Source organism: Sciurus vulgaris (assembly GCF_902686455.1).
Source record: "Sciurus vulgaris genome assembly, chromosome: 1".
Classification (NCBI taxonomy): domain Eukaryota; kingdom Metazoa; phylum Chordata; class Mammalia; order Rodentia; family Sciuridae; genus Sciurus; species Sciurus vulgaris.
In genome coordinates, this window is record NC_136461.1 from 23,135,861 (window position 1) to 23,196,808 (window position 60,948).

The 60,948-nt window shown below is 40.2% G+C and overlaps 2 protein-coding genes across 11 annotated transcripts in view; both read left to right on the forward strand.

Annotated features, from left to right (window-relative positions):
• The window catches only part of TMEM39B (transmembrane protein 39B), a 21,422-nt gene extending 20,517 nt beyond the window's left edge, over positions 1 to 905 (forward strand). For all 6 annotated transcript variants that reach the window (XM_079108972.1, XM_079108973.1, XM_079108974.1 and 3 more), the window contains one exon: positions 445 to 905. In XM_079108972.1, coding sequence (XP_078965098.1) covers positions 445 to 687 — 243 coding nt within the window. In that variant the 3' untranslated portion in view covers positions 688 to 905. The remainder of the gene's footprint in view (positions 1 to 444) is intronic.
• Positions 906 to 3,905: 3,000 nt separating this feature from the next.
• Positions 3,906 to 60,300, forward strand: KPNA6 (karyopherin subunit alpha 6). 5 transcript variants are annotated; one of them, XM_079108934.1, is made up of 15 exons: positions 3,961 to 4,044; positions 13,739 to 13,794; positions 40,292 to 40,425; positions 42,282 to 42,374; positions 42,775 to 42,874; positions 44,155 to 44,249; positions 45,214 to 45,345; positions 46,820 to 46,908; positions 47,705 to 47,804; positions 48,094 to 48,257; positions 48,427 to 48,505; positions 51,703 to 51,828; positions 52,234 to 52,361; positions 53,995 to 54,173; positions 55,170 to 60,300. In XM_079108934.1, exons 3-15 carry the CDS (start codon positions 40,297 to 40,299, stop codon positions 55,355 to 55,357), a joined length of 1,602 nt encoding a protein of 533 aa, XP_078965060.1. In that variant the 5' UTR covers positions 3,961 to 4,044; positions 13,739 to 13,794; positions 40,292 to 40,296; the 3' UTR covers positions 55,358 to 60,300. The 5 variants fall into 5 exon arrangements, with proteins under 5 accessions (XP_078965059.1, XP_078965060.1, XP_078965061.1 ...); XM_079108933.1 differs by lacking the exon at positions 13,739 to 13,794 and having other exon boundaries at positions 3,906 to 4,023; XM_079108935.1 differs by lacking the exon at positions 3,961 to 4,044 and having other exon boundaries at positions 13,727 to 13,794.
• Positions 60,301 to 60,948: the final 648 nt, after the last annotated feature.

Consider the following 60,948-nt stretch of genomic DNA (forward strand, 5'->3'; position numbering starts at 1 on the left):
GTGAGAGTGGGACGTTTCCATGTTCCCTAGAAGCTTCCTAGTTAGGTAGGGATGTTGTACAGTCTATTAAACTTTCCATGCCGATGCCGTAAGATTCTAACTTGCTCAGGTCCAACAATACCAAGAGGATGACATATAAAAACATGTTTATTTTAGACCAGAGAGACAGTTTGAGAGAGCAAGCAAGACCTCAAGAAAGGCTCCTAAGAGGAGGTAGGAGTGGAACAGTGTCTTAAACGCTAGGCTGGAGCAGCAGACCTGTCAGGGGGAATACCACAACCAAAGGCAGATGAGGTAGCAAAGTTCACGCCTGACTTACAGTCTTCTCTCCACCCAAGTCTGCATGGGGCCCCAAGAGCTTTTACTAGCCCACCTAGAGACTGCATCCAAGAGGCAGGTTTCTGGAGCATACCTTCTGGTCCATGCCTATCCTTTCCTGGACAGTTCTTTTTCAGCAAACCCCTGCGGATCCTCAACATCCTCCTCCTGCTGGAGGGTGCTGTCATTGTCTACCAGCTCTACTCTTTAATGTCCTCTGAAAAGTGGCACCAGACCATCTCACTGGCCCTCATCCTCTTCAGCAACTACTATGCCTTCTTCAAGCTGCTGCGTGACCGCCTCGTGTTGGGCAAGGCCTACTCATACTCAGCCAGCCCCCAGAGAGACCTGGATCACCGGTTCTCCTGAGCCTCAGGGTAACCCCAGGGACAGCATCCAGGCTTCAGCCAGGGGCTCCCTGGAAAGTAGCTGTTGGGGAGGGTTGAGTGTGGGGTTTGAACAAAAAAAAAAAAAAAAAAAAAAAAAAAAAATCCACCAGAGCTTTGTATTTTTGTTACGTACTGTTTCTTTCTTTGATAATTGATGTGACAAGAGGAAAAAAAGTCCTATTTTTATACTCCCAACAAGCATGCGTACTGTGGTTCTTTCTCTTATGTCAGTCAGAGAGCCAGAAGTATAGAATTCTGGGCTGGGATGCTTCACATGTGGCTTCTCGTCTTCCCTGGGGTCTACTTTCTCCAATGGTCAGGAGACTAGGAGGTATCAGAGGCCATGGTGGTGATTGCTGCTAACTGGTTGCTGTGTACCAGATGCTACTGTGTACCAGATGCTACTCTGTGTATTTTAAGCCTTTATCAAATCTAACTTTTAATGACAACCCTAGGAGGTGTCACCCCTATAGATGAGGAAGTGGAACTCAGAGAGCTATAGTGGCTTGCCCATGGCAACACAGCTGGGAAGTGGTAGAACTGGACATAAAAAAACAACAACAAAAAGAACCTCTGAAAGATGACACTGCTGCCTTAGTAGAAGGTGATGTCTTGACTCTCTCAGCATGCAGTCACTGCAACTCTGCTGTGTGCCAGGTACTGGGGTAGACAGTGAGGATGCCAAGACTCAGACACAAGCAACACTGCACTGGATGAGTGTAACAGTCATAAGGTACAGAGTAGCACAGAAGAGAGACTGTTTACTGCTCTCTGGGCTTCTCAAAGGAGGGGATAGTCTGAGTTGTACTAGCCACTTCAGAGGTGGACAAGAGGAGCAAAGAGCATTCCAATGAGAGAAAAGGGCATGAGCAAAGCACATAGATTTGGAACATCCTGGTGTGCTTGGGGAGGATAAGCAGAATGTAGTTCCTAGAGCAGGAAGGATAAGGAAGGTGGGGTGAGGGATGGGGCTGAAAAGGACAGCAGAGGTTGGGTCAGGGAGGACCTTGGGCCTTAGGCTAGGGAGGGGTATGAGTAGGGCTAATTGCTAGAGTGGAAACAGCTGTGTGGGGGGTCACCTATCTCTTATAGGCATTAAATTAGGGGAGCTCAGGGACTGGAAGGAGAGGAGCAGCTATTCTCTTCTATACAGCCCACACTCCCTGAACCCTTATTGGCCACAGGGTATGTAGTTGAGGTCAGTGCTGAATGGGGAACAGACACCTCAACATGTTTTTGGTGCCTCTGTTGAGGCAGCACTGTGCTAAAAACGAGTAGTTGCAAAGATGAGGGAGAGATGAACACATCTTATGAACAAATTAGGATGTGAGGTGCTAAGAAAATGAAATGACCAGAGTACTATAGAAATAGAGGACAGATATCCTGACCAGAAAGGTGGGCTTCTCTAAAGAGGTGATTGTTGAAATGGGTCTTAAAAGTGAATACTCCATCACAGGGTCAAGTGGTGGGGGACAGTATATGCAAAGGCACAAGAGAAGATAAGAGTATATTTGAGAAAAAATAGTTCCCTAAATATGTCTGGTTGCCTGATGGGGAGTCACCCAAGAAGCTGGTAAGGACCAACTTGTGTGCCAGATTGAAATGTTTGAGCATTGCCTAATTTGGCATCCAGGCAATGGGAAGTTGGTAAGCAGAGACATGACACTATTAGGTCTTTGCTTTTTAATAGACAGGTTGGAAAGGGAGAATATGGAGGCAGGAAAAACAGAATAATGAGGTATGACTTTAAGCAGTGGCAATAGGAAGGAAAATCGAGTGTTCCCTTTCCTGACCTTGATACAGTTTGCCTTTTATTTATTTATTTATTTATTTATTTATTTATTTATTTATTTATTTATTTATTTATTTTTGGTGCTGAGAATTGAACCCAGGTCTAGCACATGGGAGGCACATGTTCTACCCCAGCCCCTACAGTTTGCCTTTTGAGTTTTTCCCTGAATGGGCCAGACACACAACTAGAGTTGGCTATTTGTTGTGACAGTCCCTGGGGACCAGATACCAGGTTCTTTTTTTTTGTCTCTAAAACAAGGGTCTTTTTTGGGAACCTGTGACCTGAAGATATAACCTGACTCTGTGTTGAGGTAGAAGATGGGTAGACTGGCATTTCATTATGCAAAAAAGGAGGCCTGGGGATATGGCTCAGTGGTAGAGTGTACATGTCTAGCATACATGAGGCCTGGGTTCAATCCCAGTGTGGAGAGGAAGCTGGTACCTAATGGGTACCAGCTACAACCTTTCTTTACTCTTTATTTTTTGTAGTACTGGCGCTTTACCTGTTAGCCACGCCCCACCTTATTATTTTTAATTTTGAGACAGGGTCTTGCTAAGTTGCTGAGGCTGGGCTGAAACGGGATCCTTCTGCTTCAGCCTCCAGAATCACTGGGATTACAGGCACCCTACCAGCCATAAATTTCTTGATTCAAAAGACACATGACATAGATATTCCCAGCCTCAATTTCCTTGTTGGTAAAAAAGGAAATCATGCTACTTGCTCTGTGTAACCCACCGTCTGGCATATTTATTTATTCATTCAACACTATGTGTCATATACTGAGCTAGGTGTTGGAGATACACTGGTGAACTATCCAGAATTGACCCTGCCCTCAAGGGGCTTGCTGCACAGGTCTCACTCTCTCTCTCTTTTTGGGGAGTGCTCTGTGCCAAACCCTCGACTGTGGGCATGCTAAGTATGCGCCCTAACACTGAGTTATACTCCCACTCCATATTTTTCTATTACTTAATCTCCCAAAAAGATTGCAATCTTAACTACAGCTTTGGGTGTTGTACTTAGTCAGAAAACCTGGGTTTAGTTTTGACTTCTTCCTTTCCCTATCTCTATAGCCTTGAATGAGTCGCTTTTCCTCTCCAGATGATTCCTTACTCCTATTCAGTTCAGGGTCTGTAATTGGCTTTAATTACCAAAGGAAGGGATAAGTTTCTGTGCGAAAAAGTTTCTGGGGAAGGCCATACCACAGAGAAAAAACAGTAGCAGAAACTGCCGAGAAGGTGGCACGTTTAACCTTCTTTAGTATGCATTCCTTCCAGTCTTCCCCCGCCCCACCGCCCAATTACTTCTTTGGTATTTCATCCCTATTCTCCACCTTTAATGGCTGCGGTCTCTTTAAATGCGCTCCTCTGGTGTAATCTAGGCGAGAAAGGGGGAGGGGGGAAACGCGTTTCGTCCCGGCGTCAATTGTTTGTCCTCTTCGGAGTGCCGTCCCGTAAGTCCGCCATATTGTCTGCTGAAGCTACCGCAGCTGCGGCCGCCAAGTCTGAGCGAGCGGAGCCGCGATGGGTAAGGAAACCAGGCAATTGGGTACATGGGTTGAGGCAGTTTGCGGGTGTGAGTCTGGCGAGAGCCCGTCCCCGATCGGCAGACGATGTCTGAAAGCCTCTCTAGATCGGTCTGAGGAGAGAAAGCAGGCCGGGAGTGCCCCTCGGGCCAGTTTGGGTTCGGACTATGGCCGCGCTGGGAGCAGTCCTCGGGGGCTGGTTCCGGGGACACCTTGGTACGCCTGGAGCCCCCACGTGCTAGCCTCTGGCCTAAACCCTCGCGTACCGAAGGAGTGGAAAGGGGGACACCTTCCAGCCTGCGCCGAGAATGGGGCTGGGGGACGGGCTCCCGGCGGCAGGCCTGGGCACAGCTAAGGGAGCCTTCTCCGGGCGTGTTTGGCCGACACTCTTCTGGACTAGATTCACTGGTTCCCCGAACTCAGGGAAGTCGTTTCTACGTCTCGGGGCGAGCCAGTTCTGGAGCGGTAACCAGGGACAGCTAAGTCGAGGGCAGCTTGGGCCGCTGAAGGCCAGAACTTATCTAGCCCAGGCGGAAACAGGGTGGTTCGATTAGACTCGGAATGACAGCCTTCGTTGTGGTTGAACCAGAGGCCAAGACCTCTTGGTCGTATATAAGGTCGGGGACTTAAGGTTTCTAGATCAGCCCTGATTGGAAGAAAAGGAGAGACCTGTTGATCTTTTTGTGGGGACTCAGGTTGACATGGCCTCTGCCCCAAGAGAATACGATGGCGAAGTCTTTGGATTTAGAGGCAAAACCACCAATGGTTATTCCGCTGCAACATCGAAAACTATGAAATTTGCTAAGCGCTTTGTGCAGGCGTTGTTTGTCTGCCTTACATGTCTTATTTTACTTAATTTGTACGACCTAATGGTAAAGGTATTACAGTTATTCCTGTTTTACAGATGGAAAAACTGAGGCTTCGAGAGGTAAAGTAATTTACCCAAGGTCACACACAGTAGCTGATCCAGGATGATCGCTCCAGAGCCCTAGTTTTTAAATGCATTTTATGGCCTGGCCCTCTAGTGGTTGGGCTGGAAGAAGGGGAAAGGAAGCTTTTAACCCTACATAAAGTTGTAAAGGTGTTTTTTTTGTTGTGAGCCCACTTTGAAATCTTCGAAGTCTGAATGAAACCAGAAAAGTTCAGAGTGAATTGCCAACCCCAACTTGTGTGGGAGAGCTAAGTGGGATTACAGAATTTTGTATAATCTCTGGGTCCTGAGCAAACATAAATTATTCCTTTGAGCTACAAGGCAGTGACTTTTAAATCACATCTGGTATTATAATCAGGCCTACCATTTCCTAGCCTTCATCCAGAGAAGTCATTTAATTGACAGATGAACCAATGCATATGGAAAGTATCTAGCATAGTCCACAATAAATGTCATTTTCCCTCTGTTCTGAGCTTTCTGTTTCTCATTTCTAAAAAGAGGGAAAGGACTGGGTACCCTGGTGCAAACCTGTAATTGCAGTAGCTCAGGAGACTGAGGCAGGAGGATTGCAAGTTTGAAGCCAGCCTCAGCAAATAAGCAAGGCCTTATGCAACTTTGTAGGACTCTGTCTCAAAATAAAAAAGGGTTGGGGATTTAGCTCAGTGGTAAAATATCCCTGGATTCAATCTTCAGTACCAAAAAAATAAAAAGGGGGAGAGGTGGTAGTGTTATCAAAGTTTTTGAAGCCTTTTAAGGGCTCTGGAAATAATCATTCCTTTCCACCTTCAATAATGTTAGTTCCTTTCCCTAAGTACTCTGGTTTCCAGAATCCTCTGGAAATAAGGTTGATAGGTCTATATTAGTAGCTACAGCTTTATATATCAAAAATTTAGTGGGATGGGAATATAGCTCAGTGGTAAGGCCCAGGGTTTGATCCACAGCATTGGAAAAAAGAAAAGGAAAAAAAAAGAATCTTAGGAGCTTTTGTTATAGATGCTTGTGTTATAAATTTTGTATTGGTCTTCAGTTTCAGAAACACAAGTAGGAAAATAATATTTATTAAGCTTAGTGGAATAGATTGGGAAACAATCTGAGAGATGACAACTAATAAGTAGCCAAACCAGGAGTGAGGTTCTTATCTATTTTGCTGCACATAAACCTCTAGAAAGATTTTAAAGTGTTAAGTTAGTACTTTTATTCAAGATGGAAGTTCTTCAGTAGAACAACAAAATCTGATCAGGGTCCTGAAGAGAATTTTTAGAGTCAGGTAACTTGCCCCTTACCAGCTCCATCTGTGGTACTTCTTCCCCTATTGTTGTGCTGCCTTGTCTTTGTGGTTGTCAGCCTTTTTACTCTTTTCTTTCTTTTTGCTCTTATACCATGGTGTTAGAACTAATATAGGACTAATATTTAATCCTGACATCTAATCCGAGATAGTTTGGGTTATCCCCATTAAAATGACAAATTTAAGCTGGGCATGAAGGCACACGCCTGTAATCCCAGCTACTTGGGAGGCCGAGGCAGAAGGATCGGGAGTTAAAAGCCAGCCTCTACAAAAGTAAGGCACTAAGCAAAGTGAGGCACTAAGGATTGAACCTAGTGTCTCTAAATAAAATACAAAAGAGGGCTGGGGATGTTGCTCAGTGGTCGAGTGCCCCTGAATTTAACCCCTGGTACCAAAAATAAATAAATAAATAAAGTAAAATGACAAACTGAGGCTTTCAGAAGATTAGGTGACTAGTCCAAGGCTGATAATCTAGGCACTCTAAGTGCCAGGGATACTAATATGACCTCTCCTTACCTTTTGAGTCTATAACCTGGTGTTTTACTGTCTCCCATGTATTCTCTGCTCCAGCTCTGGCCTATGTCCTATACTTTTTCTTCTTTTTCATTGTCCTTAACAGATCTCTTTAGTGATTTCACTGCTGTTAGGAACATTGTATGGGTGAAGCTTGCAGCATTGGAGGTTTACTTTATCCTGATTTTCCCTAGCAAAGACTTAAATCTCATTCGTCTTGGCAGGTACTTGCTGTCTTTTTTTTTTTTTTTTGGCGGTGTTGGGGAGGGACCTTGGATTGAACCCAGCAGCACTGTACCACTGAGCTATATCCTAGCCCTTCCTTCTCATTTTTTATTAGGGCCTAAGTTACTGAGGCTGGTCTCAAACTTCCCATCCTGCCTCAGCCTTCCAAGTCTCCAGGAGTTGCTGGGATTACTTGTTATCTTATCACCATTTCTACTACTTTGCTAACTAGGAATCTGGCAGCCGTTTTCCCAGCCCCAAGGTGGTAGGTCTTGATTAATATAAACTCTGAACCAGTCATTGTAATTCTGTCTTCCTATACAGTGATGGACTTAGGCATAAACATATGATGCAGTTCTGTCTAATTAGATGTGAAGGGAAACCTGGGGGACTTCTGGAGAAGCCTGCCTTCTTTAAAAGTGATTTGCCAACTTTAAAAAAAATTTTTTTTTTTTTTTTTTGCTAGTTTTTATTTTAACTGAGGTTTCACCAAAGTGTGAGAGCCTCAAAAAAGAGGTAGGAAAACTATAAGCCTTATTATATATATATTAATATATATTAATAATAATAATTATATATATTAATAATGCTTATTTGGAACTTGCTAAGTACTAGGCACCTTTCAAAATACTTTATATGTTAACTTATTTAATTCCCAGTTTCTCATTTTTTAAAATATTTTTAGTTGTAGACAGACACAATACCTTTATTTTATTTCTTTATTTTTATGTAGTGCTGAGGCTTGAACCTAGTGTCTCACACATGCTAGGCAAGCGCTCTATCACTGAGGTACAACTCCAGCCAGCTTCTCATGTTTTAGATGAGAAAACAAGCACAGAAAGGTTTAGTAACTCGGGCAATACAAGAGGATAGTCTTGCATCACATAATTACCTTTCAGTCAACAGTGGATATCAGTTATAGTGATCCCATAAGATTGTAGTGGAGATGAACTATTCCATTTGCCTAGTGAACATACAGTTGAAGAAAAGCTTTTTGCAGAACTTAATAAGCTCCTTAAAAAGTTTGAAAACATTAACTGGGTGTGGCAGCACATGCCTGTAATTCTAGCTCTTAGGGAGACTGAGGCATGACGATTGGAAATTCATGGCCAGCCTGGGCAATTTATCAAGACCCTGCCTCAAAATAAAAAATGAAAAGGGCTCAGAGTGGTGACACAAGCCTGTAACCCCAGTTACTCTGGAGGCTAAGGAAGGAGGATTGAAAGTTCTAGCCAATCTCTGCAACTTAGACTGTCTCAAAAAAAAGGACTTCGCAATGTAGTTCAGTGATAAAGCATCCCTGGTTTCAAGTCCCCATACCCAAAAATAAAAGGGCTGGAGATGTAGATCAGTGGTGGACTATAAAGATATGGGTACAATCCCCAGTACTACAAAAAAGAAATTTGAAAACATCAACCAGATGTGTTGGCACATACCTTTCTTCCCAGCTACTCAGGAAGGCTGAAACTTGAGCCCAGGAGTTTGAGACCATCCTCAGCAACATGAGACCCTCTCTCAAAAAGAGACAAGTTTGAAAATGTGGATCCAACACCAGGAGGTTTTCATTAATAAAGAGGAATGTTCAAGATATCTGTTTATAAGCAAATCTAATTAAAAAAACAAACCTGGGGATATAGTTCAGTGGTAAAGTGCTTACCTAGCATGTGTGAAGCCCTGGATTCAACCCCCAATAACATAAACAAGCAAATCATCATGAACATATTTTTTTAAGTAACTTTATTTTTTGTGTGTGGTGCTGAGGGTAGAACCCAGCGCCTCACACATGCTAGGCAAGCGCTCTACCACTGAGCCACAACCCAGCCCTCTTGAACATATTTCTGAAAAGAGTAACAAGCTCCCAAGAAGAGCCTCAGGTTCTTTAGCAAGTATCTTTAGAAAATATTATCACAGGAGATGACAAGATCCATGCATATTACTGCCCCTGAAAATCTTACAGTGGGACAAGATGTGGAGGTAGAAGACAGCAATATTGAGGATCCTAACTGCAAATCAATTAATGTGTGGATTTGTTTTATTTGTTGTTTGTTTTTTGTATTGCTGGGATTGAACTCAGGGCCTTGCATATGCTAGGCAAGCCCTCTCCACTAAACTGTGCCCGAGCCCTAATGTGTGCATGTCTTAGTTTTTAGCAAAAAAATTTTAAATGTTAAAAAATTTAAAAATACATTATTTTAGAAAAGAACTGGGTATGGTGGCACATGAACGTAATCCCAGCCACTAAGGAAACTGAGAAAACAGGATTACAAATTTGAGGCCAACCTGCGTAACTTGTCAAGCCTCTTACTTCAATGCCTGTAATCACAGAGCCTCAAGAGGCAGAGGCAGAGAATCCCAAATTCAAAGCCAACCTAAGCAATTTAGTGAGGTCCTGAGCAATTTAGGGAGACTATGTATCAAAATAAAAAATGAAAAGGGCTGGGGATGTGACTCAGTAGTTAAGGGGCCCTGTGTTCAATCCCTGGTACCAAAAAAGAAAAAGGGGAAAAGAAAGGGCTAGAGGTTTAACTCAGTTGTAGAACAGTTGCCAAGCACTTGTGAGGTCCTGGGTAATGGACATAACAAAAGAAAATACTTTTCTATAGCTAAACAATATGTTTTGTGTTTTATTCTGTTAAATCAAAAGGGTCAAAAAGTTTTTTGTTTTTTTAAGTTTATGAAGTAAAAAAGTTACATAAGCTAAGGTGGATGTATTACTGAAGACAAAAAAAGAGCTATATCTCCAACACTTTTTAGCGGCAGATGGGGGTGGCACTGGAGATTGAACCCAGGAGCAGTCAGCCACTGAGCCACATCCCCAGCCTTCCTTCCTTCCTTCCCTCCCTCCCTCCCTCTATTTATTTATTTATTTATTGAGGCAGGAGTTCACCAAGTTGCTTAGGGCCTCCCTCAATTGATGAGATTGGCTTTGAACTTAAAATCCTCCTGCTTCAGCCTTCCGAGTCCCTGCCCGACACTCATTTTTTATTTTGAGACCAGTTCTCATTAAGTTGCTCAGGGCCTTCTTAAGTGCCGAGGCTGGCTTTGAACTTGGATCCTCCTGCCTCAGCCTCCCCTGCTGCTGAGATTGCAGACATAGCACCACCATGCCCATCTCTAACACTTTTTTTATTTTTTATTTTGAGACAGGGTCTCCCTCATTTCCCAGACTGACCTCAAATTTAACAGTCCTGCTGCCTCACCCTCCTGAGTTGTTAGGATTTTACAGGCCTGCACCACCATGCTCAGCTAAGAAAAATATTTTTTATAAATTTCATGTAACCTAAGTGTTTATAAAGTCTGCAGTATACAGTAATGTCCTAGGCCTTCACATTCACTCACCATGCATTCACTAACTCACATAGAGCAGCTTCCAGTCCTGTAATATCCATTCATAATAAGTGCTTTATACTAATGTACCATCTTTTATACCACATTTTTACTGTAATGTTTCTGTTTGAATCATATAAAATACTTTAACATTGTATTATATTTGCCTGTAGTGTTCAGTACAGTAACAGGCTTTGTAGCCTAAGAAAAATAAGCTATACTGTATAGCCCAGGTGTGTAACAGAATATATCATTTAGTTTTGTGTGAGTACATTCTGAGGTATTTGCAGGATGAAATTTTTAAGGATGCATTTCTGAGACCATCCCATTGACATGTCTGTAAATGGAGAAGCCACTTACTCAGTATGGTTCCGACCAGAATATGGGCTATAAAGGGCTGTCTTCTTCCTCTGTAAAGAAAAGCCCTTTTGTGACTCTGAAATTGCCATTGTTGAGATTATGAGGCCGAATTTGTAAATAAGAGTAGACGATTTGAGACTTAAGGCTAGGGTAGAGAAGAAGAGCTCTTTATAATTTTGTATTTGAGGTGGGGGTACTGGGGCTTGAACCCAGAGGAGCTCTACCACTGAGCTACATCCTTTTTATTTCATTTTTTAAAAATTTTGAGACAGGGTCTTGCCCAGTTGCCGAGGCTAGCCTTGAATTTGTGATCCTCCTATCTCAGCCTCCCAAATTGCTGGGATTACAGGCATGAGCCACCATGCTTGGTTACTGTTGGCTTTACTAGTCTTATTCCATTTAGCATTTGCCCTTGTATTTTGCATTCCACGCAGAGTTCCTCCTTTCTACATAAGCATTCCTGGGGGAGGAAGTGGCAAAAGCAAAAGCAATCCCTTCCCCACCCATTTTTTTCTTTTGGAAATCTTGCATGATTTTCAAGGTGTGATTTAAATACCAACTACCTTTCACAACTATTTCATGTCTTCCAAATTGGAAGTGAACTTTCTTGAATTTTTTTTTTTTTTTTTTTGTCCAGGAATTGAACCCAGAGCACTTAACCACTGATCCACATCCCCAGCCCTTTTTATTTTTTATTTTGAGACAGAGTCTCACTAAGTTTCTCAGTGCCTCCCTAAGTTGCTGAGGCTGACTTCGAACTTGCAGTCCTCCTGCTTCAGCTTCCCCAGTTGCTGGGATTACCGGTGTGTGTCACTGCACCTGGCAACTCTCCTGAATTCTGCAGCATTTGTTCTTACCTTTCATATAACCCTTTTCATTTTCTTTTGTCCACAGTTTATTCTGAATAATTGGTTGTTTGATCAATCTTCAGAACCTCATTTTCCTGGTCTCTAAAATTGGGATAATAGGATTGTTATATGGGAATTGAATGAGGTATGTCTATAAAGCATTTCAGCATTGTGCATAGCACATAAGTAAATAACTAATAGCTGTTAGTCACTTAAGAAACTGTTTTCTGTTTGCTAGGTCCTGTAGTAACTCCAAAGATAAAAATCAGTTGGTTTTTGTTTTTGAGGGGAAAGTAAAAACATTATGAATACTTGTCTGAAACTTCTATTTTTAGGGGCTAAGTAGACCACAGTTATTCATTAAATTTTCAGCAAATGTTTGTGCACTATGTGCCAGAGACTGTTCTAGGCTCTAGAAATGCAGTGGTGAACAAAATAGACAAAAAGCTGTCTTTGTGGTGATATCCCAGAGTTTACATTCTAGAGAATAATTGAATGAAATAAGTCAAATGAGACTGGCAGATAAACTGGAGAGCTCCATTCAGTGTCTACCAAGTTCCAGCCAATTGTGGGTTTAGTGTTGCCTTATAGCATTCCTTTCCATAATCCTCTCCCTCTTGAAGCTGAAAATCTGAGTTTTTGTGTGATATTAACTACTTTGCAAATGCTGCTTATTAACTTTTGAAATGTCAAAACATGAAGTTCATCAAAAATAGGATTTTTTTTTTTTTTTTTAAGGTACCTGGGATTGAACTCAGGGGCGCTCAACTGCTGAGTCACATCCCCAGCCCTCTTTTTTATAGTTTATTTAGAAACAGGATCTCACTGAGTTTCTGAAACTGGCTTTGAACTCTCAATCCTCCTACCTCAGCCTCTCGAGCCACCGGCATAACAGGCATGCGCCACAGTGCTCAGCTTGATAGGATACTTAAGATAGGATTCTTAAGGCCAAATGTGGCTCAAGAATTGCCTGTCTTAATTGCCTAGATTAATCTATTTTATGATATTCTATGTATTTTACAAAATTCTGTATTTGAAATAATATTTATTCATTTATTGTAATATTGGGGATTGAACCCACAGCCTTATACATGCTAGGCATGTGCTCTACCACTGAACTTTTGCCCCAGCCCTTTTTTAGTTGATTTGTTTTGGTACCAGGGCTTGAACCCAAGAACGCTTAACCATTAAACCTCATCTCCAGCCCTTTTTATTTTTAGACAAGATCTCTCTATGTTGCTTAGAGCCTCGCTAAGATGCTGAGGCTGGCCTTGGACTTGAGATCCTCCTGCCTTAGCCTTCCGAGTCACTTGGATTACAGGTGTTCACCACCACACCCAGCTTGTTTTGGTTTACTGTAATGTGTTGGTTACTTAATTTTGGTACTTAACATCTCATACTTTTGATGGCATAAGCTCTGCAATTTTCTTGTTCCTCTTGTGCTTACGTTGTTCGTATTATCTTCCAGTCATTTTCTTAATAGGACTGTAAGCCACTTACCCATTGTGTGTGTTAATTTAGTTAAAACTAGATAATTTGTAAACCCACTTAACTAGGCAGACTATCGGACTCAATGGTATGTTAAGTGTCAATGAACTGATATCACCTGCTTGTTGTTATAACTTCTTTCAGGAAAACTTGGCCATCTGATTGATAGATACAAGTTGCTAGCAGCTGAGGATGTAGCTCAGTTGGTAGACTGCTTGCCTAGCCTGCACAAAGCCCTGGATTTGATCCCCAGCACCAAAAAAAAAAAAAAAAAAAAAAGTTGCTAGCATTAGTGGATTAATAGGTATATTAAATATTAGTAAGATTTGTATGTCTCCCTCTCTTGGATTGGGCAGTCCAGAGTGCTATAGATGCATATAATTAAGGAATCGATATAGTCAAGGGATCTACCCTAGCAGAGGGGAGTCAGGAAGTCTTTAAGCTAAGACCTGGTTTATTGATAGGAGTTCTTAGTGGGGAGTAGGAGGAAAAATGAGTATTTCAGAAGCAAAAGATTGATGGGCTAGTCGTGTTGGTAACATAAGGGAATGATGTTTGGACTTAATCCTAAAGACAGCGAAATGCAATTGAAGGGCTTTAATCTCAGAAGTGACATGATCTTATTTATTAGTTTTCACAGTGCTGGGGATTGAACCCAGGGTACTCTACTACTGAGCTATATCCCCAACCCTTGTTATTTTTATTCTTATTTTGTGACAGGGTCTCGCTAAATTGCTGAGACTGCCTTGAATTTGTGATCCTCCTGCCTCAGCCACCTAAATTGCTGGGATTTCAGGTGTGTGTCATTGCATCCAGCTTATGATCTTATTTATTTCTATATAAATATATAAATTTTAAGATATATACATATATAACATTGTGTGTGTGTGTGTGTGTGTGTGTGTGTGTGTGTGTGTGTGTGTAAAAACTTGGGCTGTTCTGGAAAGAATGAGTTAGAGTGCAGTAAAATTTCAACTAGGAGATTCCCCCTTCCCCCAATATTTGGAAATTGAACCAGGGATGCTCTAACACTAAACTACATCCTGAGCCCTTTGAAATTTTATTTTGAGATAGGGTCTTGCTAAGTTGCTGAGGCTGACCTCAAACTTGTGATCCTCCAGTCTCAGCCTCCTGAGTCACTGGGGTTACAGGTATGTGCCACCATACCCAGCTTCAACTAGGAGATTCTTTTAAGTAGTGTGGTAGTCCTAGCAAGAGTGCAGTGACTGAAGTGATAACAGTAGGGAATAAGAGTTAGGGACTTGAATCCACAAGACTTGATTATTAATTTCATCTAGTGGTAGTGGAAGCTGAGTGGGTGTAGGGAATCAAACAGGACTCCTAGATCTCTTTTTTGAGAAGCAGAATGAATAATCATGCTGTTCACTGGGTTGAGTTTAAAATTGGACATTTGGAAATGTCTGAACTACAATGGAAGGTGTCCAAAAAGCACTGGAATATAGAAGTCAATCTCAAAAGTGAGGTCTTGGAGTGGACATAGTTTTGATCATCTATATGTTCAGCTCTTTGTAAATATGGTACCTAAATCCTTGGGAGTCACTGTGTGACCCAGACAGATGCGGTTAAGTTAGAAAGAGAGAACAGGGCTGGGGATGATGAAGGTCAGTGGCAGAGAATGTGCAAAGCCCTAGATTCAATGCCCAGCACAAAAAAAAAACGAGAGAGAGAACCTCAAGGTACATCAGCTTTAATTTACAGGAAGAAAATATACAAACAGCAGCCAGAGTTGGAGGTAGAAAATAGGAGTAATGGATCTCCCAAAGACCAAAGGATAGAGGGTATTTCAAGAAGGAAGTAGCTATCAGAATTAAGTGCTAAGGGCTGGGGCTGTAGCTCAGTGGTAGAGCGCTTGCTTAGCACATGTGAGGCACTGAGTTCAGTCCTCAGCACCACATAAAAATAAACATAGAATAAAGGCATGCTGTCCATCTACAACTACAAAAAAAAAAAAAAAATGAAGTGCTAAAAAAAAGTTAATCTGGCATCATAGAGTTGGTCAGCAGCCTTTACAATAACAGTTTAGTTGGCAAAGGGGCAAATGAAAGTTAGCTAAGATATGAGAGAGGCAAACTGTTTTAAGTTTGGGTATAGACAGATGTGATGGTGGATACCAGTAATCCCAGCTACTTGGGAGTCTGAGGCAGGGGAATCACAAGTTTGAGGCTAGCCTAGGCAATTGAGCGAGACCCTGTCTCAAAATAAAATAAAATATTTAAAAAGGACTGGGAAATAGCTCAGTGGTAGAGCACTCGTGAGTCATGGGATTTGATCCCAGTACCACACACATATACTGAGAGAATAAGTAAGTTGAGTCTCTTGTAATGTCCAGAGAAGAGATTGTGAGAACGTGAATTAGGGCAATGGCAGTAGGAATGAAGAAAAGAGAGAGAGGGCTGGGGTTGTAGCTCAGTGACAGAGTGCTTGTCTAGCATGTGTGAGGCACTGGGTTCAATCCTTAGCATTGCATAAAAATAAACATAAAATAGACATACTGTCCATCTACAACTACAAAAAAATTTTTAAAAAGAAAAAAGAGAGTTCAGGGATAATTAGGAAATAGGACTGGACACTCTCAGTGAAATGGCAGTTCACTTATCCTTGACAATTCAAGGACTCTCAGGTTTCTGGTTTGAAAAGCTGAGATCGATAAAGATCCTTTATACCTTATTATGTCAGGGATGCGGGGAATTGAGCACAGGGCCTCAAGCAGGGTAGGCAAATATTTCAGATTTTTTTTTTTTTTAAGTTGTTGATGGACCTTTATTTTACTTATTTATTTATATGCATTGCTGAGAATTCAACCCAGTGTCTCTCACATGCTAGCAAGCATTCTACCACTGAGCCACAACCCCAGCTCCCTCAAATATTTTCTTTTAATTTGTTAAAATTGACACAATTTTTGTACATATTTCTGGGGTTCAGTATGATAATTTTTTATGCTAATTCAGTAAATATATGTAATATATAATAATCAAGTCAGGGTAATTAGCATTTCTGTCTTCCAACATTTCTATGTGTTAGAAATCATTGGACTCTTCTAGTTATTTTGAAATGTCATAAATTGTAAGTTAGATTGTTGCCCCACTATGCTGTAGAACTAATTGCTCCTAACTATATTTTGCTACCTGTTATTTAATCCCCCATACCCTACTTTGACTAATCTCTGGTGACTTCTATTATATTTTTCTTCTTTTATGAGATCTTTTTAAACTTCCACAAATGAGTAAGAACATGCAGTATTTGTCTTTGTGTGTGGCTTTTATCACTTAACATCCAGTTTCATCCATATTGCCACAGATGACATGATTTCATTCTTTATGGCTGAATAATAAACCATTGTGTATATATCTCATTACCTTTATCCATTCATCTGTTGATAGACACCTTAGTTTATTTCATATCTTAGCTATAGTGAATAAGTGATACAGTAAACAAAGAAGTGCAGGAGTCTCCTTGACATCATGATTTCATTTCCTTTGGTTATATATCCAGTATTGGGATTGTTGGATTTTATGGTAATTCAACATTTTTAGGGTTTTTGTTTGATTTGTTTTGGTACCAGAGATTGAACCCAGGGGCACTTAACTACTGAGCCACATCCTCAGCCTTTCTTTGTATTTTATTTAGAGACAGGGTCTCTCTAAGTTGCTTTAGGGCCTCACTAAGATGCTGAGTCTGACTTTGAACTTGTGATCCTCCTGTCTGAACTTTCTGAGCACTGGGATTACAGGCGTTCACCACTGCACCTGGCCCCCAGTCCTTTTTTTATTGTGAAAATGGGATTGCTTTATTGATTTCTTTGTCAGCAAGTTTGTTATTGGTGTGTAAAAGTGCTATTTTCTGTCTGTGGATTTTTCTATCCTGCAACTTGACTAAATTTATCAGTTCTGTTTTATAGATTCTACATCTAGGTTTTTCCTTATACAAAATCATCTGCAAACTGAAATAATTTGATTTCCTCCTTTCCAATTTTGATGCCCTTTATTTCTTTTTCTTTCCTGATTGCTCTTACTAAACTCCAAGTACTATGTTGAATAAAAGTGGTGAAAGTGGACAACCTGGTCTTGCCTCAAATTGTAAATGAAACACTTCAGTTTTCCCCATTTAGTATGTTATTAGTTGTGAGTTTGTCATATATACCCTTTACTGTGTTGATGTATATTTCTTCTAATTGATTGACAGTTTTTATCCTGAGAGGATGTTACATCTTATCAAATGCTTTTTCTACATCTGTTCAGATGATCATAAGATTTTTTTTCTTCATTCTGTTGATGTTATGTATTACTTTTATTCATTTGTGAACGTTGAATCCTTGCATCCCGGGGATAAATCATACTTGATCATGGTATTTAATATTTTTGTTGTGCTGTTGGATTTGTTTTTTTGATGTTGAGAATTTTTGCATCTCTGTGCATAGAATGTTGATTTATAGTTTTCTTTTTTTGTGTGTCCTTGTCTGCTTTGTATCAGGGTAGTGCTAACCTTGTACAATGAGTTTGAAACGACTTTTTCTCTTTTAACTCTTCAAAATAGTTTGAGGAGAATCGGTGTTAGTTCTCTAAAATTTTGGTAAAATTCAGCAGTGAAGCCATCAGTTTCTGGGCTTTTCAGTGTTTGGAGACCTTATTACTGATTCCCTCTTGTTACTTGCTACTGGTTTGTTCAGGTTTTCTGTGTCTTCATGGGTCAATTTTGGTAGACTATATGCATCCAGAAATTTATCCCATTTCCTCCAGGTTTTCCAATTTGTTGACAGATAATTCATGATTGGCCCTAATGATTCTTTGTATTTCTTTGGTATCAGTTGGAATGTCTCCTTTTTATCTCTTAATTTTATTTATTTGAATTTTCTCTCTTTTTTTTGTTAGACTACCTAAACTTAAACCCAACTTTTCATTTCCTTGATCAGTTTTTACTACAGATAATAAATTTATATTTTCTCTTAGGACTGATTTTAGTTTATCCTACAGGTTTTGATATGTTATGCTTTTATTTTCATGTTTCAAAAATTTTTGAAATTTCTCTTTTAATTTCTTCCATGATCCATCAATTAGTTTTCAGGAACATTTGTTCAGTTTCCATGTATTTGTATATTTTCCTTTTTTTGTTGTTTTTTGTTCTTCATTTCTAGGTTTTATTTTGTTGCAGTTCTGAGGATTGAACGCGGGCTGCATACATGCCAGATAAGCACTCTACCACTGAGCTGTACCCCCAGCCTGAAATCTTTTCTTTTCTTTGGTATTAGAGATTGACCCCACAGGTGCTTGATCACTGAGCCACTCCCCAGCCCTTTTTAAATTTTTATTTATTTATTTGGTACTGGGGATTGAACCCAGGAGCACTTAACCCCTGAACCACATTCCCAGACCTTTTTTATATTTTTATGTAGAGACAGGGTCTCAATGGCTTTGAACTGGAGATCCTCCTTCCTCAGCTTCCTGAGCTGCTGGGATTATAGGCATGCGCCACTGTGCCTGGCTTTTAATATTTTATTTTGAGACAGGGTCTCACTAAGTTGCTTAGGGCCTTAGCCTCTTGAGTCACTGCTCAAAATACATGGATGTATGTGTCTTTCAAGACTTGACAGATTTTTAGCTATTATTTCACTTAATAGGTTTGCAGTGCATTTTCACAACCCCTGTGGTACAAGTGTTTGCTTTAAATGCACGTATTAATGATGTTCCATAAGTCTTGTAAGTTTTCTTCATTCATTTTATTTTAATTTTATTTTTGTCTGGCAGAGTTATTTCAAAACACCTGTCTTCAGGCTCAGAAATTCTTTCTTCTGTTTGGTCTAATCGGTTGTTAAAGCCCTCAGTTATATTTCTTATTTCATTGATTATGTTCTTCAGCTGTGATATACTATTTGTTGAATTTCTCATTCAGATTATGGTTTCCTTATTTCATTGAATCATCTATATTCTCTAAATCTCACTGTTTCCTTAGGATCATTATTTTTAATTCCTTTTCACATATTTGCAGATTTATTGAGTACCCTTTAGAGGGAAGGAGTTTTTCGTTAACATGGGATGGAGGTTTTTAGTTGGGTAGGTACTTTGTAGAGCACAGAAGTGCAGCCTCCATGTAATTCCTTTCTTTTCTTTTTTTTTAGTTTTTTCCACACATGTATATAGGGTGATAGTGTCTGTCTCGTTCTGCCGTCCTTCCCATTCCCACCCCTCCATGTGATTTCTTAACTAATCACCATCAGCAGTGTCTGGACATGCCACAGTGGTCTGCACTGCAGGTGAGTGTTGCAGTGGTACAAGTTTGCAATTGACATGGACTTTCAAAAGTACTTAACCACAGGGCCATGTAAGGCAAGTGGCCATGACAGACACAATGCCAAGGGCAAGTGGTACAAAGAGGCATGTTCTCCAGCCTCTTGGGGAGAGCAGAGATGGTGCTGGCGCTTCTGCAAGGTGGTTGTTGAATCTCAGCACTGTAGGCCTCAAAGGGTCTGCCTTCAGGCATTGCCAAGTTGAGCACTTCTGTCACTAGGGCTTTCTGGCAGAGAACCAAGAGTCCCATGCTGTAGAGGCCTATCCTCTCTTCAGGGAAAACACTAGAGGCCACCCACTGACCACTAAGGCAGGGTAGACTCTAGAAATGGTTCCATTCTTGGGCTGGGGAGATAGCTCTGCTGGTAGAGTGCTTGCCTTGCAAGCACAAGACCCTGAATTAGATCCCCAGTACCGCAAAAAAAAAAAAAAAAAAAGGTTCCATTCTCAAGCTGGTACAGTGCTGCAGCAGCTTGGGCTTGAAGAATAGGGGATAATGTGAGTTCCTTCTCTGGAGTACGATAGTCAGACTGACCCTAGGCAACTTCCAAACTAGGTTTAACAACCCTGTGAGTACTGTGGAGCTCTATGGTTAGGACTGCCTGTCTGAAGTGATGATGGTGGGGGTGGGGGTAGGGGTTGTGGTAGTCACTTGGATTTTCCTGCTTAATCCCGCTCCCCCTGCTGAAATGTGGTTCTCCCTCCCCAACCCCATTTGGGGAACTGGGGTTGTTTCTCTGTGCTACCATCTCTAGTCTTCCTGCTGTTGGGGTTCTCTTTACTTCCTCACTGAGTTCCATTGTTCCTCAGTCATTCCTTTGTGGCCCTGCATCATCTCTGTGGTGGTGGCATTGTTAAATATTTTTGTTGAATTTTAGTTGAGAATTTATAGATGTTTATTTTACTAAACCATACTTTCAGTGTTTAAATAGTTCATATAAAAAGAGAGCAGAAAAATTGTTTTGTTCTTCATGAGAACTGAGAAATGGGACAGTTGCTGGGGGTGGGGGATGAATAAAAAAAAAGCAGCACTCAGAAGTGTCTGGCTGATGGTCAGTTTGAAACATTGGAGATGGTGAGATTCCTGGAACTATTTCTGCAGTGCTGTTTTTAGCTAGCAAAATTTTAACTCAACAATGCCAAAAATTTGCCATCAGCCTTGTATTTATTTGCAATAATTATCTACTCAGTAGATGAGCAAGAAGATAGGCAAAATTTAACCAGTCCGTTTTGTTTTGTTATGATATCTTTGATAAGAAACTAAGCCAAACAAGTTTTAGAAGAACATCTTCAAAATGTTTGGGACATCTTTTTGAAATCCTTTAATATCTCCTGTGTATTGTGTGTTATCTTCCCACCCTTCAAATTCTCAGCATTGTGGCTGACTTTATACTTTGGGAGAATTTTTATTTAATTAAGTTCAATATAGGTGTTGGTCTGCAGTTGTACTTCCATTTGTGGCTGGTTGGATTTGTGTTCTAGAGAGAAAACTCAGTGTAAAACAAAAATTTGTACTATAAAGATGAGTTCCTAAAAATCAGGTGTGATGATTAAAATGTGGCATATTTTATTTTATTTTATTTTATTTTATTTTATTGCAGTACTTGAGATTGAACCCAGGGCCTGACACATGCTGGACAAGCAGTCTACCACTAACCTACATCCCCAACCTTAAATGGGATGCTCTTAAGCAAGGGAAAATAAATGTAGAGTCCTCTTTGAGGGTTCCGCCCACCACCCTCTGGTACTGGGTATTGAATTTAAGGGCACCCTACCACTGAACTACACTCTCAGCCCTTTTAATTTTTTAAATATTTATTTTCTTCATCATCATCATTATTATTATTTGGTACCTGGAATTGAACCCAGGGTTATTTAACCATTGAACCACATCTCCAGTTCTTTTATTTTTTATTTTGAGACAGGGTCTCCCTAAGCGAGAGTGACTGAGGCTGGTTTTGAACTTAAAATCCTGTGCCTCAGCCTCCCAAGTGTAGGGATTATAGGCATGCACCATAGTGCCCAAAGATGTGAGTGATATTGTTCAAGTTATAGCACCTCTGAACCTGGCTTCTTAACTGTATGCCACTAATTGACTTTCACATTGATTAATAGGAGTTAGATATCGCGTGAAAACATTTTTAATAATTGTCCTCAAACCAGGGACTTAAAATAGCTGCTTTCATTGTTGTCTTATCTAGTTTTGTTTGGCACAGCATTGTAAAAATTTAGTATGAGTGCTGTCCCTACCACTACCTGACATACAACTCTTAAAATGTCCTGTTAAAAATCATTGACTTCTTTACTCTTTAAGGGCATTTAACTTGGTTGTTAACTGAAATTCTAGGATGTGAATTTGTTTTTATTTTATTTTTATCCCCTTAATCAGTGTTAGAGCAAACCCCACCCCAGAATTCTGATGAATTTGGTGTTGCTGTTAGTTTCCTTTTTACAAAATGAACAAAACCCAGTTTGGCATCAAACAAGTCAGGGCCGACTATAATTAACATCCTAACTTGTCACTTACCCTCTGAATCTCATTTTTATTATCTGTAGATTAGGAATCATGCCCACTTCTAAGGATTGTGTTGAAGATTAGAGATTAATTAACATCTAACAAAAAAACTTGGCACATTATACAAACTTACTTGCTGAGGCTGTGGGCTCTAAACACCGGTGTATTCTTCTTAACCAACCCTGTGTCTCTTTCCTCTCCCCCTTTTCTCCTCCTCCCCTTCCTTCCTTTCTTTCCTTCCTTTCCTTTCTTTTGTACTGGGAATCAAACCCAGGGTCACCGCCATACTAGGCAGGTGCTCCACTAGTGAGCTACATCTCAGCCTTTTAAAAAATTATTTACTTATTTATTTTTGGCACCTGGGATTAAACCCAGGGAGGGGTACTTTACCACTGAGCCACATTATCATCCCTTTTTATTTTGACAGGGTCTTGTTAAATTGATTAGAGCCTTGCTAAACTGCAGAGGCTGTGCTTGGACTTGGGATCCTCCTGCCTCGGCCTCCCCAGCTGCTGGAATTATAGACTTGTGCTACCATACCTGACCCCAGCCCTTTTTATTTTATTTTGAGACAAGGTCTTACAGTGGTGCCCAGGCTGACCTGGAACTCCTGCCTCAGCCTCATAAGTAGTTTGGCTTGTTAGGCGTGTTTTGCCATTCCTAGCCTAACCCTCCCTCCTTTCTTTTTTTTTTTTCAATGTGAAGCAGGAAAGAATTATTTTGGCTCATGGTTTCAGAGGTTTCAGTCCATGGTTGTCTGGTCCCGTTGTTTCTGGCTTGTGGTAAGGCAGAACATCAATGGTGGAAGGGTGTGGCAGAAGAAAGCTGCTTACTTCCTGGGGGCCAGGAAATAGAGAGCTAACCATTTCTTTTCAATTTACGAGTAAGTAGCTGTGCTTTAACCCAAGAACCTTCTATTAATACTTAGTTGTTTAAGATTCCTACTGAAGAGTCAATGGAGAGGCCGGCGGAAGCAAGCCAGTTCAGCCTGGGAGGAAGTAACTTTCTTATATTCATGAAGAAAGAGGCCACATATTGAGAAATGACTATTTATTTATTTATTTATTTATTTGTTTTGGGACTAGGAATTGCATCCAGAGGCAATAGCCGTGGCATTTTTGTTATTGTTTTTTTGAAACAGGGTCTCACCAACACAATTTATTTTTAACTCTTATTTCTTTTCCCCAGTGCCACTAAGTAACTTTTAATGCATTGTGATGAGTTATAAGCTTACTGACTGTACTATTTGTCTGTCAGTCAGTTTGCCTCATTTAAAGCCTGAACATCTCAGTGACAGGGCAACTGCAAAATCCTTTCATTAGAAGAACTTCCTTTGAAAACAAGAGTGCCCAGTCAGTTTAGTATCAAGACAAAGGTCATAATTTGAAAAGGTTGATTGCTTCTTGGAGTTCCAGGGTCCATCTCCTTTGAAGAGTGTCACATTTTTACCTAGAAAATATAGGCTAGGGGCTGGAACCATAGCTCAGTGGCAGAACTCTTGCCTAGCATGTGTGAGGCACTGAGTTTGATCCTTAGCACTGCGTAAAAATAAACATATAAAATAAAGGCACACTGTCCATCTACAATTACCAAAATAAGTAAAATATAGTCTAGTTCCCTAATTTACATGGAGAGTTTTTGGGTTCTTTTAGATAGGTTCCTTCAAGTGATCACTTGTTAATCTTGGTATGCCTTTTTTTTTTTTTTTTTTGTGGTGCTGGGGATCGAACCCAGGGCCTTATGCTTGCAAGGCAAGCACTCTACCAACTGAGCTATCTCCCCAGCCCTATCTTGGTATACTTTTTGAAGCATAGACTGAACATAGACTTTAGTTTGGAAAGTCTGAAAGCAAACAGTTGTTTTAGAATACTTTAAACCTATATTTGTGAGCTCAAAGGTATAATGATAGCATCGCATACATGAGACAGCTGGTTATAGGTTGTAGTTTTTCTGACAAAATATGCATTATTTAAAACTTTTGGGCAGGGCACAGTGTTGTACATCTACAATCCCAGCTCCTCAGGAGGCTGAGGCAAGGGGATCACAAATTGAAGGCCAACTTGAGCAGTTTGAAAAGACCCTATCTTAAAATAAAAATAAAGACTGGCCAAGCGTTGTGGTGCACGCCTGTAACCCCACAGTTTGGGAGGCTGAGGCAGGAGGATTACAAGTTCCAAGCCAGTCTAGACAGCAAGGCCCTAAGCAACTTAGTATACTACAGTGATATGGCCACATCAATGTTAATAGCAGCTCAGTTCCCAAAAGACAAGCTACGGAACCAACCTAGGTGCTCTTCAACAGATGAATTGATAAAGAATATGTGGTATATATACACAGTGGTAGAATATTACTCAGCCATAAAGAAGAATGAAATTATGGCATTTGCTACTAAATGGATGGAACTGGAGACTATCATGCTAGGTGAAATAAGCCAGTCCCAAAAAACCAAAGGTCAAATGTTCTTTCTTATATGTGGATGTTAACATACAATAAGGTATTTGGATTAGACAAAGGGGAATTAAGGGAAAGGGAGAGCAGAGGGATTAGGAAAGACAGTATAATGAATTGGACATAACTTTTCTATGTTTGTATATGAATACATGACCAACGAAACTCCACATCATGTACAATCACAAGAATGGGATCCTAATTAGAATAAATTACACTCTGTGTATGTATAATATGTCAGAGTATACTCTACTGTCATGTAACTCTAAAAAGAATAAATTTTAAAAAAACAAACAGATAAAGTTCTGTGGATGTGGATTGGTGGTTAGGTACCCTTGGGTTCAATCCCTGGTACCAAAAAAAAAAAAAAAAAAAAAAACCACTGGGAATATAGCTCCGTGAGGGAGTTCCTGGGTTTGATCCCCAATACCACTAAATAAATAAATAAATAATACCTGTGATTAAATGGAACACTGTAGTAGTCTTGCTACTCACTTGTATGTGACCTGAGGCTATATATTTTTTTTAATATATTTTTTTAGTTGTAGGTGGACATAATACCTTTATTTTATTTATTCATTTATTTTTATGTGGTGCTAGGGATCAAACCCAGTGCCTCACATATGCTAGGCAGGTGTGCTACTGCTGAGCCACAACCCAAGTTCCATGAGCCTCGGTTTTTTAATCTATCAATTTTAATCTAACAATTGCTAGCAAACCATCACAGACTTAAAACAACAGAAAATTGTTTTCTCACAGTTCTGGAGACTAGAAATCCAAGTTCAAATGCGGTGCTGGGGATCGAACCCAGGGCCTTGTGCTTGCAAGGCAAGCACTCTACCGACTGAACTATCTCCCCAGCCCACCTTTTAGTTTTTATTTTGAGACAAGTCTCATTGATTTACTTAGGGTCTTACTAAGTTGCCAAGGCTGGGGTCAAACTTGGGATCCTCCTTACTCAGCCTCCCAAATCACTGGAATTACAGGCCTTTACCACTGTACCTGACAGGGTTGGCTTCTTATGAGACCTTTCTGTGACTTCTTTCTTGATACTTGTTTTCATTGTATTCACACTTTCTTATAAGGACATCAGTTATTGAATTAGCAAAACCTTTCTTAACCTTAATTACCTCTGTAGGACTCTATTTCCAAATATAGTCACATTCTGAGATACTGGGTTTTAGGACTTGAGCATATGAATTTTGAGGAGTACATTTCAGCTGTTAAGAGGACCCATATCTGTTTTGCACTGTTGCTTCTCCCTTGGTTCTAAATCAAGAAAATGCATGGCAACATTAGAAGTGTATTCCTTAAAAATAGAAGATATAATTTTAGGACCTGTACAATTGTTCCAGATGTGGAATACATATAAAAATTTAAAGCTAAGCACAGCAGCACACACCTGTAAAAAAATGTACCACTATGGTAACTTTGAAATAATTACTACATTCACAGAATTGAAAACTTGGGACTTAACCAGTTAAGAAAACCCAAAGGTTCTCTAAAAGAGTCAGATGATAGAAAAGGTTTTATTTTTATTGAGGATTTTTTTGATTCAGCCCCAGCAAGTAAGGGAATGCATGACAAAAAAAAGCCTCTAGGTCTTCTGTGTCTTTTGAGTGGTAACCTAGTCATCTTTTGGTTACTGATTGCACATGTGCTTCTGCAGGTAGATGTTCATTCTTCCAGTTGAAGCTTCCCTGCCTGCTTCTCCAGTGAAGTCATAAGCAAATATTTGTGATAGTTTCTTATCACCATGGTGACTAAAGAAACAGAGTCTGCATCCCCTTCCAGCTTCACTGTCAACTCTGCTCAAAGGAGGGGATAGCCTCTGGGAGAGCCCAGGCTCAGTCATGAAAAACCATGTATCAGGTAATAGGCAACAGCATTCCAGTCTTCCCTTTAGGAGTCTTTCCTCTACTTAATTCAGGCACAGGGGTAACTAGGGACCCCACAGGAAGCCATTCGCAGTTCCTTAGAATTTTATTTTTTTAAACACAGTATGATTACCTGGTTTTTGCCAAGTAGATGTGAAGATTAGCCCATTCTAAGACCCTACTGCTGCTCCAGGTTCCCTGAACTGCTCTGTAGAATGGCCAGGGGCACCTTCTCTGAAGTTTCATTTCCTCAGTAGCTGTAGCTGTAGAATTCAGCTCTCTCCCCTCAACATCCAGGTTCACTTCTCTTTCAGTCAGGTTCCCTTCCATCACCCAGTAATATACCTTATTCCATTCCTACTCCTACTGAAGAACCAACTCAAATCTGTCTTTGGAAGATTTCTTTTAAATTTTGTCATCACAATCACCCCTCCCCCTCCAGAATAATAGAGTTAGTTGTCCCCATCTGTGTGTCTCTAAAACTTATTTTTTTAAATCCCTTTTCCAATACTGTTGGTCACTTTTTCAGTTTAGAAATTGAGAAAATGAGATACCTGTAAGGGAGAAGTAGGATGTTAAGGATCCAGGCCCTCTACCCACATCAGAATAGTCACCTTCACTTTTTTCCCCCCTTGGTACTCAACCACTGAGCCAATCCCCAGCCCTTTTTTATATTTTATTTAGAAATAGGGTTTTGCTAAAGCCTCGCTAAGTTCCTAAGACTGACTTTTAACTTGCAATCCTCCTGCCTCAGCCTCTTGATCCTCTGGGTCAACTTCACTTCTATCAGTTTTTTAAACATTGGGATTCTATGTCAGATTTAATTGGAAGAAGTACTCTGCCATTTTTTTTGTTTGTTTGTTTTGTTTTGTTTTTTTTGCGGTGCTGGGGATCGAACCCAGGGCCTTGTGCTTGCAAGATACCGACTGAGCTATCTCCCCAGCCCCTGCCATTTTTTAAAGAACTATTTTTGTGATAAAATATGTGTAAGTATACAATTCAGTGGCATTGATAATATTTGTTACATACCGACAACACCGTTTCCAAGTTTTTATCACACTAAACAGAATCTGTACCCATTAAGCAATAACTTCCCATTCTCCCCGCTCCCAGGACCTACTAACTGCTAATCTACTTTCTGTCTCCATGAGTTTGACTGTTAAGTGAAATCATATTCTACTTGCTTATTTCACTTGGCACACTATCTTCAAAGGTGTGTCTGTGTTGTAGACATGTTGGTAGACCTTATGGCTGAACAATATTACATAGTATGCATATAGCATATTCTGTGTCCATTCATGTGCTACTCCCACTTTTTGACTATTGTGAATAATGCTACAATGAATTCTGTCTACAAGTATATATCTGTTTTTAGTGCCTTTTTTTCAGTCTTTTGAGTATATCTCAAAGAGTAGAATTGCTGGATCTTATGGCAAATTATGTTTAATTTTTTTGAGGAACCAACATTGTTTTCCACAGTAGCAGCACCATTTTACATTCTTACCAGCAGTGTACCATATTCCAGCTTATCCACATCTTTGTCACCACTTGTTTTTTATTTTATAATTCCATGCTAGTAGTTGTGAAATGATATCTTGTAGTTTTGAATTTGCATTTCCTTAATGACTAATAATGTTGAACATCTTTTTATGTGCATATTGGCCATTTGTGTATTTTCTTTGGAGAAATATTTTGAGAAATCTCCTTCCCTATTTTTAAATTAGATTGTGTTTTTGTTGAGTTTTAGGAGTTCTTTATATAATCTAGATTTTAAACTGTTGGATATATGCTCTTCCATTCTGTAAGATCTTTTCAATTTCTTGTTTGTGTTTTGTTTCTTGTGCTTGTGGTGTCATACCTAAGAATATATTGTCAAATCTAGGGTCATGAAAATCTGCCTCCTATGGTTTATTCCTTGGTTTTAGCAATATCAGGAGTGGAACTCAGGACCTTGCACATCCCCAGCCCTTGTTTTACTTAATTTTGAAATAGGATCTCACTCAGTTGCCAAGGGTAGGCTGGAACTTGTGATTTTCCTGCTTCAGTCTCCTGGGTAGCTGAGATTATAGTTGTGTTGCTGTGCCTACTTTATTGAATTGATATTTTAACATGGTATGAGCTGAATTTAACTTCATTCTTCTGTTGAAGACAGTTCTTTCCCCATTGAATGAACTTGACACCTTTACTGAAAATCATTTGGCAGGCCATAGATGTGGGGAGGGAAGTTGTTGTTTTTTTTTTTTTTTTTTTTTTTTTTTTGGTTGTTGTTTCTAAGTTTTTATTTTGAGGTAGGGTCTCACTAAGTTACGCAGGCTATCCTTGAACTTTCTATCCTCCTGTCTCAGCCGAGTTACTGGAATTCCAGGCATGTACTACTACTGCTGAAAACTCAGTCCTTGTCCCCAGTGCCAATCTAGTAACAAAGACATGGTTTTGAGAAAAAAAGGAAAAAGACAGTTTATTGCTATGCTAGCAAAGGAGAGAGATAGGGGACTCCTGTCCCAAAGGCTGTGTGATTCTGCCCATTAGCAGGAACAGGGAGCTTTTAAGGAGGTGATTCAGAGAAAATGGGATTAGGGAGGAGTGAACAGGAAGGAGGAGAAGGTTAGGACAAAGAAGATCAGGGAGAAGGTCAGGGAAAGGGGTGGAAAAAGAAAAAAAAATATGTTAAGTTTCAAAGAGACAAGGAATATAGTCAAAGCATCAGGTGAACCCCTGTTATATTACCACGCCCAGCTGTGTGGGTTTTGTCTGAACTCACAGTTGTTTCATTGGTCTATATGCTTATCCTTACCACACTGTTTTGTTTACTGTGACTTAATACAGTTTGAGCATCCCACTCCAAAAATGCAGAATCCAAAACTTTTTGCACTCTGACATGATACCACAATTGAAAAATTTTATACCTGACCTTTTAAAGAGGTGATTCAAAAGCTATATTTCCATGTGTTCTCTGTCTGGAGTTGTAATTCCCTTGTTAATATGGGAGATGGTCATTTCTGAGATCTTCTGGTACCATCCCCAATGTCTGGATTGCTTACTTCCTATGGCGAGTTATGTACTCAGGGACAGATAAATCGGCCTAGGATGAGGAATATAGGTAATCCTGTTTCCCCTGAGATTAGGGAGGAGCAGGGAGAGAGGAAGAGAAAGAAACATGTCCATTTTAAAAATAAGTTGTAGTGGCATACAGCAAGGGCTATATTGAAAGCATAAAGTGGGCCACTGTTACAGTGGTATATGCCAGTAGTCCCAGCAATTTTGGGAGACTGAGTCAGGAGGACTGCATGTTTGAGGCAAGCCTAGGCAATTAAGTGACACCTTGTCCCAAAATACAAATAAAATGTACTGGGGATGTAGTTCAGTGATAGAGCATCCCTGGGTTCAATCACCATTGCCACACACAAACACACAAGATGTAGAGGCACTAAAAATATTGTATGAAAGTACCTTCAGGCTATGTGTATGAGGTATGATATATGTGAAACAAAAGAATTTTGTGTTTATACTTGGGTGCCATTTTTTCCAAAAATCTGAAAGAATTCCTAAATCTAGAACACTTTCTGATCCCAAGCATTTTGGATAAGGAATACTGAACCTATAATAGCTTATGAAATCAGGAAATGTGTGTCCTATTTTAAAATTCTCTTGTTTAATTTCCACATATTTATGAATTTTCCAATTCTTCCATTATTGATTCCTAGCTTCATTCCATGCAGTCAGAGAAGATACTTTGTATGATTGTAATCTTCAATCTTTTTTTTTTTTAATGGGAAATGAACCCAAGGGTGTTTTACCACTAAGCAACAGCCTCAGCCTTTTTTTTTTTTTTTTTTTTTTTTGGAGACAGGATCTTGTTAAGTTGCTAAAGCTGGCCTCAAGCCTGCAACCCTCATCCTCAACCTCCTGAGTTGTGGGGGATTATAGGCTTGCACCACCATGCCTGACTGAGTTCTCTTTTTAAATATATTGAGACTTTTTTGTGTGGCTTAATGTGGTCTCTCATGAAGACTGTTCCATGTGCACTTGAGAAGAATATGCACCGTTCTGTTTTGGGGGTAGAATGTTTTATGTATATCTGTTAAGTCTAGTTGGTTTATAACGTTCAAATCCTCTGTTTCCTTATTGCTCTTCTACTTAGAAGTTCATTATTGGAAGTAGTGTATTAAAATCTCTTTTTTAGAATTGAACCCAGAGGTACCTTACCACTGAGCTACATCCCTCAGCTCTTTTTTATTTTTTGAATCAGGGTCACATAAGTTGCCAAGGCTGGCCCTCCTGACCTCGCAGTTCTCAGGCTCCTGAGTAGCTGGGATTACACCATTGTAGCTGGAAGTGCACCATTGTGCCTGGCCAGTTACAGAGTTTTTGACTGATAGTTTTTTCTTTCATCATTGTTATGTTATTGCCTTCTGATATTCATGGTTTCTGAAGATAAATTAGCTGTTGAAGAGATCCTTTGTATGTGATGAGTCATTTCTTTCTAGATTCTTTCTTTGTCTTTTAACAATTTGAGCACATGTCTCAGTATGGATCTCTTTTAGTTTCTTCTCTTTGGGGCTCATTGAACTTCTTGATGTGTACATTCATGTCTTTGATTAAATTTGATAAGTTTATAACCATTATTTCCTTAAATGTTATTTCTGCCCCCTTTTTTCTTTTTGGTGACTTCCACAGTGTATATATTAGTCCTTACAAGTGGTGTTCCATGTTCCATCAGATTGTTTATTTTCTTCATTCCTTTTTTTTTTTTTCTCTGCTCCTCAGATTGGGTAATTTCAGTTGTTCTGTCTTCAAGTTTACTACCACTTTTCTCCTTGTTCAGATCTGCTATTGAACCCCTAGTGAATTTTTCATTTCAGTAATTGTAATTTTCAGATTCAGAAGTTCTTTTTGATTGTTTTATAATTTATTTCTCCTTATTGACATTCTCATTTTGTTCATATATTGTTTTCCTGTTTTGCTTCAATTTTTTGTCTTCGTTTTTCTTAAGATCTTTGAGCATATTTAAGATAGCTGTTTTAAAGTCTTTGTTAAGTTCAGTATTTTGGTTTCCTCAGGAATGGTTCTGTCATTTTATTTCTGGAATGGGCTATTACCTGTTTCTTTGTATGCGTTATAATTTTTTTTAATGGATATTTGGACATTTTAACGTGGTAACTCTGGAAATTATTTTGGTTTTCTCTTTGTCCATCTGTTTTTGGTTCTTGGCCTACTTCTTACCTGCTTTCTTTTGGAAAAAAAATAAATTTTAAACATGTTTTTAGTTGTCAGTGAACTTCTAGTTTATTTATTTAATACGCAGTGCCGAGAATCAAGCCCTCACACATGCCAGGCAAGTGCTCTATCACTGAGCCACAACCCCAGCCCTCTTTTGGAATTTTTAAAAATAATATCATAAGTTGGGCACAGTGGTGCATTCCTGTAATGCCAGTGGCTCAGGAGGCTGAGACAGGAAGATCACGAGTTCAAAGCCAGCTTCAGTAATTTAATGAGGTCCTTAAACAACTCAGCGAGACCCTGTCTCTTAAAATATAAAAAAGGCTGGGGGTGTGGTTCAGTGGTTAAGGCCTCTGGGTTCAATCCCTGGTAACAATTTTCTTCAGCTTCCCTGGTAACAATTTTAAAAAAGTAATTTTACTTTAGCTTCTTTATTGGTTAATTAGTTTTAAAGAATTATTCCCCAGTCTTAGGGAGTAAATTCAGGGACACTTAACACTGAGCTACATCTTAAGCCCTTTTTATTTTTTGAAACAGGGTCTTGCTAAATTATTGAGGCCAACCTTGAATTTGTAATTCTCCTGCCTCAGTCTCCTGAGTAGCTTGGTTTATATAGGCATGTACAGTCATACCTAAGTTAAAGATAATTTTTAGGTGGGAAAAAAAGTTATTTTAGATTTACTTATGTATTTACCATTTGTAGTGTTTTTCATTTCATGGAAATGTGAGTTTTCATCTGGTGTCATTTACCTTCTGCATGAAGAACTTTTAACATTTCTTCAGTGCAGATCTACTGTAAACAGTTTTTCAGTTTTATTTGTATGAAAAAGTCTTTCTCTCTGTCTCCCTCCTCCCCCCGCCCCCCCCATATCAGGGATTTAACCCAGGGGCACTTAACCACTGACCTACATCCCAGCCTTTTTAAATATTTTATTTAGAGACAGGGTCTCACTGAATTGTTTAAGGCCTCGCTAAGTTTCTGAGGCTCGAACTCAACGATTTTTGCCTCAGCCTCCCAAGCCACTGGGATTACAGCATGTGCCACCTCCCCCCGCCTGTAGCTTTCGGTTGTTTTTTTTTTTTACAGACTGCATTTTGATTCATTGTACACAAATGGGGTACAACTTTTCATTTCTGTGGTTGTACTCAATGTAGATTCACACCATTCATGTAATCATACGTGTACATAGGGTAATACTGTCTCATTCTACTATCTGTCCTTCCCCCACCCCCTCCTGCCCCATTTTCCTCTACACCATGCAAAGTTCCTTCATTCTTCTCTCCCCCCCACCCCCCTTTATGTATCATCATCCACTTACCAGAGAAAACATTCAGCCTTTGGTTTTTGGGGCTTGTCCTGTTTCACTTAGCATGATGTTCTCCAACTCCATCCATTTACCAGCAAATGCCATAATTTTATTCTTCTTTATGGCTGAATAGTATTACATTGTGTATATATACCAGAGTTTCTTTATCCATTCATCAATTGAAGGGCATCTCAGTTGGTTCCACAATTTAGCTCTTGTGAATTGAGCAGCTTTGAACCTTGATGTGGCTGTATCACTGTAGTATGCTGATTTTAAGTCCTTTGGTATAAACCGAGGAGTGGGATAGCTGGGTCAAATGGTGGATCCATTCCAAGTTTTTTGAGAAATCTCCATACTACTTTCCAGAGTGACTGCACCAATTTGCAACTCTACCAGCAATGTATGAGTGTGCCTTTTTCCCCACATCCACTCCAATGCTTATTATTGCTTGTATCTTGATAATAGCCATTCTAATTGGAGTTAGATGAAATCTTAGGGTGGTTTTAATTTGCATTTCTCTAATTACTAGAGAAGATGAGCACTTTTTCATATATTTGTTGATCACCTACCTGTGTATCTTCTGTGAAGTGTCTGCCCAGTTCCCTAGCCCATTTATTGATTGGGTTCTTTGTATTTTTGGTGTAAACATTTTTAAGTTCTTCATAAATTTTGGAGATGAGTGCTCTGTCTGAAGTGTGTGTGGAAAAGATTTTCTCCCACTCTGTAGACTCTCTTTTCACATTATTGATTGTTTCCTTTGCTGAGAAAAAGCTTTTTAGTTTGAATCTGTCCCATTTATTGATTCCTGCTTTTGTTTCTTGCACTATGGGGGTCTTGTTAAGGAAGTCTGGTCCTAAGCCAACGTGATGGAGATTCAGGCTTACTTTTTCTTCTATTTGGTGAAGGGTCTCAGGACTAATTCCTAGATCCTTGATCCATTTTGAGTTGTTTTGTACAGGGTGAGAGATAGGGGTTTGATTTCATTTTACTTCATATGGATTTCCAGTTTTGCCAGCACCGTTTGTTGAAGAGGCTATCTTTTCTCCATTGTATGTTTTTGGCACCTTTGTCTAGTATGAGATAACTGTACTTACGTGGGTTTGCCTCAGTGTCTTCTATCCTGTACCATTGGTCTGTCTGTCTATTTAGGGGCCAATACCATGCCATTTTTGTTATTATTGCTCTATGGTAGAGTTTAAGGTCTGGTATTGTGATACCTCCTGCATCACTCTTCCTGCCCAGGATTGCTTTGGCTGTTCTGGGTCTTTTGTTCTTCCAAATGAATTTCATGATTGCTTTCTCTATTTCTATGAGGAATGTCATTGGAATTTTAATTGGAATTGCGTTAAATCTGTATAGCACCTTTGGAAGTAATATTTTTATTGTTACATTTGTCAGTTTTTTTGTTCTCATTGTGAAATAACTGAGGCTAGGTATTTTTATAAATAAGTTATGTTTATTTAGTTCACAGTTATGGAAATTCAAGAGTATGCTACTGACATCAGCTCTGTTCTAGTGAGGACCTCGTGGTGATGGCATTACAATAATGGTGGGAGCACATGTGCAAGGGAAATCACCTGACCAGGCTCACACTTTTATAGCTAACCACTAACAATTCACTCATGAGAAATAACTTAGGGGTCCCCAGAGAACTACCTCTGTTCCTTCTAAAATTAATGTCCCCTGTGATCTATTAGGTCCCACCTCCCTAAACTTTCCACCACCTGTCACACTGATGACCAAGCTTCCAACACATAAAACCTCAGGGAGAAACCACATCCAAACCTTAGCAATTGGATATACAGTTCTAGTTTGAAAGGTTTTTCTTTTTTTCTTTTAATACATTTAAGTTGTTATTTCATTGTTTTATGACTTATATAGTTTCTGACAAGAAGTCTGCCTTTTTTTTTTTTTTTTTTTTTTTTTTTTTCTTTTAAAGCCATGGTCTCACTAAGTATGAGGCTCACCTTGAACTTGCAATTCTCCTGCCTCAGCCTCCCAGGTCGCTGGGATTACAGGCATGTGCCACTGTGTCTGGCTGTCAGTCCTTCTTATCTTTGATTTTTATGTAAACGGTCTTTCTATGCTTATAAGGTTTTTTTTTTTCTTTATTGCTGGTTTTTGGGTTTTGACCGTGATTTGCCTTACTGTTATTTTCTTTGTTTTTATCATACCTTTTAGGTTGTATGCCATCAGGTTTGGAAATTTTTAATCTTTATTTATAATCCTTGCCCCCCCTTCTCTGTGAAACCAGTTATAAATATATTAGAACACATGATATTGTCACACAGGGCCCTGGAGGATCATTTATGGGTCTGTCAGCTTATCTCCCAAGCACAAGGCCCTGAGTTCGATCTCCAGCACCGCAAAAAAAAAAAAAAAAGTTTATTATCTAGATCTTTTTGCATTAAAAAAAAAGGAGTGTTTATTGTTTGAGACAGGCTCTCACTGAGTTGCCAAAGCTGGTCTCAAGCTTGTGATTCTCCTGTCTCAGCCTCCCCAGTCTCTGGGATTCCAGGTGTGTGCCACTGGTTCTGGCTAAAGAGTCATAGTGTCTAAGCAGTTATTTGCTGCTCAGTTTTATCAGTTTAACGAGTGGTTTTAAACTATTAGTAGCTAAGACATGATCCCTCTACTCTGTTCAGAATGCCCTAAATGATCAGTGAGGCATCTGCACTCTGGTGCATCAAATGATTCTCCACATTTGGGAACAGTTTAGCTTACAGTTTTCTAGTTGTCCTTTGCCTAATTTCAAGCAGATTTCCCCCTCTCTTTCCATTTCTTCTCTCCTTCTTTTCTCTCCCTCCCCTCCTCTTTTTTTCCCCCTCCTGTGTTGATGGGAATTGAACCCAGAGTGTGCTGAGCCACACACTGATACCCTCAGCTGCTGAACTGTTATTTCTATATATATCTCTCCTCTCTGGAATTCTTCTTCACTATTGCGACTGCCTCAGTCTCCCTGTATTCTGCTCAGGCTGTCTGAGATTTCGGTTCTCTGTTTGGGACCCCACTGTGCTCAAGAATGTGTCTTCAGGCAGAAAACCAAGGAGACATGTAGAGCTCACTTCATTTATTTCCCTCTCTTGGATCACAGTTCTGCATTGTTGTACAGTGTCTGAAACAGTTTACAATAGCAAGGTCATATCCCTGTTATTCCATCATGACTGGAAACTCATGTGACAGCTATATTGATATCCAACACAATAAGAAAATGAGCATTGTTGAAGAATAAGTTGACTCGCTTTATAATAAACTTAAATTTGCCAACAAAATATAACAGTTTTTGAGGGTGCACACCTGTAATTCCAACAATTCAAGAGCCTGAGGCAGGAGGATCACAAGTTCAAGTCTGGTCTCAGCAACTTTGTAAGGCCCTAAGCACCTTAACAAGACCCTGTCTCAAAAAATAAAAAGGCCTGGGGATGTGGCTCAGTGGTAAGACACCCCTAGGTTAAATCCCCAGTACCAGTCATCATCATCATCAAAATATAACAGTTCTAAATGTGTATGCCCCTAATGAAATAGTCCTCAAATATTTAAAGAAAAATAAAATTACAGGTAAAATGGATAAGATTAAAAAAAAAATCAGTAAAACAGTAAAAGACTTGAACAGTGTAAAATGATTAGCAGTGGTACACACCTGTATTCCCAGCAGCTTGGGAGGCTGAGACAGAAGGATGGCAAGTTTGAGACCAACTTAGCAAGACCCTATCTCAAAATAAAAAATAAGGGCTGAGAATGCAGCTCAGTGGTGCAGTGCCTCTGAATTCAATCCCTAGTTCTGTGCCAAAAAAAAAAAAAGAGTTGAACAGTGTGATGAACAACTTAATTCAGTGGACACATGACAGAAGATCATGCATTATAAAGAAAAAGTACACATTCTCCTTAAGCAAACATCAGACACATAATTAAGTTTAAAAAAAAATTTTTTAACTATCTAGGACTTTGACTATAGTGTGATTTATTAGAAATAATAAAGTTCTCAAACATTACTGATTTTATGTTGTATATCATAACTGCATTATAATGATTTTAATTTGAAAGAAATTTACAAGTCTTAGAAGGGTATTAAATTGTGTCATTAAGGTCATTACATTAATGACATAATTTAAGTACACAGTAAGTACATAATTTTAAGTATACAATTTAGAATAACAAGAAATACAAAGAAGATTGAAATCATACAATAGACCTGCAATTGTGGCTCAGTGGTAGAGCAGTTGCCTAGCATGTTTCAGGCACTGGATTCGATTTTTAGTACCACATATAAATAAATAAAATAAAGGTATTGTGTCTATCTACAACTAAAAAAATATTTTTAAAAAATCATAAAATACAGGGTTGGGGATGTGGCTTAGCATTAAATTGCCCCTGGATTGAATCCCAGCACCCCCCACTAGGAAAAAAAAATGTAGGAAATGTTTGTTTAACAATACACATACAAAAAAGTTAACAAAAGTTTTGACTACATCATAAGACCAGGCATTTTTGGCACACAGCTGTAATCCCTCAGCTCAGGAGGCTGAGGGAGGAGGATTGCAAGTTCACAGCCAGCGTCAGCAACTTAGTGAGGCCCTAAGTAACTCAGTGAGACCCTGTCTCTAAAATATTTTAAAATACATAAATGGTTCGTTTTCACAAAAGGAGAAATATGGCTAGTAAATCATGAAATCTAGCCTCATTAGTAATCTGGAATAATGCAAGTACTTATACCTCAACGAAATTTTATCACACCTAGTAGACTGAAAAGTGAAGATTCCAAGTGTCATTCAAGATAATATATCGGGGGAACCTTTTGTGTTTTGCTTAACTAGTTAAATTAGCAACATATTGGAAGACAACTTTGACACTACAATGCATTCCTTAGAGCACCAGTTCTCAAAACATGTTCTACAGATCCATTGTGTTCCTGCGATGACTTCAGAGGGTCTATGAAGTGAGGACCAAACTACTGTTTGCCATTTTCACTGTGTTGATATCTGTATTTAGACTTTAGCACAAATCAAGGCATTATTACCAAAGTATACTAGTAATCTTTGTATTCTTTACCACCAACAGTATTTTTTTAAATGCTAGTTTCTCTTAATATCTTGGTGAGGCTAGGCTCAGTGGCCCACACCTGTAAGTAATCTCAATAACTTGGGGATCTGACAGGAGGATCCCAGGTTTGAAGCTAGTCTCAGCAACTTAGTGAGACCCTGTCTCAAAATAAAAAGGGGCTCAGGGTGTAACTCAGTGATATTATGCACCTAGGTTAAATCCACGCCCCCCCCAAAAAAAAAAAAAATGTGTATTCTTAGTGATTGAACCGGGCATATGGCTCAGTAGTAGAGCAGTTGCTTAGTATGTGCAGTGCTCTGGGTTCCATCCCCAGCACCATGCATACCACAAGAAGAATATCCCTGATGAAGTAGTACAAATTCAACCCTTGAAAATGATCTGGGGAAAAGTCACCTGTGAGCTTAAGTTGCTAACTATAAAGTAGACCTTTTGCGGGGGGCGGGGGGGGTGGTATGCTGGGGATTGAACCTAGGGGAGCTTAGCCTAGCTAGCTTAACCTAGCCCTTTTCATATATATGTGTGTCTGTGTGTGTGTGTGTGTGTGTGTGTGTGTGTGTGCGCGCGCATGCGCGCATATATGAGAGACAGGATCTATTTGCTAAGGCTGGCTTTGAACTCCTAATCCTCCAGTCTCACCCTCCCAAATCACTGAGATTATAGGCACGTGCCACTGCACCTGGCTAAACTAGACTTTTTTTTTTTTTTTAACATTATTTTTACTTGGAACAATGAATAACAGGCAAACTATGGTTATTCAGACTTAGATATTGGGGATTTTCTTAAAAATGCATAAAATGAGTCAGTATTTGCCAATAATCCAATTTTAGCTTTCAAGCAGAATTTCAGCTGGGTGTGGTGGCATACACCTGTAATTAATACCAGCAGCTCAGAAAGATCACAAGTTCAAGGCCATCCTCAGCAACTTTGAGACACTCTGTTTAAAAAAATAAAAAGGGCAGGGAATATATGTAACTCAGTGGTAGAATGCCACTGAATTCAGTCCCCAGTACTGCCCTCCCCCCCAAAAATTAAACTTTCAGAAAACATATCTATCACTGAATCCTCAGTAGCTTCCCCATAGATTTGTAATAGGAAAGAGCTAACGGGAAAAGACCCACAGAAAAATAAAGTATGATGTATTTAAACTGTGAAATAATAAAATGCAGGAAAAAGTAATGAGTGAATCTTAGAAACTCAGCAAAGTGGGGTGAAAGCATTTTCAGAAGACAAAAGAGTTTAATATCATTTAAGGACATACATATGTGTGATTAATAGCAAAGACAAAAGTAAAAATGATAAAAATTCAGGATAGCAGGCCTTTTTTTTGGGGGGGGGGGCGGGGTTTGGAGATGAGGGATTCTAGACTAGGAGAAGAGCCCATGACTAATTTTAAGCAGATTGATGATGTTCTGGTTTTAGATTTGGTGATAGATTTGCACATGTGCATTGTATTATTTTGCTTGGTAACATCTGAGTTTATTGGGTAAATCATATGTCTGTTTTTGTTCTTGTGGAATGGGTAGATCATAACTTGTGATCTATTATTGCCCTAGCATTTTTCTGAGAAGTACTTCACATTCACACTTTTTTTCCCCTCTCTTTCAGTGCCAGGGATTGAACCCAGGGCCTTAGGGCCTTGTATATGCTATCAAGTGCTACCACTGAGCTACATCCCCAGCCCACTTCACATGCATTAACCTATGTAGTCCTTATACAAGTTGAGCATTGAAAAATTTGAAATCCCAAGCATTTCTGGTCCCAAGTATTTAGGGTAAGGGATACTCAACCTCTAATAACTCAATAAAGTAGAAACAATCATGATCCTGTTTTTGTTTGTTCATTTGTTTGTACTAGAGATTGAATCCAGTGACACTTAACCGCTAAACCACATCCCCAGCCTTTTTTATTTCTTATTTTGAGACAGGGTCTCACTAAGTTGCTGAGGCTGACTTTAAACTTGCTGTCTTCCTGCCTCAGCCTCCTGAGCCACTGGGATTATAGGTGTTTACTGTGCCCAGCTATAACCCTATTTTAAAGAGAAGATCCTGAAGCAAAAAGGTTAAAGGAATTTTTTCAGGTTGCTCAGCTAACAAGTTGAAGAACCAGGATTTGAACCCAGACAATCTGGTCCCTGGACCCATGCCTTTTTTTTTTTTTTTTTTTTTTTTTTTTAAGTTGTCAATGGATCTTTTACTTTATTTATATGTGGTGTTGAGTATTGAACCCAGGGCCTCACACATGCCAGGCAAGCGCTCTACCACTGAGCCAAAACTCCATCCCCCATGCCTTTTTACCTACTATGCACATACCAATTGCTGTAATACCACCTGTGTAATAAGCTTTTTATGGTTAAAGGAGACTGTGAGTATGTGTTCACATGAATGTTGGTGTAGGCATGGCACAAGAGATTTTAGGTGCAGTTATTGGATTATTGGGCCTCCCTGAGAAGCATTGGTCCTACTGGAATAGTGAAGGATGGGGCATGTATAGGGACAGGAGTATAGTGAAAAAGAAATACTGTCTACTTGAGAGTCTTTAATAGTGTTTATATTTTCTCTTTTAGAGACCATGGCGAGCCCAGGAAAAGACAATTATCGAATGAAAAGCTATAAGAACAATGCTTTGAACCCTGAGGAAATGAGGCGAAGAAGAGAGGAAGAGGGCATTCAGCTCCGGAAGCAAAAGCGGGAGCAGCAAGTGGGTTAACCAGAGTATTCTCAAACATAACGGTCCAGCCACTATAGTTAGCCTTTACCTTGCACTCTCCACTTCCCCTTAGGAAAGTTTAGCTTAACTACTGGATGGGCCAGTCATCCAGTTTGATTTTTTTTTTTTTTTTCCCCCAGTACTAGGGTTTGGACCCAGGAGTGCTTTACTGCTGAGCTACATTCCTAACCCTTTTTATTTATTTACTTATTTATTTTTAAGGCATATCACTACATTGCTTACGCTGGCCTTGTGTCCTTAAACTTGTGATTCTTTTCCTCGGGATTCTGAGTCAGTGGGTTGACAGGTGTGCAAAACAGTATCCACCTTTCAGTTTGCTTTTGCAAAGAAGCATTGGAAGCTTTTTTTAAAGGGAGAACAACCCTTAATCCCCTTTCCATAAGACCAACTCAGATATCATTTGTGGTTTTTTTTAATAGCCTTCAAGTTATACCTTCTTGTGCCTTTTATCTTTGTCATATTGCTGTCAGTGTTAGGGTTGTCCTTGAAAGCCCAGTTCTCAGACTGGTCCTTTAGAGGCTTATCAGCCATTCTGGACTGTTTTCTATTTTCTTGAGTCTGTTTGTTGTAAGTGTCCCTCAGACTGAGACTATACTAATGCTTTGCCACACTGCTACCATATTGGTGCCTTGCTTAGATCTAGATTTAGTCACCTAACCTGCTTTTGCCCACCTTCTGGCTATACTGTTATTCCTTACCTTCCAAGTCTTTTATTCCCTCACTCCCCCATACTGGGGATTGAAACCAGGGGAACTCTACCATTGAGCTACATCCCTAACTAGTCCTTTGTGTTTATTTATTTTTATTGTTTCTAGACAGGGTGTTACTCAGTTGCTGAGACCGTTTTCAAACTTGCAATCCTTTTGCCTTAGCTTCCTGAGTTCCTGGGATTACAGGCAAGCACCACCAGACCCAGCACCTTCAAAACCTTTTATACCCATCGTCTTTTATATAAAAGGCACAAAAATATTTAGAGTGTTTGTTTTTTGTTTTGTTTTGTTTGCTTATAAAAATGCTCTCAAAAATTGTGAGTAGAGGCTAGGGTTGTAACTCAGTGGTAAAGTACTTGCCTAGCATGTGTGAGGCCCTGGATTTGATCCTCAGCACCACATAAAAATAAATAAAATAAAGGTTTTGTGTCCATTTAGAACTAAAAAAACAAAACAAAACAAAAAAATGGTGCTGGGACTGTGGCTCAGTAGAGCACTTGCCTTACATGTGCAAGGCACTGGGTTCAATCCTCAGCACTGCATAAAAATAAATAAATAAACAAACAAACAAATAAATAAATAAATATATCATGTCCACCTATAACTAAATAATTAAAAAAAAAAAAACCTGAACAGTTAGCCAGTTATAGTGGTGCAGGGCTGCAATCCCAGCTGCTCAGGAGTCTGAGGCAAGACTTCCGATTGAACCCAGGGGTGCTTAGCCACTGAGCCACATCCCAGCCCTTTTTAATATTTTATTTAGAGACAGGGTCTCATTGAGTCACTTAGGACCTCACTAAGTTCCTGAGGTTGGCTTTGAACTCATAATCTTCCTGCTTCCGCCTCCCAAGTCATTAGAATTATAGGTGTGCGCCACTGTGCCCAGTGGTCAAAAAAAAATTTTTTTAAGTGAAAAAATTCTATTGCTATAACTAGAAAATAAAGCTGTTTAGTATTATTCCATGTCAGTATATAAAGCTTGGCATCATTTTCTCAATTCCTTTAGCATTTACTTGTCAGTTATGCCATAATTTAACATTGGATTGTTCTTTGTAGTGTTTTGTTTTGATTTGGTTTAGTTCAGTGGGTAGTCTTAACACTGTCTCTTCACTTTAGCTTTTTAAACGAAGAAATGTGGAGCTGATTAATGAAGAAGCTGCCATGTTTGATAGTCTCCTCATGGACTCTTATGTGAGCTCTACAACTGGGGTAAGGCCCTTGCATGTGCCTGATGCAGGCCAGGGACATATTTGCTTCTACAGAATAGAAATTGGATGGTTCATGTCATTTAATAGCTTTGCAGATAATGCTAAGCTCTTTCTTCCATGAGCTCTTTTATAAATGGTTAGTTTAAAAAGTCAACAAGGATTCATCTCTGATAGAAACACCTGAGGAAACGTAAAGGAAGCCATCTTTTGCTTCAGAGATTAGGAATCACTTCTTAATGTCCAACTTGAAGCAGCCGTGGGTTAAACAAACCCTTTCTCCTGAGCTATTATGCTGTCCTCTTACCCTAAAGTTTTATAAAGAAAGATACCAAGCAGTAATATGTGCTCACATCTGGTTCTACTGTTGGCTTGCAAAGTCCTAAACCTGTTTTATATTCTAGGAGAGTGTGATCACAAGAGAGATGGTGGAAATGCTCTTTTCTGATGATTCTGACTTGCAGTTAGCAACCACACAGAAATTCCGGAAACTGCTCTCCAAAGGTATAAAATCTCGTCATTCTACTCTAACCCTTCTAGCCTTGGTATCTCTTGAACAAGCCAGGCAAATATCCACTTTTGTTCTGGATTCTTCCTCTGCCTAATATCATCTACTCCCAAAAATCTATGCAACAATTCCCTCCCTTCTACAGTCAAATCCTACCTACCTTCTTACTGAAACCCTATCTAAATGTCAAGTTATCCCCTGCCCTCAGCAGTTTTTATCTCCTTATCTTGTCCTACAGTCTCTTTTTTTTTTCTCCTATTATATAGTCATCCCTTAATATCTACAGGGGATTGGGATCCCTTATGTAAAATAGCATAGTATTTGTACATAATCTATACATATCCTCCTGTATACTCAAGGTTCATCCCCAGACAATTTAAATACCTAATACTATGTAAATGCTCTCTCTCTCTCTCTCTCTCTCTCTCTCTCTCTCTCTCTATATATATATATATATATATATATATATATATATATATATAAAATACTTATATTACTTAGGAAATAATGATAATGACAAGGGGGAAAGTCTATGCAGACTTTGGGGTTTTTTTTGGTACTGGGGATCGAGTCCATGGTGCTCTACCGCTGAGCTATGTCCCCAGGGTTTGCGAATATTTTTGATAGACATTTGGTTGAATATGCAGATGTAGAGGGCAAGTGTACTTCTTATCTTCTAAGAGAAAAATCTCTCTTCCCCACTAGGATGTAAGCTCTGTGAAGGCAGGGACTTTGGGTTTTGTCCACTAGTATTGAACAGTGTGGCACATAGTTGCTCCAAAAAATTACAGTGGTGTATACCTGAAATCTCCACACACACCCCCCCCCGTCCAAAAAAAAAGGTTGCTTCTGGTTTCAACCCCAGTACCAAAGAAAATTAATAATTATTATTATTATGTATATATGTATAATATGATGTATGATAGAGAAAATACCTCTTATCCCAGTATAAGCATTGCTTCCAAGAAAAGACTTTCTTAGAAGGGAAATGTGCCCATCCCTTGGGCTTTCCTCTTTCCCTTATCTTTCTGTGCTTACATTCAGTAGATCAAAGGTAAGTACATCTAAATTAGGAATGACTGTATACTTCAGCATGCCAACTATATTATGCAGTTCAGAAACAAGAAGTATTTTTAAAACAATCTTATTACCAAAAGGAAATTTGGAAATGTAATGGTGGTCAGAGATAGCTAAGAAGGGTTGTGAACTCACCTTAGTAAATGGATTAGCCAAAACCTCTCCTTACTTTTCATCTTTCCCCCTCTTACTCTTCCAGAGCCTAGTCCTCCAATAGATGAAGTTATCAACACTCCAGGAGTAGTTGATCGGTTTGTAGAGTTCCTGAAGAGGAATGAAAATTGTACATTACAGGTAAAGCCTAGAGGGATGCATGATCAAATGAAAGCACTTCCATCTAAGAAATTACAGTGAGATATTTCTACATCTTTCAGGAAATTGACAATAGTACTACAAAGAAACATTTAAGGGAATTGTCAGTTGCCTTAAAGGTCTTGTCTTCAAAGAAGAGAACCAAAATCTCTTCCTTAAAACAATCTCAGTGTGCCAGGCATGGTGGTACACATTTGTAATCCCAGCTATTAGGGAGGTTGAGACAAGAGGATCAAGTTTGAGGCCATTCTGGGAACTTAGCAAGACCCTGTCTCAAAATACAAAATAAAAAGGACTGGAGACATACTCATGATAGAATATTTGATTAGCATGCATGAGGTCCTGGGTCTGATGCCTAGTAGGAAAAAAAAAATCTCAACGATAACTATGTGAGATAACATATTAGCCTCACATTAGCTAGGTTTAACCGTTTCACAGTATATATACTTCAGAACATCATGTTGTACATGATAAAATAATACAGTGTTATCTGTCAAAAAAAAAAACCTTTTGCTGGTTTTTAATGTTGCACACACCTGCAATCCCAGTGACTCAGTAGGCTGGGGTGTGAGAATCATGACTTTAGGGCCAGTCTCAACAACTTTGGGAGACCCTGTCTCAAAAGAAAAAATAAAAAGGACTGGGAATGTACCTCAACTCTAAAGCACTCCTGGGTTCAATCCCTAGTACAAAGAAAAAAAAGAAAAAGCGACCCATGGGTGGTGTGGTGGTGCATGACTAAACTTAGCCCATTTAAGCCCAGTGCCATCTTTACCTTGTCAGTGTCATATCAGTGCTCTTCCCACTATTTAAAGTAGGGAGGGGAGAGACTTTGTTTGGTTTTGTTTTAATTTATGGGCTAGAGGCTTACTGTTTTGAATCAACTGTTAGGCATGATTGCTCAGTCTGTAATGACCTCTCAATCATGGCTTAATCTCACTTTCAGTTTGAAGCTGCCTGGGCTCTAACAAACATTGCCTCTGGAACCTCTCAGCAGACCAAAATTGTCATTGAAGCAGGAGCCGTTCCCATTTTTATAGAGCTACTTAACTCAGACTTTGAGGATGTACAGGAACAGGTAATGCTCACATTTGGCTTAATTCTTGATGGTACCAATAATATATATTATATATACGTGTGTGTGTGTGTACATACATATATATTGGGTCTTTGTCCCAGTTCTTAAATTGGTGGGGGTTTTCTGAGTGATAATTGTCTTTTGTTACTTAAAGAACTCCTTTGGAACACACCTGAATCTATGCAATGAGGTGACTCAGAGGGGAACCTCTTGGTAGCCTTCACATGATTTTGGTCATCTGAAAGACCAAATGCAGGATTAAAGGGGTGGGACCTCAGCCCCACCTCCTTCACATATCCCCAGGAAGTGGTATGAAGGAGTCTGGAGATGGGATTATAAGAACTCTTGCACAATGAAACTTTCTGGGTTGGCAAGCACACCCATGTGCTGGGAAAGTGGCAGAGTGCACTGCACCCCCGCCCCAAGTCTTCTACTCCATATTTTGCCCTCCATTTGGCTGTTCCTGAGTCTTCTCCTTTATAATAAACTGGGTAAATGTGATGTTTTCTTGAATTCTCTGAGTCATTTCAGTGAATTATCAAATTTAAGAAAGAAATGTAGGAAATCCCCAGTTTTATAGTTGATCAGTCTTCTGACAGAAGTATAGGTGGCCCCTGGGGCTTGTAACTGGTGTCTGAAGTGGGAATGATCTTCTGGAACTGACTTGTGGCATTTGTGCTAACTTCAAGAGTAAGTGTCAGAATTAAATTATTGGACACATAGTGTTCAAGACAGTTGTTAGTGTGGGAAGAATTCTATAAATTTTTTGTCAGAAGTAGTGTTGAAAGAGACACCATAGTAATAATCTCAGTACCCACAGATTATGGAGATATAAGTAGAACTTCCAGGCTGGGCATGATGGCTCAAGTCTATAATCTCAGCCACTTGGGAGACTGAGGCCAGAGGATCACAAGTTCAAAGCCAACCTCAGCAATTTAGCGAGGTCCTAAGCAATTTACTGAGACTGTTCCAAAATAAAAAGAACTAGGAATGTGGCTCAGTGGTTAAGCACCACTGGGTTCAATCCCCAGTACCAAAAAGAATAAAGAAAAAAAAAAACTTCCATTTCCCCCACTGAATTTTTGCTAGTTGAATGGAAATGGAGAGTGGTTAGTGGAATCTTTCCTCCATTGCTATATATAGAGTTGGCTTCCAGAATGGCTACAGGAATGCATCTTTTTGGTGACTTATTTTCCTGGGATGTCAGGGTGGTGACTTCTGGATTTGGCTTCTCTGGCTGCAGTACAGATTATAGCCTGTCTTTCCTCTACTGAACCATGACCTTCCAAGGAAAATTTCCTTGCAGAGCATGTGCTCAATAAGGACTTCAGCAGGGAGGCTTCCTAAGCTTGTTGACTGTGTCTCAGGTCTTCACATTATTCTCAGCCTAGTGGGTATTCTGTAGTACTGCAAACAAGGTGATCACAGAAGGTACTGGGCTCTATTGATGACAGTTTTATCATCCCCTTTTCAGGCAGTCTGGGCTCTAGGAAACATAGCTGGAGATAGTTCCATTTGCCGAGATTACGTCTTGAACTGTTCCATCCTTAATCCTTTATTAACGTGAGTAATTATGATCATTTGCACCTGGGGCATCTGTAGATGTGGCCATGTGTCAGGTCACTTGGAGACAGTTTACTTGATCCCTAAAGGTGACAGGTAAATACAAAAACCTTAGAAGTACATTCTAATCCCCAAAGTAAAAGATAAATTTTGAGAGTAAGAAGATTGTGCCCCCTGCTCTGTGTCAAGGAATGCCATATTTCTTAACCTCATGATGCTATAGAACCCTGTGTTTGTCGTGTCTGCCTCACTAAACCAAGGAGAAAGGAAATCCAGTCTTCTGTAGAATGTATTGATTTGCTGTGGGGTCGTGCATAAGTATATTGGACAATTTTTTTTGTAAATCGTAGATCAGAGGCCCCATGAAGAGTTGTCTAGGCTCCTCTCTCATTCCCTCCTGAACCCCATACTCTCAGAGTAACGTACATCGAACCCAGAGGATACAAATGAATTGTTCTTACTCATATGCTACCATTATCACTTTATAATGGCAAGTGATAGGAAATCATTCCATACTGCATAGCTAATACCCTTGTACTCTTTATTCAGGACTTGTGCACAGACTTAGGGGCACAGTGTGTCCTACTTAAAACCTTGCAGGCTTATTCAAAGTCTGCCCTCTGTTTGGTCCCTATTACCTATGGTGTTAATTAGCCACAGCTGGTCCTAATTCTCTGTAGAAGTCAGCCAAATCACTCAATTTAGTTCTATGAGAAAGTGACTGCTAGAGTCTTAGGGTCTGACTGAATTTTCCCTGCTTCCCCTGCTCAAGATTTATCTTTGCTGTTTCCTTCAGACTCCTTACCAAGTCCACACGATTGACAATGACACGGAATGCAGTCTGGGCCCTGTCAAACCTCTGCCGAGGAAAGAACCCACCCCCAGAGTTCGCAAAGGTGAGAGAGCTGCTTGCCAGTCCCTGAGGGATAGTAGAGTCCATCATATGGAGTTTTTAATGTCTTTATGTTTCCCTTTGAGTCTGAAATCTCAGAAGGCAGTTTTAGTGAATTAGATGATCTTGTGTGCCTAGATGGTAAAGTGAAAAGGCAGGCCTGAGGCTTAATAGTGGAGATCCCCAGGATCTAGAATTACTTGTTGGGGTGGGGATTAGCAATGTTAGTGTTAGTAATAGAGCTGATGTAACCCTTTCCCCACCGTGAGTTCTTCTTACTCTGCTTCCAACAGGTCTCTCCTTGTTTGCCTGTATTATCTCGCCTACTCTTCAGCAGCGACTCAGACTTACTGGCAGATGCTTGCTGGGCTCTCTCTTACCTGTCTGATGGCCCCAATGAGAAGATCCAGGCGGTCATAGACTCTGGAGTCTGCCGGCGATTGGTAGAGCTTCTGATGTGAGTGGTGTCAGGGTAAAGGTTCCCTCAGGTTCCCCGAGTTCATGCCAAAGAGCTGCAGCTAGCAGTTCACTGTCCTACTCAGGGGAGGCATGAGGATGCTGCCGGCCCTGGTGTTCAGCAGTGCTGAATATGGTATGGCCTCTGATCAGGACTTTCTCCTTTGTAGGCACAACGATAACAAAGTGGCTTCTCCTGCCTTGAGAGCTGTGGGTAACATTGTCACTGGGGATGACATCCAGACCCAGGTAAGGAGGAGGACTGTCCAGGATCTTAACTCAAACCAATTAGTTTTGTTTTTTTGTTTTTTTTCTTTTTGTTTGTTTGTTTTCTTGTTTGTTAGCTTGTTTTTGTAGTCCTGGGGATTGAACTACATCCTCAGCCTACTCAGACCAGCTAAGGAGAGTACTGTGAAGAACTTTCCTGCTTGGTGGTAGGTGGCATGGTATATCAGAGAAAGCATGGGCTTGAGTAAAAAACTCCAGCTCTGCCAACTCTGTAGGATCATGTCAATTGGTTTCTTCTTTTCAGAAGCATATCATTATCCAATCAATGCATCTGAAAGAAAACTAAATAGAATATGCACTGAGTGGGATGTTATAGTTGTTAAATCTGAACTGTGATTTTTTTGAGATATGGGAAGCTATGGAACCCCACCTTTACATCCTAGACCTTTAAGGAACCCATTGATATTACCTTATATTAATATAAGCCCCTCTAAGCCAGGTGTGGTCACATGCACCTGTAATTCCACCTACTGGGGAAACTGGGGCAGGAGAATCACTTAAGCCCAGGAGTTTGATATCATTACAGTATTCTTTCTTTAATAGTAATTGTCTTTTTTGTTTTGTTTTGTTTTGTTTCTGGTACTGGGGATTGAACCCAGGGCCTTACCATGTAGGCAAGTGCTCTACCACTGGGTTATATCCTCAGTCCAATCTGTGAATTTGAGACTATCCTGGGCAACATGGAGAGATCTTGTATCAAAAAATAAATAAATAAAATAAAAATAACCTCTAGGCTGGCATGATGGCAATACCTGTAATCCCAGTGACTCTGGAGGCTGAGGCAGGAGAATCACAAATTTGAGGCCAGCCTTAGCAACTTCTGCCCTAAGTAATTTAGCAAGACCCTGTCCCAATAAATAAAGAACTGGGAATGTAGCCCAGTGGTAAAGTGCCCTGGGTTTAATCCCCAGTACCAAAATAAATAATTAATAAATAAATAATAAACTCTCTGGTGAGGACACAGTAGCCAGTTTCCCCTGGCTAAGATATGGGTATTCTTTGAATTTTTTTTTTTTTTTTAGTTGTCAGTGGACCTTTATTTAACTTATTTATTTATATGTGGTACTGAGAATCGAACCTGGTGCCTCACACATGCCAGTCAAGCGCTCTGCCACTGAGCCACAACCCCAGCTCTCTTTGAGTCTTAAGTAGTTGGCATACTTTTGTGGGATTCCTTTTTTTTTTTTTTAATGGTATGGGAGATTAAACCTAGGGTTGCTTAACCACTGATCCACATCCCCAGTCCTTTTTGTTTTTTATAAGTGAGCAGTCTTTCACTCACACCCATACCCTCATTTTCTACATCATTTTGTGTTTGTGTGTGAGATGTGGGTATGTGCATCCATGCATTTGCATGTTGTACTCACGTGCACATTAAAATATACCATAAAATTTATTGTTTTAGCCATTTCAAAGTGACATTAGTAGTTCAGTGACATTAGGTACAGTCACGTTGTTATTCAGTCATCACCACTATCCATCTGTAGAACTTTCCATTATCTCAAACTGAAACTCTATACCCATTAAACAATAACTCCTCTATGCCCTAGTAACCACCTTTCTACTTTCTGTCTCTATGACTTTTATAGCCACTTCATATAAATGGAATTACACATATTTGTGCTATTGCGTTTGGATTATTTCACTTAGCGTAGTATCTTCAGGGTTCATCCATATTGTACCATGTGTCAATTTCCTTTGTAAGGTGAAATAATATTTCATTATATGTTTATACCATATTTTTCAAATCCATTGTCTATGGACATTTCATTTGTTTCTACTCTTGTAGCTACTATGAATAATGCTGCTGTGAACATTATTATTGTACAAATATTTGTTCAAGTTCATGTTTTTGCTTCTTTTGGTTATACACCCAGCAGTGGAACTACTAGATAATTTTATGTTTAATTTTTATTTATTCATTTATTTTGCATTATTAGGGATTGAGCCCAGGAGTACTCATCTCTGAGTTACATTTCCAGACCTTTTATTATTTATTTATTTATTATTTCTAACTCTGTGTGTGTGTGTGTGTGTGTGTGTGTGTGTGTGTGTGTGGTGCTAGGGATTGAACCCAGGGCCTTATGCTTGGGAGGCATGCACTCTACCAACTCTACATCCCCAGCCCCACCTTTTATTTTTTTGAGACAGAGTCTCACTAACTGCCCTGTCTGGCCTTGATCCCACTGCTTCAGCCTCCTGAGGAGCTAGGATTATGAACACAGAGCACCACACCCATCTATGTTTAAATTTTTTAAGGAACCATCCTACTTGTATAGCTGCTGCACCATTTTATATTCCAGATTCTAATCCAGGTTCTAGATTCTAATCCAGGTTCCAGATTCTCTACATCATCCCAACACTTGTTATTTCTAGTTTTTTTTTTGTTTTTATAACAACTATCGTAATGTGTGTGACATGATATCTCATTGTAGCTAGATTTGCATACCCTAATTAGTAATGTTGATCATCTTTTTTGTGCTTATTGACCATCTGTATATCATTTTTGGAGAGAAGTCTATGCAAGTCCTTTGCCTTTTTAGAATAGTTATTGTTGTTTTAGGGAGGGATTGAACCCAGGGGTGCTTTACCACTGATCTACATTCTTAGTCCTTTTTATTTTTTGAGGCCAGTTCTCATTAAATTTGCTGAGGCCGACCTCAAACTTGGAGTTATCTTGCCTCAGCCTCCTGGGTTGCTGGGATTATAAGCATGCACCACTACTTTCATTTTTTTAATTTGTTGTTTAGGAGTTTATTTTGTTGTTTAGTTGTAGGAGTTCTTTGTTCTGAATTTTAGTTATCAGATTTATGTTTTGCAATATTTTATGGTTTGCTTTTTCACCATGTTTATTATGGTTTTGTTGTGTTTTGTTGTTGTTTTGATACTGGGGAATTAAACCCGGGGACACTCTATTCTATCACTGTACTACATTTGTAGCCCTTTTTATTTTTTTATTTTGAGGCAAAGTCTTGCTAAGTTGCCCAAGCTGGCCTTGAATTTGCAAATCCTCCTGCCTCAGCTTCCCAAGTACCTGGGATTATAAGTGTGCACCACTGTGCCTGGCTTATTGATAGTATCTCGGTACTCAAACTTTTTAAATTTTTATTAAGTCCAAATAACTTTTTGTTTTATTTCCTGTTCTTGTGGTGTTTTAGGTCATTCTTAACTGTTCAGCCCTCCCTTGCCTCCTCCACTTGCTGAGTAGCTCCAAAGAGTCAATCCGGAAGGAAGCTTGCTGGACCATTTCAAATATCACTGCTGGCAACAGGGCTCAAATACAGGTAGAACAAGAAGAGAAATTGAGGGGCTTGGGGAAGCATCAAAACATGGGAGACTGTGGATTTTTGTTTCCAGAAAATGAAATTTTTTCCCCCCTTAGACATTGGGGTCAAGGTCCTGGGGGTGTAGCTCAGCAGTAGTCTTCCTGCCTAGCATGTGCAAGGCCCTGTGTTAGATCCCAGCAACCTTGCCCTGCAAAAAAAAAAAAAAAATAAACCCAGAAATTGGTGTCAGAGTGCTATTGGTCAAAGATCCTGTATAGTGGAAGCTAGGTTATCTCATATATGGGAAAAACAAAGAACTCCCAGGCAGGGGATGATGCCTAATTCTTAAACTGATTTTTGGGCTGCCTTTGCTTTCTTGCCTTGAACTGACTATCTCCTTCCATCCCCCAATTCTCTCTCAAGGCTGTCATAGATGCAAATATCTTCCCTGTATTGATTGAAATCCTTCAGAAAGCAGAGTTTCGTACAAGGAAAGAAGCAGCCTGGGCCATCACCAATGCCACATCAGGAGGAACCCCTGAGCAGATCAGGTATCATATTCCTTTTTTGAATGATATGTGTTCTCCTCCTTTGCTTATGATTTACAAATATCCTAATAAACTGCTTTTACTAAGATAGTTTTGCCCCCTGGTGCAGCTGCAATAAGGTTTAAATTGCAAGCTGCTACAGTGATAGTGGAATGCAGAATAGATTAATATAGACCATGTCATATGGTGCCTCTTTTCCCTCCCAGAGAATGAAAACTATGGCAGAGGGCTGGGGATATAGCCCAGTTGGTAGAGTTCTTGCCTCATGCACAAGGTCCTGGGTTCAGTCCTCAGCACCACAAAAAAAAAAAAGGAAAGAAAGAAAAAGAAAACCAGTGACAGCTATCCCTCCCCTACTTGAAATCAGTATAATTCTCCATTATTCATACACCTGAAAGAGAATCATGCTGTGAATCAATCTAAGCAGCTGCTTTGGGATTTTTTTTTTTTTTCCTGTGCTGAAGATTATACCCATGGCCTCACACATCCTAAAGCACTCTATCACTTACATACACCCTCCAGCCCAGCAATTTTTTTTTCCCCCAGTGCTGGGTGTTGAACCTGGGGCCTTGGTGCATGCTAGGCAAGTGCTCTACCACTACAGTATAGCCCCAGCTCTCTTTGGAAAGCCATTTTTGAGAAAAAGACTTGAGAAAAGCAGAAATAGAAAGCTCTTCTATGTGTGTATGCTCCTTTATTTTAGTTTCCATTATCTGAACAGTATTAGGAGTGATGGAAATGGGATTAGTGGCTTGCCCTCCATGTGTAGCCACTAAGGAGTATAGTGAGTCTATATAAAGCCTTCGAAGAAAAGGAATTCTTGAATAAGCATTGAAGCATAAAGCATTGAAGAATAAATATAAGGTTGTAAAAGACCTTTTAGACACAGAAAAGCATAAGTAAAGGTACAAGAATCAGAAATCTGAACACCTTTTCAAGTTTGATGAGAATGTAGTATCTTTGGAGGGGAGTAATATAGGCAGAGCTAGAAAAAGAGGTAGGTGCCAGATTTTAAAGAGTGTGTATTATCATGTAGCTTGGATTCAGAGAAATGGGGAACCTGTGAAAATTTTTAAACAGAGAAATGGTGTGTTGAGTGGTAATATTGCAGCCAAAACAACATTGCAGGCAAGGAGGAGTGTATACTAGTGGCCACATGCCAAATGAGCTAGACCTATAGCAATGGCAGGATAAAGAGATTCAGAGAAAGGATGGATGACTCAATAAGAGTGGATTGCAAGACACTGGGGTTGTAATTCAGTCGTAGAGCACTTGTCTAGCACATGTGAGGCCCTGGGTTCGATCCCCAGCACCGCAAAAAAACAAACAAACTAATTAAATAAAGGCATGTGTCCTCGCCCCCAAAAGAGTGGGTTGCTGAGAGGTCAGGCTGTAGCTCAGCGGTGGAGCACTTGCCTTACACATAGGAGGCACTAGGTTCGATCCTTAGCACCATATAAAAATAAATAAATAAAATAAAGGTGTTGTGTTCATCTACAACTAAAAATAATAATAATAGAAAAAAGTGGATTGTTGAGAATGTTGATGTGCAATGGAGACCCACAAAACAAAGCACCTGCCCAGCACTTCTCTTGCTCTGCATTAATTTCAAACTTGCCTCATCTCTGGCCCCTAGGTACCTGGTGTCACTGGGCTGCATCAAACCCCTGTGTGACTTGCTGACTGTAATGGATTCGAAGATTGTGCAAGTAGCCCTCAATGGACTAGAGAACATTCTGCGACTCGGAGAACAGGAGGGCAAGCGCAGTGGCTCAGGAGTCAATCCCTATTGTGGCCTCATTGAGGAAGCCTATGGTATGCTCCCTTTTCCCGACCTTACCTCTGCCTTTAGTGGAGAGATTCTAAGTTAGAACCTGGGACTGTAGGCCTCCCAAGCCATGCACAAATGTGTATGTTAGGGTGCAGGGAGGAAGGGTTGGTCAGCATACATAGCTTACATGAGCCTTGTCTCTGTGTATCTGTCTCCAAAACTCCAAAACCAGTGAAGAACTGCCCTAGCCAAGTTCTGCCATCCACAGGGTTTCAAATATTCCCAAAGGAGAAACAGGCACGTACTAAGTAATGGAATAGAGCTAAGATTTGAGTCATGTTTCAAATTCAGGGTTTTATCCCACCAGTTCCTTTTCCCTCTGAGGAACAGGTCAGTTCTCTTTCTGATTGGTTCCATCTGATAAGTAGGTGTGGTACAGATGCAAAGATAAAGATCCAAAACTGATAGTACCAGGAACTACTAGAAGGCATGTGTTTCCAGCAGAATTTCTAGCACATTTCCATAAGAGTGCTAGATTGACTCATCATCCATTCATGAGAAGAGAGGTGAATAATGATTTACCCAGTGTAGTTTAAAGCAGAATCGGGACTAGAATCTCTGGTTTTTAACTGATATTTTGGTCTCTTCTGTGGAATTCTGTAGTTTGGGGAAAGAGAGCTTAGCTCTTCTTTTTTATTTTAAAGAACAGCCAAACGTGGTGGTGCATGCCTGTAATCCCAGTGTCAGGAGGCTGAGGTAGGAGGATCGCGAGTGCAAAGCCAGTCAACAAGGTCCTAAGCAACTCAGTGAAGCCCTGTCTCTAAATAAAATATAAAAAAGGGCTGGGGATGTGGCTCGGTGGTTAAGCACCCCTGGGTTCAATCCCTGGTACCAAAACATAAAAAGGCTAAAGAGCAATCAGATATTTTTATATTTGTCAACATTAACATGCTTCAGGAAGTAAAAGTTCACAAATGTCTATGAACCCAAAGAAAAGCACTTAACACTTCCCTCTCCCCACTTCCCTCTTGCCACTGTAGGCTTGGATAAAATTGAGTTTCTCCAGAGCCATGAGAACCAGGAGATCTACCAGAAGGCCTTCGACCTTATTGAGCACTACTTTGGTGTAGAAGACGATGATAGCAGCCTGGCTCCCCAAGTGGATGAAACGCAACAGCAGTTCATCTTCCAGCAGCCTGAGGCCCCCATGGAGGGCTTCCAACTATAATGTCTGCCTCCGGGGAGGGGAGGGAATGGGAAGCACCACCAACCAGCAGAGGAGCAGCCCTCTGGTGGGCGGGAAACCAGCCCCCCCACCATCAGCCACCACACACCTGCTGCCCTGGAGACTGTGCTCTTGACCTGCTCTTCCCCCCTTCCCTGGAGGGAGCACCCTCTGGACTGACAGAACCATCTGAGGCTCACATTTGGGTTTTGTGACAAGAAGGGGACGTGTTGGGTTTTTCTTCCTTACACTGTATTTTGGCTGCACACATGTCTTTAACCCATGAGCCCAGGGGTAGACAAAGGAGGACTGAGGTAATCATTTTGCACCTTTTTTTTTTTTTTTTTTTTTAATTTTTTTTTTTTTTCTTTTATCTTAGTGGTGACTTCCTTCCTTTTATCTTCCCTCATCTTTCCCAGTCCTCTGCCCTTATCTGTGTAATTCTTATCTTGGGTACTTGAGCAGATGGAATATTCCAGAGGTGGGAGGGTGGGAGGGGAGGGGAGGAGAAATCCAAAACAAAGTGTTTCTTGCTCTGACAGAATATTAATCTTATATGCTTGGATTGAGTTATTTAATTTTTTTTTCTTTTGCACATTTTTCTTGTATTAAGGTTGCTCTTCCCAAGAGCCATGAGTTCCTGATTTTGGGAATCCCAGCTGCCAACATTGTCTGGGACTAGAGGCTGATGGGGAGGCCACCAGAAATAAAGGCCCCTCTCTCCTCTGAACCTTTACCCAGATCTCTTTAATTTGGGAGACCCCCTCACTCCCCTGGAACAAGTCCACCAGTGGGAGTAGAGGGAAGGAGCACAGGCCTTCAGACAGGGCTTCTCATGTGTAGCTACTGACCCCATGTTTCCTACCCATCTTCTGAATGGTGCAACCCAACTTCATTTGTTTACTTGAAAATTCCCCTCAGAGTTGAGTGAACCTCTGAGGTGACTGTATTTTCTTCTAAGCTCAAGACAAGGGGGCTATGGTCCTTCCTTTCTCCTGAGGAGAAAGTCCTTGCTCTGGTGACCCATAAGTTGCAGAGGAGATTGGAGTGAGAGTGTCATGTATTGGGATAGTCAGGGATCCCTGCCCTTAGCCTTTCTTCTTCTTCCTCTTCCATAGTTGGATCATGTATATTTTACTTCCAAAGGAGAGAATGTCAAAATGTTCTGTATTTTTTTATATTCTATATAATTAGGTAGGTCAATCTTAATTGGTCTTAGGAGGAACTGTCTGTAATTTCTGTGAGTAGGCTACTGTAAGGAAGACCAAAAAAGAGATGTGGAGGCTCTCCCACTTAGAAGGTCTGAGCTTGGTCTATAGCCCAGACTATAAGACTAACTGCTTGTAGTCTGAGCCACCAGCTGGGACCAACCCTCAGCTCTAGAACCTTTATAAAGCAGGTCAGCCTGGTTTGATTGTCCTGGTACCTAAAGGGAGCAAAGATGGGCTCAGGGATTGATGAAGTCTACCATCAGGAAATCCAGAAAGGAATCTTACCTTTTCAAAATCAATCTCAAAGGCTGTTGTCCACATAAGTTTCCACATATGGCTGCCTCTCCTATTATCATAGAAACTTAGCAGCCTGAATATTTTTGTGAGAGCTCTTGCTGTTTGGGATCCTTGTACCTGGTTTGGGTTTGCCCTTCCTTGTGACAATTTTAATCCAGATGCCTTTTCTTTCAGAGTAAAGCTAGTGCAGTGCCTCAGTGGCTTGCCTGTACCTCTTGGTGGGTTACACATGATAGTAAACCCTGGCTGTTGATGTTGGGGCTGTAGGAAGTTGTCAGCTAAGTGTAGACCAGCTGTGGAGCTGATGCTACAATCTGCCCTGCCCTGCTTAGTCAGAAGTGTCCTGCTCTGCACTGCACTTCTCATCCCCTTTTGGCTCAGGTAAAATACCCCTCTGCTTATATATCTAAAATTCAGGTTCTTATTGTCAACCATTGGTCTTGAATTTGTCTTCAGCTTATCTTTGAAGTCTCACTCCAGAGCCATTTTCTGAGAAAGGTGGTTTAGAGCTGGTCCTTGATACTAAAAAAAATCATACCAGTGTTATACTACTTCAGTGAGTCATATGCTACTCATCAGCTTAGCAAAAATGGCTGCCAACCCCCAATCTCCTAGGAAGGCAAAGGGTGGGACCTTTTCCATTTGCCCAGCTGCCTCCATTACAAAACTGTCTTACAGTTCATAGAAGAGCCTGCCGCCATCAGCTTTGTCCAAAGGGCAGAGCAATTTAGTAGGATCTACTTTGTACCTCAAGCAACAGTTAAGTGCTTGACATTGAAGCTACATTCTTAGTGTGAGACATAAATGTCCTGCTTTCCCAACTGTTCCTTCAAAATCTATTTTGGCTTCAGATCTGGGTCCTGTACCAGATGAAGACTTTGTTGGTCATTGGCTCCTGCTTAAGACTTCAAAGGCTGAATTCTATTGGGGGCACTACTCTGGGACAGATTTCAGAGAAAAGTGACCTCTAAGAGTCTTGTGTCTTCCCTGAACCATGTTTTCCCCTTAATCTTTCTTAAGTCCCCTTTCAGTCCACAGATGTTCTTCCAACCCACAGAAGCAGTTACATCTTTTGTATCTCCTCTCCTTTGGCCATCTTGTGGAGAGCCATTGTGGACAGCCCCCATCTGAACTCTAGCCCCTGACCTAAGTGAGAGCAAAGCTTTCTTTCCAGTTTCTGAATGTTTATTGCCAGAATGAAGGGGCTCCCCAGCCTACCTTAAAAGCTAGAGAAGCTGAGGCATGTTTTTGGATTCCTTATATGTTGGCATGTGGTTCATACATCCATTTTAAGATCTCTGGTTGGGGTGGAGGTAGCTAGGGGTGGATTAAGAGAACAAGGGCCCTTTTTCATGGTTCATGTATTCAGATACTATTTTGAATAATGCCAGCTATTCTTATTACCAACCCCTCTAGGCATCCCATCCCCAAATCTTTTCTAGTACAGGGTGTCTTGTCTTAGAAGTCTGTCTTCAGTTGCCAGCCTTCCCCAGAGACTGCCTGGCCTTCATATTGGCTGCAGCTTTCTGGTAGAACCATATGAATTCCACCCTTGACTTGCCAGCCTGGTTACTTGGTTCTCTGGGCATAAATGAACCTTCTAAGTAGGTAGCTTCAGCTTTCAGAGACCCTTGTTGTTTTCCCTTACCTGGAACTCATAGAGATCTACTGCATCAATCCTTCTTGCCCTGGAAGCTAAACTGCACAGATTTATAGCTGCTATTGTTTTTAGTTAAGGCTCTTAGGCACATACTGTATTTCTCTGAAGCCAAACCAGTTCAAAATGGAAACTGTTCAGCAAACTGAACTGTGTTTCCATTTTCTTATGGCTTCCTGCCTGGAAAGCAGGAAACCTACCAATGGAAACCACCCCCATGTGCCCCTCTTTGAAGGCCCCAGCTCTTTTGTTCAGGCCTCATCTCTTCCCTAGGCTCATTCAAGTTTGTATCCATTGTCTTGGAATCCCTCAGTAGATGTATCTTGTAGGATCAGATTTTAGATTTTCAGTTGAAGGCAGGGAACCAGCTTCTCCAGGTTGCTCTAGGCATTCCAGAGATCCAGGAGGGAGGACAGGCTGGTTGAGGGTTCCCTGGAAGGCTGGAGAAGGGTGCAGGATTTAGTGTACTGACCCAAAGGAAATGCTCATAACCACCAACAGATTCTTCCAGGTAGTACCACCCTAGAAGGTAGTGAGGGTGGGACTGAGAGACTGTTCACAGTGGATTTCTCCAGGCCACTTAGGATTTCACATTCTAGACCAACCTTGTCCAGTATTTTACTTTTTGGGTTGATTCTTTTGTTAAACAAGCTGAGATTTTGGCATTGCATGAATGGATCCGTGAATGGGTGGGCATTAGCTGCTCTTTGACCAACACCTTTGCAAATGGTTTGGTAATCCCATTGTCTGTCCTCTAGTCCCACCCCTGAGTAAGACCATAGCAAGAGTTGGGTGCAGTGGAGGCTGAGGCAAGAGGATCTCAAATTTGAGCCCAGCCTGGGCAACTTAAAAGGGACACTGTCTCAAAGACTGAAAAAGGGCTAGGGGCATAAACCCCTGGGTTCTGTACCTAGTAAAACACACAAAGACCATGACAACAGAATTTGATGTCAAGAACAACCAAATCTGTGAAGTAAAACTATTTTCCTCTGAGAGAATTTTGCTTCAAGCCTGAACTACTTGCAGGACCAAAGCTGGCAGAAAAGCAACATTAAATTAAAGGGCCCAGAAACACCCTGGGAGAAAGGTTTGTGCAGTTTCTCTGCAGGGACTTAGGCCTACCTGCCTACTTTTGGGCCAGCGTGACTTCTGATGCCCACAATAGCACATACCTAAATCATCCTGCTACACACTAGCCCTGCCCACCTGTGTAGATCACTTTTCAACCACTGGGTGTGAGGAGAACTGGAATCCATGCTCAGGGGGCTGTGAAGGAAGTCAGAAGCTCAGATCCTGAGACTGGTTGGGAACCTCTGACTCAGTGTGTCCTTAAAGAGCCCACACTACATAAACCCTCAGGCCCAAGATTTGGGTATTGGCTTTTTTAGCCAGCTTTTGTGGGAACTGCCTTACAAAACAAGGGAAGGGGACATGAGGTCTCAGCAACCCGACAGAAAAACCCCCTAAGTTACAGCTAAGGACCCCTAAGAAGGTGAATCAAACCCTTCTGTTTTTCTTTCCAAAAAACTCATTTGCTTTTATTTTTCTAAGAACTGTAAACTATGGCTATTTTCCACGTTCTCAGGGCCCCTGGGTAGACAGAAAAAGCTTCATGATTTCAGAGCAGACATAGGCCAAGAAACCATGGCATTGAGTGTGCTGAGTCCAGACAAATGATATTTATATACACATCCAAATTTGAAGAGAAAATGTATTTCTTTAGGTTTCAAACACTGTAATAGATATAAAGCAAAAATAAAAACCTGTTGCAAAGTTCGAAATTGTCTGGTTTGGAATGATCCTAGACTGGATTTTTTAGAAGTGAACAAGGAGTGTGTGCTTTCATTTGTAACTCAACAGTGGAAATGAGACTTATACCAATTTGGATGCAATGGCATGCATGTATAGTTCCAGCTCTTCAGAGGCTCATACAGGAGAAAAGCTTGAGCTCAGGAGATGAAGGCCAGCCTGGACAATGAAGCTCAAAAAAGTAATAAAAAAGATATCAACCTGCTCCTACTATAGTTTTTTTTTTTTAATTGGCTTTATTGAAATGTAATGAACTCACAATTGTACATTTAAAGTGTACTATTTGACAAAAGAGATTGGTACTCATAAAACCATCAGCACAATCAAGATAAATACTTCCATGACCACTCCCCCCATATCCATCACTTCTAAGTTTCTCTGTGCCCCTTAGGAATCCTTGCTTCCTACTCCACCCCAGGCAATCGCTTATCCGAGTTCTGTCACTAATTTAGTCCAGAAAATACAATTTTGACCACTCCAAATTCAGCACCACTCCACAGTTCTTTGAGCCTGGTGAAGTTAGAACAGTTCACAAATTCAAATTCCTCCCTTCAGTTTAGATCAATTCCTAAAGCAAAGATTACAGTCAAGCAACCAAAAAAAATGATTGAACTCACAGG

Excerpts from the sequence above, each read along its gene's own strand:
- KPNA6 (XM_079108932.1), top strand. Across the intron at positions 48,506-51,702 it reads GGGATGACATCCAGACCCAG|GTCATTCTTAACTGTTCAGC; the intron begins GTAAGGAGGAGG and ends GTGGTGTTTTAG. Across the intron at positions 52,362-53,994 it reads GGAACCCCTGAGCAGATCAG|GTACCTGGTGTCACTGGGCT; the intron begins GTATCATATTCC and ends TCTGGCCCCTAG.